The 72,089-nt window shown below is 36.0% G+C and overlaps 1 protein-coding gene across 1 annotated transcript; it reads left to right on the top strand.

Moving 5' to 3' along the window:
• The first annotated feature begins 31,994 nt into the window (after positions 1 to 31,994).
• Positions 31,995 to 63,431, top strand: Arl6 (ADP ribosylation factor-like 6). Its single transcript, XM_081761765.1, has 3 exons — positions 31,995 to 32,130; positions 43,460 to 43,671; positions 61,721 to 63,431. Exons 1-3 carry the CDS (start codon positions 32,054 to 32,056, stop codon positions 62,110 to 62,112), a joined length of 681 nt encoding a protein of 226 aa, XP_081617891.1. The 5' UTR covers positions 31,995 to 32,053; the 3' UTR covers positions 62,113 to 63,431.
• The last annotated feature ends 8,658 nt before the right edge of the window (positions 63,432 to 72,089 follow it).

Below are 72,089 nucleotides of genomic sequence, written 5' to 3'. Positions count from 1 at the left end.
GCGCGCTTCTTCTGGTGGACCAATTAAGTTTGAGGTGGATGAGATTGTACCTGTGGGTTTTGTCAGGGTACTTCCGCTTCCTCCCACAGTTCACTCTACCAATTCTTCTATTATCATGGACTTGCTTCAATTATTGGGCGCAGTGGTTCAGTGGTAGAGCGCTTCCTCTGGTGGACCAATTAAGTTTGAGGTGGATGAGATCGTATCTGTGGGTTTTCTCAAAGTACTCCCGCTTCTTCCCACTTTTCACTCCACCAATTACTCTTTTATCATTGACTTCGTTCAATCATTGGGCACGGTGGCTCAGTGGTACAACGCTTCCTCTGGTGCGTGGGATCCTTACTGTTTCGATCCCCTGCGTGATAAATTTGTGGTGGACAAGATTGTATCCATGGGTTTTTCAGGGTACTCCCGCTTCCTCCCAAATTTTATTCCAACAATTCTTCTATTATCGTTCACTCACTTCAATCATTGGGCGCAGTGGCTCAGTGGTAGAGCGCTTCCTCTGGTGGGCCAAGTACGTTTGTGGTAGACAAGATCGTATCCCTGGGTTTTCTCAGGGTACTCCCGTTTCCTCCCAAATTTTATTCCAACAATTCTTCTATTATCGTTCACTCTCTTCAATCATTGGGCGCAGTGGCTCAGTGGTAGAGCGCTTCCTCTGGTGGGCCAAGTAAGTTTGTGGTGGACAAGATCGTATCCGTGGGTTTTCTCAGGGTACTCGCGCTTCTTCCCACTTTTCATTCCACCAATTCCTCTATTACCATTGACTTACTTTAATCATTGGGCGCAATGGTTCAGTGTTAGAGCGCTTTCTCTAGTGGGCAAATAAAGTTTGTGGTGGAGAAGATCGTATCCTTGGGTTTTTCAGGGTACTCCCGCTTCTCCCCACGTTTCATTCAATCAATTCTTCTATTATCATTCACTTGCTGGAATCACTGGGATCTGTGGCTCAGTGGTAGAGGGCTTCATCTCATGCGTGGGGTCCTTATTGTTTCGATCCACAGCCAAGTAAGTTGTGTGGTGGACAGGATCGTATCCGTGGGTTTTCTCAGGGTACTCACGCTTCCTCTCACATTTCATTCCACCAATCGCTCTATTATCACTGACTTACTCCAATCACTGGGCATGGTGGCTCAGTGGTAGAGCGCTTCCTCTGGTGGGTCAAGTAAGTTTGTGATGGACAAGATCGTATCCGTGGGTTTTCTCAGGGTTCTCCTGCTTTTTCAGACTTTTCTTTCCACCAATTTCTCTATTATAATTTACTTGTTTTAATCATTGGGAGCGGTGGCTCAGTAGTAGAGCGCTTCCTCTGTTGCATGGGGTCCTTATTGTTTCAATTCCCGGCCTAGAAAATTTGTGGTCGACAAGGTCGTATCCTTGGGTTTTCCCAGGTTACTCCCGCTTCCTCCCACATTTCATTCAACCAATTCTTCTATCATCATTGACTTACTTTAATCATTGGAGAGGTCTTGGTCCCTTGAGCAATGCGGCGATGTCAGAAATCAGATTCTGTCCCAAGCATTTGGGTTGTGATGTAAATCTTTGCTGTGGTTTAATCTCAGTATTTTATAACGCGAGATAAAACCATCCATACAGCTATAAATGTTGTTCTATCTTGTGCTACCATGTATTGATATTGAGCCAATTCGGAACCTCGTGTCTGGCGCTTTGAGGCCAGGAACCGATTACGCTGTCCTCAAAAAACTACGATCTTTCCAATGTTACCATCCGCGTCCAACAACCCCATGTTTAAAAGGGGTATACAAAGGACTCGTGTCTAAAAGTTCCGGATTCAGTTTCATGAGGTTCACGGCTAGGGATCGATTTCTGATATCACAATTGTGCTCAACGGATCCAAACGTTTCAAATGTCGCCAACGCCGTCCAACAACTTCATGTTTAATAGGTGAATAGAGGGGACCCGAGCCCATAACGTCAGGACCCCATTCCTTGAGGTTCGTGGCCTGGGCCTGATTTCTGACATTACTACTGCACTCAGGGGCAGTGGTCAGGGATGGGCAGGAGCGAGTTCGAGCTAGTTCCTTTTTGAAACTCGATTCGAGACGAAACAGATATCTTTTAGGTGGACTCGAGAACTCGACTCGAGAAATTTCTTCCAACTCGACTTGAAACTCGACTCGAATTTGCATCGAGTTTCGAGTCGAGTCGAGCCAAAACGAGCCAAATCGAGCGAAATCTTGTGTGTAGTTTCAAGTTCTCTTTTCACTTATTCTACATAAACAATATAATTATTATCAATCTTGCTACTTCCACTACAACTTATTATTATTATTATTATTATTATTATTATTATTATTATTATTATTATTATTATTATTATTATTATTATTATTATTATTATTAAATTCTGTAATTAAACTTGAAAGATAGGCGGTGTGCGTCTGAATACTAAAAACTAATTGACTGCCGATCTTGGTAGTCGTGAAATCTAGGAAACAAGGACATCGTTCACGAGGTTGTGGGTTTGAGTTCCGGAGGAACAAGTATTCGTGCTTAGGCCAAAATTTGTTGAAAGTTATAGCGTGCCAGGCAAACATGTTTAAAAGTGTTCTGCCTGGGTCTACGGTTGTCAACGACTTGTGCGGCTTGGCTCACAGCTTATTCAATATCAAATCTAACCGAGAAGTAGGGATGCGCACGAGTCGAGACAAAATTTGTAAAATTCGAGTCGAATCGAGACTGCTCGTAAAAATCTTGATTCGACTCGAATGTCTCAAAACTCTTCACATATTTTTAAATATAATTTTGAAGAAACTAATCACTCAGAAACAGTTATGTGTATATATATTATACAGATGCGGATCCAAGGGGTGCTACAGCCCTCTTGACACTCAGGCATACACTGGATAAAATAGGCTTCAATCCTGCTTTACACTGGATAAAGCGGCAAACTGTGATTTAGTCGCTCCCTTGATCATATCCTGGATCCACGGCTTTAAGGGTCCATAGCTGTAAAACTATGAGACCTATCGTTAGGGATGCGCACGAGACGAGTCGAGACAATTATCCTGACAAATTTCGAGTTGAGACTCATCTCTTCCAATAGAGAAGAATACATTTTCGAGTCGAGACCAGAGATCGATTGGGTCAGTGGGTCAAGTTTTCTATGTGGGTCAGTGGGTCGTGGGTCAACAGCATGTGACCCACTGCGACCCTCCACCCACCGTGACCCACTGTGACCCACCACCCACCATGAACCACTGCGACCCACCGACTCAGTATGATCTACCGACCCTCTCTGCTCACTGCATGGTAGACAGTATCTTCTGAAGACTGGTAAATTTGTCTTCATTTTACTTTCAAGACCTTCATTTCCCTTCCTTTTCCACTTGTTTTTGTCTATTTACCTGAGGTAAGTATATGTAACCAAGTGAAAAAAGAACTTCAGGCACTTTTGGATATTGATATTTTTAATTGTTATAATAGCAATAGGACTTCTACTACTACTTGGCTTTCGAGATCTGTGAGTTTTTAGAGGAGCTAACTACTGAAAAAAATACATTTTTGAATCACGGTAATATATAAATTATTATATAAAAAAATAGTTGTAGTTTGCTTGTCAAAAGTCTGTATTGTACAGTGTAATTACATATATATGTGTACAGTGTATGTTTATGATATATATATATATATATATATATATATATATATATATATATATATATATATAGATATAGATATAGATATAGATATAGATATAGATATAGATATATAGATAGATATAGATATAGATATTATTTAAAAATAGAATGTAACTATATGTGCCTGATCATCATGGTCAAATTGCAAAGTTAAATAAAATTACTTTTGGTATATAGTTAGGCCTTAGTCCAAACTGGGATGTTATATTGCTTTTATTATAATACATAATATCCTAAGGAGGTAGTGAGGATCCGAATTCGTGCGACAAAAATGAGTATCTCGCAAGCAGTTAAACTTACGGAACTGAAATTCAGTATATTAACTCTTTATTGAAAATAAACAGAATGTGTCCTAGCATTTTTTAAAGTTCTCCTTTATGTGGGGGGTGAGGACTTTCTATATATGGAAAATTGGTAGTGAGTTGGTTTGTAAAAAAAATCGAAAACGATCGATGTTATTTAAGAAAAACATCAGAAACAAAAAATACAGTGCTTGGCATCATATATTATTGCTTTCTACTATAATAATTGCTGAAGCTTATGTTTATTATATGAAGCTCTTACAGCACAGGACAATCAACCCAAAAACTTATGACTAAAATAGGCATAAAATTTGTACTGTAAGCTTAATTACACGGAAATTAGAAGTTTGTATTGTACGCATAATTATATGAAAAATTTTACACTTTTTTCCCTTTACGTTGGTCTACTTACCTTGAATTGGAACTTCCAAATTTCATCCCTTTTTCCACTGAAAAGTGTTGATAATTCAACAAGGAAATAATTATACTATGATAATTTACATTCATCGTAAATTGGCACATGGCAAACAGCAGTGTGGTAATTGAAGTTGAAGAAGGAGGAAAATTCCCATTCACCTCCTGAACACTTTCCAGGAACCTCGTTCCCTTTCGCCTTCTAGACGGGGAGGGAACTTGGTAATGACATCAAACCTTCATGTGTAATTACAAAAATTAAATTTATAAACAAATAAGAAATCATCAGTTTATCAGGCTTTAATTGATAATTTATTCACAAGATTCCCTATTGAAGGCGTGGTAGATGAAGTTTCTGTTCTCCATGAGTCGACATTGCCAACTGACGTGGTGATATGGAAAAGATGTTGTATGGTGATAGAGAGATGATACTTCTTGCTGAGTATTTCAAAACTGACCAAGAAAAATCGTTATCAGACTTAAGTCTAATAAGCAGATTGTCGATGAGGAGTTGCAGAAATCGGGTAGAAATATTATCAATTTCCATGACAGAGTGCGAACGGGGATTTTCCCTTATGAATTTACTGATATGACTGAGATGACTGATATTAGAAATAGACTAAGTGCTCAAACATTGTCTTACTTGTTGTTCATCAATGTTAATGGCCCACCGTTAGACAAGCTCAAAGTAGACGAGCTAGTTATTTCTTGGCTGAAGGATGGACGTCATTCCGCTGCGGATGGTTTACCACGTAAAAGTTACCAACAGGAAATAAACCCGATTTCAGGTTTGTTTTAAGGTGGAAAATTACGAGTTATAGAAAATGTATACTTGTATTACTAATGGCTTATTTGTGTTATTCAACTTGGTAGCTATTTTTTAGTAAGTCTCTTCTTTGCTTTAGATAAACTACTTTGAATAAATATTCATAATAATTCAATTATGCAGATTTGTAACTTAAATTTAACGTGGTGTTTTAGTGATTACACAAACTACAATTATGAGCATATTTTATGAAGATGCTCTCACATAGGGTATCCAAGCAGAAGTTTCTTTTGGAATGCGTTCAGAAAGTAACAATTGCAAGAATACTCTCTTAGTACAAGTATATTTTAGGCACACACTAATTTCCCCCCACCTCGAACTGTTTCAATTTCCTCACTGACAAACACTTTACCATTTTATATCAAAAAGGTCAGATCCACCGTTATTCTAACAGAGTGGTGCTTGAGCGATTGACTAGAAATTCAAACTCCGATTAGTGACAATTTTACAGTCTTGTTTTATTACAAGTGTAAACTCTTTAGTAAGTACAGAACAGGCCGTGAATCGTGTTCAGAGTTGATGATGATGGATTTTGGTGAGTCAGAATAGGTCACAGTGGATGAGAGTGGTTCATGGTGGGTGGTGGGTCACGGTGAATCAGAGTGGATCACCGTGGGTGGTGGGTCAGAGTGGGTCACCGTGGGTGGTGGGTCAGTGGGTCGTGGGTCACGGTGGGTGGTGCGTCAGTGGGTCGTGGGTCAAGTTTTCATTGACCCACGCCAACTCTGTCACTTTTACAGCACATTTTCGATACGAGACAGCCTCAAATCTTGTCCCGTGCGCATTCCTACCTTTCGTAGTCGGGTTAAGACTTCACTTAGAAACTAACATGTGCGCTATCCAAAAATACAATGTTTCAGAATCTAAAGTGCACACGCGACAATTTTTTAGAGACGAACTTTGGCTATGTACATATAATTTGAAGTATTCACCAAATACCTGTATAAATATTGTTGCAGAACTATGGCAGAATTCTGAAACATGAATATTTGGATGGCGCACGTACTAGTTCCTAAATAAAGTCTTGACCCTGCTACGGTAGGTCGCCTAGTTTTGGAGCTATGGACCTTTAAAGTTCATTTCTTCATGTTTTTGGCAGCCCATAACTCTGAAATTAAGCATTTGTGCACCCAGGTTGGTTATTACCTTTTGTCTCATCTTGGTGTCAGGAACAGTATTTCTTCCAGATATGTTTTTGGGGTCACTGCCCCCCCGGAGCTCTGAGAGTGCCCCCCGGAGGAGACCAAAATAATACGTCTATAATACAATAATAAATAGAATAGTACCAGCAGTGCCCCCCACCCACCCGGAACATTTTTTTTGAAAGAACAACTGGTCAGGAATCTCCTTGCATTTTTTAATGGAGTATCGCATCGCAGTTTGCAGTGCAAATGGGAATGCAATTCAGTATGCAATGTATTGCAAATTGCGATACATCTTTGTGTCTTAAATTACTACGTAAGCTAAAATAAGGAGCAAGTTAAAAATATATTACTATTATTTCAAGGAACTTCCCCCGACTTGAAGAGTCGGTTATTGCAAGAAAAAATGCATCGACTTTGGATTACAATAGTTTTCCACTTTTGTCTTTCCTTCCCTTTGTCAGCTTATTGTTACTGGATCATTCTCCAGATCTTCTCAGGTTTCGGGTCATTATCCTTGTTTTTGAGCGTGTAATAATAATAAAAAAAATTCCTTGAAGAAAAGGCACATTGGCAGCAGATTGGACCTAGCCGATATATGGTATATATAGCATAATTGGGGCTTGGTTAGTAAAACGCAGAAGTGCGTACAGTAGATCAGTAAAACAGTAACGGTATTCTTCAATGCCGAATATACAGTATAGGAAAATACACTCATCTTTGTCTCTCTTTTCTTTTTGCTTTTCATTTGAAGTACTGATATACCGGATGCCAATTTACGTTCCTTGTTAAAACCAACATATGTTTTAGCAAGATTTCTTCTTGAAAGACGCCTCGAACCTCAAAAAACATCCCGAACAAATGGACTCTCTCTTTCTGTGTGTGTTTGAACCAATGCGTTGTTTTTCCTAAACCTAATTGTTGCATTTGCCGCTGTGATAAAACTATTTCGCTCATTTTGTCAAATAATATAATAAAATATAATACTTATCCAACAATGAGCGTGGATTGCAAGGAAAAGCAGTGAACCCTAAAGTACCCCTGTAGCAGGGGCGGATCCAGAACGGACTTCTGTAGGGGGGCGTGGATTGTAATACTGCTACTTACAAGTAAGGGATCATATGGTTGTCGCGCAAATCAGATGCAGACATACGCCATCTGATTGAGCATGAAAAGATATGGAGAACACAGTAATTTAAGGTGCTAAGGGCCATAGGGAGCGGAGCGAGGAAGGAGGAAACATTGAATGTCGGCAAAATTGAAGAAAGTCAGGAATGACGGGAAAAGTTAATTTCTTGCAAACAGGGAAAGAAAGTCAAGCAAAAGAAAGAAACTAAACATAACAAGGGCATCAAGGACGAAGAAAGATCATAATCAGGGTTGCCATCCGGACCGCAGTGTTGCCAGCTCTGCATAACATTGATATGGAAGGTATAGTACAGTATAGCAATTCATGCACAAGGAAAATATTAGTAACAGAAAAGACAATTGAAAAGACTCTGTACACGTGCGTAAAAAGGTTTAACGATAGTCGTGAGTGAATAATGTACATGAGGGAGGACAAATATAGACATGAAAGTGAAGGAGGTACACATGATAACACAGAAACGAAAGTGTTTGGGAGCATCGTTCCATGATGATGATGATCGGTGTTCTGCCCGAAGGCAGGTTTTGACCTGAAGGTCCCTGGGCTGGATGAACCCATGTGGTTTGCTATTGCCTTCCATGGGATGATAATGACGTATAAAGGACGGGAGCTACAGTTTAACGAGGGATCCGAACCTTTTGTGTTCGATCCGGGATTTGCAAATCTTCCTGGATGAAGTTTTGTGGCCCCATCTTCAGGGTAAGGATCGTGTTTTGCTTTTGGTTGACTTCTGGACTCCAAACAAGGATGACAAACTTTACAACATGACAGTTCCTAACGGTGTTCAATTTTACAAAAAGCTTATTCCTCCGAAATGTACAGGCCTTACACAACCTGCTGATGTGTTCTTCTTTCGTCCATTCAAAAACATGGTGAAGTTCATCACAGATACGTTAGTGTTCTCCAATATTAATGTGTGGCAACGTGAGAACTTTCTCCGCCTTCAGTCATTTGTTCATTACCAGTTTTTCTCTAGGCGATTCCAAAAGATGATACGCTTTGCGTTTTTCAAATGTGGCTACTCCAATGAACATCCTGGACAGTTTGAAACACCTTCCGCATATTGCTTTGAAAAAGGACTCACAGAGGAATGCTGCAGAGACGCGTGTGACCAGCTTGCTTTCATCCGCTGTGCTCACTGCGAGAAATGTTTGTGCGTTGACCACGCATTCATTCGTGATCTTCACGTCAACTGCAATTAAACTACAAATGGTGCGTACTGTTCTCTATTTTCCTCCATTTGTATATTCACGCGGGTGTAATATTCACTCACAACTACGTTAAATCTTTTTACGCACGTGTACAGAGTCTTTTCAATTGTCTTTTCTGTTACTAATATTTTTCCTTGTGCATGAATTGCTATAGTGTGCTATATCTTCCATATCAACGTTATGCAGCGCTGGCAACACTGAGGTCCGGATGGCAACCCTGATTATGATCTTTCTTCGTCCTTGATGCCCTTGTTATGTTTAGTTTCTTTCTTTTGCTTGACTTTCTTTCCCTGTTTGCAAGAAATTAACTTTTCCCGTCATTCCTGACTTTCTTCAATTTTGCCGACATTCAATGTTTCCTCCTTCCTCGCTCCGCTCTCTATGGCCCTTAGCACCTTAAATTTCTGTGTTCTCCATATCTTTTCATGCTTAATCAGATAGCGTATGTCTGCATCTGATTTGCGCGACAACCATATGGTCCCTTACTTGTTAGCTAGTTTTAAGAGCTCCAAATTCTGGGATGGGTTTTATTTATATATAAAATAAGAAAGCTTCCACTTCCATGGGAGGGGGCGATTGCCCCGATCGCTCCCTGGATCCGTCCCTGCCCTATAGCCTCTCCCCGAAATTAAAAGCATTGATCTATTATTTCCAATTCGAAGTCATTTTCGCTTCCATGTTAATTCTGACGGAGTTGTTGTCTTTGTATCTCTGCACTCAAGAAAATAATAATAATAATAATAATAATAATAATAATAATAATAATAATAATAATAATAATAATAATAATAATAATAAAACATCTGAATAATAAAGATATTTTTCACTGTTCTTTAAAATTTATGTGGACTTCTCTGAATCTGGATATGTTGTTTTATAGTGTATAATGCAAAACGGCTTCAAACAGCAATCTGGCAAAAAGTATTTGTGCAAAAGACACAAACGCACAAATAACTACTAAACAATTGACGTTGTTTCTGTTTGACTTTAAACACAATGTTACGATTTACAAGACGCAGACAAAAGTAGAGAGCAACTTGAATTTCGCCTAAGGGCACCTTCGTTGCTAAACTGAAGACTAGCACTCTGTCAACAAATTGCATAGCTATGAATAAGTCACACTCACAGGTTCTTTCAAAACGTTTTGGTATAACAGGTTAATCAAACTACGTTGTTGTAGGTAAAGGATGAGACTCTGAAAGACCGATAAGTGTTGGAGCTTAGAGCCCTAGCTAGAAATTTCGTTGCCCGGGACGAAGTAGAATTCGGCGCCCCCGACACTCACCTTACCAAACTTTGACTTTTCCTTTTTGTGCTTTTATTTTTAACATATAAGAGAAACACCTTTTTGTTTTTATGCTCCGCTGTTTTTTTAACCAAGCCGCTTGGACAGACCATTGAAACAGCCAAAAGCGATCGTTATGTATTCTTTAAAAAATAAGAGCCGCTCTCAAGTGGCTTATTTTAGACCTGCTGCTAAACTTGCCAAACTACGTTGTATACAAATCCATTTGGAGAGTAATTATGAAAAGAGCATGCAGTCGATTTTCCTACGTCAGGACGACCATGTTAGACATGGAGTTGCTGGACGCGAGTGGTAGCGTTAAAAAGGACCGGGTCCCCTGAGTGCAGTAGTAATGTCACAAGTCTGGCCTAGCCACGAAGCTCAAGGAATGGGGTCCTGACATTATGGATTCGGGTCCCTTCTATTCACCTATTAAAGATGAAGTTGTTGGACTTAGCTATCAGTGGTTTTTGGCAAAACATGATAGAACTTGTTGGCAATCATGAAATATAATGGAATGATATATATATAATGCATATTTAACCGCTTTTGATATTATTTTATTTTACACTGTTGTACGTAAAACATTGAATAGAAATTTAGCCTGTTTTTGAACCCCTGCTTTCAAACAAATGTTTATAAAAATAAAAAAATATTGGTACATATTTTAAAGGAGGTAAGATATTTTTATTAAAAATCCATTATTATTATATTACTGTGTGTTAATCTTTGTGGGAGTTTTAATTTAAAAAAACCTGCAGTGACAGTAAAAAGAATCTCTCTTTTAAGGATGTCTTACTTTCCTTTGTTGGAAGACGTGGGCACGTCATTTTGTTGTTTTGTTGGAGATTAATTAGAGAGCAACTAGGGATTGAGAGGTGAGTATTTTATATTTTTTATATTTATTGAATATTTAAAAAAGGAATTCATACAATTTGCACATTTTCTTGGCTTGTTTTAACCAAAAATTATTGGTCAGTGAGAGAGAGACATTTTTGACTCTAGTTAATCTTCAGCAGACATAACGTTAGTTAACTCATGTCTTTTTGTTTTACTTATTTGATTATTATATAACTAATGCTTGAAAATAACTAATTGAGCAATTCTTAATATATATTTAACTACTTTTTGAAAATAACTTATTGTTTTTCTTGTTATATTCAATTTTATCCAGTATTGTTGGTCAGTAAGAAAGACTTTTTAAAACTCTAGTCAGTTTTCTACATTAACTATTGTGATTGCTGGATTATTTATACTATTGTTATATAACTAAAGCTTAAAGATAAGTAATTAATACATTGTTTATATATTATCTAACTGCTTTTTGAAAATTTTAGACTGGGTTTGTTCTTACGCTCATTTTTATCCAGTATTTGTTAGACAGTAAAAAAGACTCTTTTTTTAAAACTGTGCTCAATTTTCTGCATTAACTATTGTGATTCCTGGATTACTCATATGGCTAATATATAACTAGAGCTTAAAAATAGCTAATTGACCATTCCTTTATATATTATCTGTTTTTTAAATTTTTGTCTGGGTTTGTGGTTACACTCAATATTTAACAGGTGCTTATAAATAAGTGATTAGTTGTTAACATTATTACTAAAGCGTGCTTGATAACTCGAAAGTTTTGTTCTTTCTTCTTTATTTTAGATGGATTTCTTCTGGCCCACCGAAGAACTCAATATGGTTGATGAGTTCTACCTTCAAGAAGTGGTTCGCGGTGTCAACGAGTATCCGGGAGTTTTCAGCGCATGGAAAGCAATAATGAAACTTCATCGTTTGGGACATCGGGGCTTGGAGAGATGCGATGCACTACTACGCGCCCTTCGTGTCTTTGAAGGTAATGTTATTTTAGTTTTACAACACTGTGTAAGCAGTGCCGACGTATTGGGCTTGTTTGCTTACGGATTTTTCCGTACACATAATGGTTATGAACAGGCTCAGCATAAACTTATTAATTTATTATCTTGTGGGGAAGTTCAGGTAGATAGAATAAATGATATGGAGCTGTTACACTTTTCGATTTTGGGACACGGTTTGTTTCGAATCAATGGGTAATCCCATCTGAAAGAACCATAGCCGTGACCCCTCAAAGAAATTGTAAATTGAGTAGTAATATAAATCAAATAACTAATGATGATTTATCATTTCTAGATGGGATTGATTTAAATTCCGTTGAAGAAGCAGAAATGAGGAGATTGGTTGAAAATATGGACGATGCTGTGGTTACACCCATGCAACAGGTCCAGGGACAAAATCCTGTATACAATTCCCCGCCTAAATATCGTGTACAGGATAATCATGGTTATGGGAACCAATTTGATTCTCAGCCTGGCCCGTCATACGCCCCTGATCCAATACTGGTGGAATATGGGAGCAATAATAGTAATAGTACAAGTGGTTCTAGTTGTAGTACTAGTAGTAGTAAGGCAAGTGGTAGTAATAGTAATAATAATAATGACGGGAAGAATCAGAGCAGTAGTAACTTCGAAGTTGTTAGAGAAAGAAGAAAAAGGTATCATAAGTTTCATCTTACGGGCCATGAAATTGCAGTCAGACCTATGGATAATGACAGATGTATTAATAATTTGGAGGCCTATATTGAAAGTTTAATTGATTTTACGTTCGAACATGTAATTTCCAATGCTCGCCCCATGGATTATAAAGGACTATACATAGACAGTAGTAATATTAAAAATAGCAAGTGTGTGTATGTGTCATTTAAAGGAAGGGCGATTTCTTTGCTAGAACTGTCCTCACCTCAATTGAACGACTATTAAATTCAAATGAGGAGTTCCTTTTGGGGCACGAAGTACTCTTCCGGTTCCATTTGGTCGACAGTATGCATGGCCAAGGAAGAAATCCAGCAAGTATCGCTGAAAAATATTCAAAGCATCAGGATTATTTGAAAAAGCGTTTAATACGCATAGAAAATAAGAATATTTATTGCCTCCCTATGGCTATAGTTTATTGGATTACCAAGCATGCAGCAAGTAGGCAAAGATTGTGACAGTTAAAAGGAACAACAACGCATCATAGATTTTAGAGCAGAAGTTCTCTGCGAGAAAGCAGGAGTTAACGTTCGAATGAAGGGAGGTTGTGATTTTAAAGACTTTGAAACTTTCTAAACATATTTAAAAGGGGAGTATCAATCGGGATTTATGAGGAGTATGAAAAAAAAATCGAGAATATATAGTTCGTTACCCAGGAGTGCCTGCAGAAAATAAGATTTTTCTATTATTAGAGAGGTAACACTTTTGGTTATTTTGAACCCATTCCCAACATTAAAACTTTTCTTGGTAAACTGAAGTATTGCTATGATTGTTTGGAAGCATATAATGGGTCGGTATATAAACACAAGTGTGAAACTCAAAGTTCTCTGCGAACACAAATACAACCGAGATTATAACAATAAGAAAATTAAATTTGATGAGTGCAATAGGGAATTTGTTGAGGGTGTATGTTTTGAGAACCATGTAAAACGTAATAAAGCGGGTAAATCTGTTTGTGACAATGTTAAGGTCTGCATTGATTGTGGTGTCATGTTTGACAACAAATGTCGAAAGACCAGTCATGTGTCTGGTGAACATTTCTGTTCGACATGTCGAATGCATGTTGATATAACCCACACATGTTTTGTACAGAGAAAACAGCCTGTACATACTAGTAGGTTTATGTTCATTACTTATGACGTAGAAACGATGTTAAAGGCAGCAAATGCACGCGTTGAAAGGGAACACGAGGTTGTGCTCGTGAGTTGTAAGCATGTGTGTCACAGCTGTATAACTAAAGGCACTGATGAGCCCTGTAAAACATATGTTGATAATAATAGAAATCGGTCGCTTTCTTTTAAAATGATGACAGCTTTTATTAATCATGTATTAGAGCGTCCCGTCTTTAGTTGCATAATTTGTATCCCCCTTAATGGTAGTCGCCACGATGGTCTCTTATGCCTTAGAAATCTAATAGAAGAGCAGCATATTATTCCTAATATCCTTATTCAGGTTTAGAAAATTTTTAATATTAACATCGGAAATCGTATTTTTTGAAGATTCTTTTTGTTTATCGGTTGCAAATTATCCAAACTACCCAAAACTTTATCCGAAAATTTAAGGAAGGGAGATTTCCCATATTTGTCCAATACAGAAGAAAATCAAAATTATTTTGGTCCCTACCTTTACTTGAATTCTATGACCCTGAGGGGCAAAGCACAGAAAAAAACAATTAACAGCCTGGCAGCAAGAACGTACGTTAAGTGGCGAGGAATTTAACCTGCAAGAGGGAATGCTTATTGTGACAATGACGTTAGAATTCTAGCAGAAGCGATCATCAAATTTAGTGATATTATTGAGGAGGTTTCATCACGTCATCCACCATTGCAAGTCTTACGATGCGTGCTTATCGTAATTTGTAGTTACCTGGAAATACTATCAGCGTAATTCTCCTTTGGATTTCCATCATAAGACCAAGTATAATACTAAATCTATCCAATGGCTTATGTATATTAAAGAACAATTAGGGATATAAATCCAGCATCCTAAGACAGGTGGGGAAAGTGTATTGGTAGGTACCAAGTCGATGGATGGCACGCAGAACTCAACGCTGCTTTCGAACATTCATGTAGGCGCTGTTACCCTTTTAATCGCGACGCCATTGTGCATGACGCTCATAACTCTTACACTAAGATTGGAAAAAGATACGAACAAACAATGCTCCGCCGGAAGTACCTGAAAAGTTTAGGTATAAACCTATACGAAATCTGGGAATGTTCTTGGGATGAGAAGGTAAAGACGGATAAGGACGTACAAAGGTTTATTAAAGATCGTCCTAGTAACCTGATTGATTTCCTTATTCCCAAGAATTGTTACAACGGTGGTCGCACTGAAGAGTTTCGATCTTCGAGTGTGGGAGTGATGAGACGTTAAATTTCGACGATATCACATCACTATATCCATATATGATATCACGTAAACCTATGCCTGTTAAGTCACATAAGATATATACAGGGCCGGACTTCCCAAATGTGGAAAGTGTTCATGGCGTAGTAACTTGTATTTTCCGATCCTCCCGTACGTGGCGGGAGGCCGATTACCTTTCGGTCCTTGATGAACATATATGGAGGAGGAAAACACTAACGATTGTACTCATGGTGACGCTGAGTGTGCTCTTACAAGAACATTTTATACACTAGGGTTACACATGGCTCTTCAAAAATGGTACAAAATACTCGATATACACGAAATATGGGAATTCGAACTCATGGATCCTAAAGAGGGGAATTCATGTGGGTTGTTCGGATCTTATGTGAATTCCTTCCTTCAGATGAAGCAGGAAGCCTTTGGTTTTCCTTCTTATTGTTAAACAGTGGAAGACAAGCAAAAATATATCGAGGAATATTATGCCCATGAAGGCATACAGCTAAATTATGATAACATCAGGTCGAACCGGGATTGAGGGAATGTGCAAAACTTTACCGCAACTCATTATATGGGAAATGGGGAAGCGAACTGATATGTCTCATAGTGAAATCATTAGTTATGAAGTCACGTTACTTAGGTATTTAACATCGCCACGGTATAAAATTCAAACTGTGGTCCCAATTAATGATGATTATTTAATTATCACTTACAGAGACATTGAAACTGAGAATGATTCTCTCGAGTTTTCCAATGTAATTTTAGCTGCCTTTATTAGTTCGTGGGCTAGACTTGAACTGCACAAACTACTGACGACTCTAGGACCAGACAGAACAATTTACTGTGACACCGACAGTATTATGTATATACAGAAAAAAGATTAGGAGTCTTTTTACCCCTTGGTAACTATTTGGGTGATCTAACAGATGAAATTCTAGAAGGCTGGAAATTTACAACATTTTTAGGATTAGGTGCAACGAACTACTGTTATAGGCTAATTAATGCCAAAGGGGATGTTCGGGATATAGTCAAAATTAGGGGTAACACTAAACGATAGGACCTGTCAGAAAATTAACTTTGAGAGTGTCTATAAATTAGTGTCTTAACAATTAGAGTCCACAGAAATAGAAAGGCCAAACAGTATCGTGCGTAGACCAGGGTTCCGTATCTTCACCTGTACAGAGACAAAGACACACCGTGAGGTCAAGAAAAAACGTAAACGTATTGACGTACATGACGTGACTGACGACGAATCTATACGAAAACGTGGAAGTGTGCCTTACGGTTATAGACCCACGAACGAATAAATGCAAACTGTAATAATGTCTCCCTTTTTTGATGAATCGCTTCCCATGGAAGCTCTGAAATATCGTAGATTGTGGAAATATTAACATTTAATTTATTTTTCCTTTTGTTCGATCAGAAGCTCGGTGTTAATTATTTAGTGGATCGTATGCATGTCATACTCATTGTTTAAACTAGCTATTGTTAATTATTTTCGGATCGGTTTCTGCGAAACCTCGAAAGCTTTTATTTTTTAACTTGAAAGCTTTAATATTCCTAGTTTTCAATTTTTTCGTTTCTTATCTTTTATAATCTCCTTTGTTATAGAAAGCCGTTGTTAATTATTTATTTATTTATTTTGTGTGAATAAGTGTGTATATAAAGCAGATACTCTATTGCATGCATTCATCCGAGTACATGATGTTAAGGTTTCAATATCCCTCTACCATTTTAATCGCCGGTCCGTCAAGAGCGCGGAAGACATGTTTTGTAAATCGATTACTTAATGAACGTGATCAAATGTTTAGAATAAAATTTAATTATATAGTGTGGTGTTATGGTGCAGTAATACCAAAGTTAGATTCACATGCAAAAATATGTTTTGTAGAGGGGATACCCGACATGAATATTTTTGAAATTAAAGAAAATTCATTATTAATACTTGATAATTTAATGTCAGAAACCTATAGTGATATTGCTAATTTAGTTACAAAGTATGCACATCATAAAAATTGACTGGAATATTTATTATTCGAAAGTTATTTCCAAAAGGAAAATATGCGCGTGATATTAGTTTAAATGCTCATTATATTATAGTATTTAAAAATCCTCGTGATAAATTACAAATACAGTATTTAGCAAGGTAAATAATGCCTCGATATAGTAAGGAGATCGTGAATGTGTTCCAAGAAGTAACGCATGAGCCTGACACTTATGTATTATTTGACTTAACATAGAAAACAAACGATGCATTGCGAATACGTACAAAAATTTTTCCTAATGAAATTATGCATGTGTTCGCTAACGTAAAAGACATGCCTACAGCAATTTTTGTTTAGTCTGAATCAAGATGTTGAAGGTGAAACAAAACTACAACACGCTCCGTGCTCTGTGCAAATGTAAGAGTACAAAACGAATACACATTTTATAAAATGCTTAAGGGGATTTAATAAGAATGATTTCTCAGGTAGTTAAAAACACAATAAAAGGAAACATCTCTTTAAATTCTCCTCAGAAGTAACATTTACGTAGACATAAAAAGATCTTACGTGCTTTATCTCAACAACTTACAGCATTAAGGATGAAAAAGAAGTTGTTACTACAAAAAGGTGGTCACTTTTACCATTAATCTAGAGACCATTTCTTGCAGCAGTAGGAAGTCGTATTTTTAGTCGTTAAGTATGTCAGAATTACGTAAAATGATTTTAGTTCCTGGAAATGCTGTACATGAAATTCGATCCAATCTTTAACCCATAGATTCACACCAATCACGTTTAGATGAAGAAATGAATATTTTAAAACGTCATGATCTTATTGTACAACAAAAGTGAAATTATATCAACAAGCTTTGAATCGTTATTTACAGTATACTTCATATTCACATAAACCTATTACCTTGACTGTTATTTAGGAAGAAAAAGAAGAAGAAGAAAAATCATCATCAACATCATCAGCTTTCCAACATGATAACAATACTTCTATTTTACCATCTGTGTAAGATATTTTACAATCAGTACCGAAAACACTACGTAGGAAAACAGATCTATTATTAAAGCAGTTGACAAGTTCTGATAAAATTCACTGGGATAAATCTGGTATAGTACGTATGCAAGGAAAAACAATACCCGGTTCAAATATTATAGATTTAATAAATGATGTCGTCCGTACAAAGTATTCAAGAAACCCTATAGGTATTCATGAATTAAAAAAATTAATAAAAGATCTTAATGTTCCTAAAGAATTTATTGGCACACCAGCATCAAAACTGAATAGTAGTAGTAGTAAAAGACAACGTAGTCGTAAAACAAGAAAATCATCATCTAGTCCAACAACAGTATCTAATTTATTTAAAAATTGGAGAGAATATAGTATGTAAAAATGACAAAATTATCAAAACATATGATTATTCAAATCCTTATTATTTATCGAGTATACAAAGATTACAACGTAAAACAAACTTGTTTAAAAAGAAAATTAAAAATTGGTTAGCTCCTCAAGATGCTTATACATTACATGCACCAGCTTGTAAAGTGTTTAAACGTAAAAAGTATTTTGTTAGTGCACCAAATGAAACATTACAAATGGATTTAGCAGGTATACAAAATATTGCAAAGTATTAAAAAAATTATAAATATATATTATGTTGTATTGATATTTTTCACATTATGCATATTGTGTTCCGTTGAAAACAAAGAAAGGCCCTGAAATGGCAAAAGAAATTCAAAATTTGTTTAAAAAATTTCAAGTTACTCGTGTTTAATGTACAAACAGATTTAGGTACAGAATTTTATAATCGTCATGTGAATCAATTGTCTAAAGAATATGAAAGTAATCATTATAGTGTTCATTCCGAAATTAAGTGCGCTTTAGCAGAACGACTTATAAGAACATTAAAAGAAAAATTGTATCGTTACTTTTGTGCAAAGAATACTTATCGATATATTAACGTCTTGGATCAAATTGTAAATAATTATAATCATTCATATCATTCAAGTATTGAAATGGCACCCGCACAAGTAAATGATTCCAATGTGAATCAAGTGTGGGAAACATTGTACGGAAATACAGTAAATAAAAAGAATAAAATTGTAAATTTAGTCCTGGTGATTATGTTCGTGTTAGTAAGTATAAACATATGTTAGAAAAAGGATATTTGAATAAATGATCACAAGAAATATTTATTTTTGATAAATGTATTAAATCAAATCCTATCACTAATAATTTAAAAGATTGGAATAGCGAAGAAATTAAAGGGATATTTAATGCACAAATTACAAAAAGTAATTAGAAATTCAAAGAAAACTTCTCATTGAAAAAGTTTTAAAACGTAAAAATGGGTAGATGTATGTAAAATAGTTGGGATATCCATCAAGTATGAATTCATGGATTAAGTCAGATTCTATTCAGTCTGCAAGATGAATTCCGACTTTACACACGACTTACGTTATTCTTTTTTCAAATGCGAGTAGTAAACTTTTTGATAATAATATTACAGATTCATTTCGAGTTAAATGAGCACAACCTATTGATTTAAATGATGGGTAATGAGGCGTTGCATTAACACAAATTAATATTCAGTGGAGTTTTTATAATGTAGTAGTATACAAAAGTAAATTATAATTACTACCGTTATTGACAATAGAATTGAACGTCATCATGTTCATATCACACCAGGATATTATTCATCTATTGAATCTTTTCTTCTGTTGATTCCTGAAAAGGTTAGTATAATACAATATTTATGAAAGAACAATCAAATTGTAATTAAACATTGTTTAAAATTAGAAGATCAATGTATGATTGATGTTACACCAGGATTACAACATATTTTTGGATTTATTATTCAAAACACACTTGATATTAAAAATGTTGTATACACAAAATTTAGAAATGTAGATTTGATATTAACACGTGGAAAATTTCAATGTAATTTAGATTATAATATTCCCAATACAATTAATGTTTGCGTTGATATTGTAAAACAACAAGATTTTGGACCGATAGTTCGAAAATTTAGTGTGTATCATGTACAACACGGTCATATAAAATATTTTGTGTTTCACACACCGCATTATGTTAAAGTTGAAAAGAAATATTTTGATACCATAGAAGTAAACTTAAAGGATGAACACGGGTTGAAATTACCATTTCGTTTCGGGACTTCAAACTTGACACGTGACTTTAAACGAAAATGATTTCTGAAAGTATTGATGATAGTTTTTACATTACATTGGATTCAAACGCTAATACAAATGCAAATCCAACAAACAGTCCAACACATTTATTTAATCAATTAAAAATAATATACAATTATCAGAATCTGATTGGTACGTAGGGTTAATTGAAGTTCATATTCCATTAACATGTTATAATGTTACCGAAGGTGAAAATGTTATATGGTATAAATTTATATGGTATAAATTCAGAGCCTATGAAAAATAAAGTTATTGTTGAATTTTATGCAACTATTCATCATTTAATACATGAATTAAACACAGTATCAAGATTTATAAGATTTAGTTTTTCAAATATTGTACATGTTGAATGTGATGCGTGTAGAACCTGTCACATTGTCACCTATATTCGCATTACAATAGGTTTTTCTGAAAAATCGGATCTTGTGAAAGAACGTCGGGTATTCAAACAACCATACATTGATATTGGATATCTACATCAAATTTTTATTTATACAGATATTATACAATATCAATTTTTAGGTGATAGAAAAGGACCATTATTACGTATGGCAACAATCTCTGATATTAAATACGGAAAAGTTCGAACAATTACCTTTGAAGATGTTCATTATATGCCACTTGCAAAATTTTGTTTTAACACAATCGAAATACTATTAAAAGATCATGCAGGGCGAAATTTGCCATTTCGATCTGAGACGCTGACCGTAACACTACATTTTAAACGCTGTCCTGCATCTGCTAAATAATAATAATAATAAAGATTAGATCAAGACGTGTTTCTTATCACCATGGACGTGTTTTACCATATTTTACATGACCTTTATATCAGAGGGGACATGGTATGGGTAATTTCTTTAAAGGGTTATTTCGTTTTGCTGTACCATTTCTTAAAACAAGGTGCAAAAACTGTAGGGCGTGAGGCATTACAAACGGGTATGCAAGTTGCAGGTGATGAATTGGAAAGTCGTCCATTTAAAGAATCTCTTCGCGCACGAATAAAAGAAGTTGGTGATAGTTTAAAGACAAAAGCCATTAATAATGTCGGACAGTTGCTAACTGGTAGCGGTAAGAGACGGTCACGCAAAAGGAAGGCTCCTGCAATTGTAAAGTTTGGAACACCAACAAAACGTAAACATATAAACGATATCTGTTCATAATTTTGTTCTTAAATTCAGATAGTTCTGAATGTTGTACCAAAGAATTTGATTTCTTTTCAATACCTATGACACAAACAGCTATTGAGGCAACTACAAATGCTGAATATCGTCCTATTTCTACATTAACCTCAGAAGGACCTATTGAATTTGTTATTCCTGGAGAAACAGGGGGATTTATTCATCCTGCATACTTATATCTTTATGTACGTTTTAAAATTACAAAAGCTGATAGTACAAATTTAACTGAAGATGATACTGTTGCACCAGTAAATAATATCTTACATTCTTTATTTAGTGAAATTGATATTTCGTTAAATGATAAATTAATTAGTTCTTCATCAGGATCTTATCCTTAACGTGCATATATTGAAGAATTATTAAATTATTTTTATGATGCTTCTCAAACACACTTATCATGTGCCACGTGTCATAAAAATACTGCAAAACATTTAAATAGATTGGATAATACAAATGCTGGTTTTGTAAAACGTGCTAATAAGGTGCAAAATAGTAAATCTTTTGAAATGTACGGACGTCTTCATACTGATATTTTAAGTTTAGATCGTATGCTTCCCAATAAAGTAAGTTTACGTGTAAAATTACACCGCAGTAAAGACAACTTTTGCTTAATGTCTCCTGAAAATACAAATTATAAATTTGCGCTTGAGGAAGTTATTCTTCATAGACGACGCAGTGATGTAGCTCCAAATTTAGCTATGCAAACAAATACGCGAATGGTTTCGGAAACGGCCAAGTTACCTCTCACAAGAGTAGAAACAAGATCTTGTACTATTCCTTCACAAGTCAAGTCTTACAACCTTGATAATCTTTTCCGGGATAATGTTCTTAAAGGCCTGGTTATTGGTCTCATCTCCAACACGGCCTTCAATGGGAAATCACATCTTAATCCCTATGAATTTCGAAACTTTAACGTTAACAAACTGCAATTACACGTCGAGTCAAAATCATTTCCTCCCAATTTCCTCACCCCTGATTTTAATAATGATTTATAGCTTCTAAGTTACTATACTGTGATATCAGGTACTGGTATATATTATCAAAATTATTCACACTCTTACTCTTGATGAATATCCAAGTGGATATGCTCTGTATGCTTATATTCTGTCTCCAATAGGAACTTTAAATGACAATACTTGGGACGTAGTACGTGATTCCCCTGTAAATTTAAAATAACATTTTCAGAAACTTTAACTGAACCTGTCACATGTATTGTGTATGCACAATTTGATTCATTAGCACAAGTAGATGAAGATAGAAATGTTTAAACTGATAACACCTTTTAATTTATTCAGTTGAGTATAATGAGGGTTGTTGTCCATTTCTCTGCATTCCACGATAACGATGATGAATTTATAGTATAGGAGCTTGCAATTGCAAATCCTGACGTTTCCTTTTTTCAAAATTGGATATTTATACCACCATATCCAATAAATAAGTTATATGAGCCAATCATAAGTACAAACAAGTATCTAATTGAGAATGTATATGGCATTACCTGCCACGAAGGCGATGTAGAGTATTCACATCTTAAGGAGGTACTTCAATCATATTGTTGAAATACTACAAGTTTTTACACATATGGAATAACTAGAAAGTGTTTTCTTCAAGAAATTCTTCAAAGAGATGTTTCAAATTTGGAAGAAATAGACTGTCCAAAGTATACTGAATCAAGTTTTCACATTCGCAACTGTGCACATAATAAGCATTATTTCGGACAATATAGGTGCAGTGTTCATGAAGCATTACTGTATAGTGAATATGTAAAAATGTATGATTATGTTTTACATGTGAATAACAGTGATAATTACATACCTACTACAATTAAGAAAAATAATAATCTTCATCATATATAGTGATGAATTGTTAAAAGTGTTACTAAGTGATAAAGTGCTTGTGGAAGTTTTACTTGAGTTTACCCAAATGACAAACTTCCTATAATGGTGGAACCACCTGCTGCACTTGTGATTGATCTCGATACATCTGATTCAAATGGTACGCACTAGATTGCAGTGCACATTAATGACAAAAAACAAGGCTATTACTTTGATAGTCTTACTATGGACATTCCCAAGGAAATAAAAATCTTTTTATCAAAAAATACTAAAATATATTTTACGAATAGTCAAAAATATCAGGACGATGAATCTGTGTTTTATTGTTTTGGCATCATATTATTCGCACTCAATCATTTCAAAAGTATTTAAAAATGTTTAACAAGAATAATTTGAAAAAGAATGATATTATTTATACATGTAAACAAAATTTTAAAAAGAAAACACAAATATTTTTATTATATATATATATATACATTTTTAATTATATGCAATATTTTTACTTACATTTTTAAATAATTTTTACAATATTTTTTTCAAAAATTACATTCCTGCATTTTATTTACAATTCCTCATTGCAATCTTGATGATGCATTAGTTAATGCTGTTGATCTTTCATATTTTCACCAATAATTCAACTGCTATGCATTGCGGTATGCACATCCTGATTTCTTTACAACATTTGTGTGAAAAGAACAATATTCATTAAATGTGTTTCTACATATTTCATTTAATGAAGGACAATGTTTTGTTTCTAAATCAATAACATTATCTAATACAAATATTCTCTTAATCCATAGAGATTTCTCTAAACCTTTGCAATAAAAGGTTGAATTCTTTGCACATTATTGATATACAAGGTTGCGTATAAATGATACAGTATATCCAGTTTTGCTATCCCACTTCAAACCGTGTAAATTTGATGTTAACCAATCAATTTTTTGGGAACGTAATGACAATAAATTATAATCCAATGGATATTTTACCAAGCAATGAAAATTTACTGTATCATCACATGCGCTTAGACAAAACTCGCGAATAATAAATTCGTTATCAGACAATTTAAAACCTTGCATATCAATAATATATTGATTTACGCGTGGTGCAATTTAATTTGTGCGCTGAATAAAAAATGGTATAATTAGACCAACAAACTCTGTATTTCTTAAAATATGACAAGTTTTATGCATAAAGCATAGAAATGATATTTCACTGTTCTTGTTCAAACACTTCAAAAAGTTAAGTAAGTGTTTTATCAAGAGATAAGTACTTCGCTGGAAATGTTCCAACATCATGAAGATGCATACAATCATGAAGAATATTCAATTTGCATTCCACACATTCAGTTGGATTATTATTACGTAAGTATATTTTGATGTTTTTAATACACAATTAACATAAATATATTTAGCAGTACATAAAACACATGAAACAATACCACGATTTGAATACATTTCTCACTCTGGAATGTCCGATTTCCTTCTGTCTTTTCTTAATAAAACGTCCAGTAACTCCAGATTATAGTCTGTATACTTTAATAATTCCAAATGTGATTCTTGTTTCTTGTTAATATTCCAATTATGTTTGTATTTGCATACAGGTAGTACACATCTTCTTCAACACTAGGACTTGCTATAATTCTCTATGCACGAGTTTCCAATGACTTTGGGGGTACATTCATACAATCACGAGCATAGGCATGATAGTACCTTCTCTACATTCGTCGCATATTAATGTATCGTTGAAATACCATTTTTCAATAGCATTCTTTATACATTCTCGGTCCACTTTTTGACTATTACAACAACAGTCTAAACTCCAAAATCTTGATGTTCTTAATAATACAGGTGATGATAATGGTGAGGTTTCTGAAACTGTTAGCGCTGCTGATTCTATTGCATCAATATCAAATTCATCTGACGATGATTCGTATATTTCTGTTTCAGCATCAGATGATAATGATGCTTCAATATTACTTTTGCAATAATCCTTTTCCTCATACGACTGCATGATGTGTCTTTATATATATTCTGTCTCTTATAGCTTATATTTAAAGTATTTTCTTACCCAAAAGGTAATCACGTGTTCACCTCACACGACGTCAAAGTTCTTTTCTATTAGTCCGCGCATTTCTCTGATAATACGTAGCAATAAGGTCAATCACTTATCCATCCGGCTTTTCACTTCCGCCTATCAATCTAAAGTTCCAAAGTTCTTTTCTATTATTCGGCGGTTTTCTTAAATCTCTACTCGCCGTGGCGCCAAAGTTCTTTTCTATTAGTCGATGCTTTTCTTTAATGTATACTCACTGCGGCGCCAGTTATTTTTTAATATGTCAGCAACTTTCTCTAATGTCACGAGGTCAACACCATGCCCCGCAAGCTTTCCATCCGGGTTCAGAAACGCGAGAACCTCATTTAATATCCAGACCTCCACCAGGAAGGACATAGAAAAACCATACTCTTTATATGCACCAGTATATGTACACGACGTCTTTTCAATTTTATTACATGACAATTGAAGATTGATCATCGGATGTTCTGAATTTGCTAAGCAAATGATAGAATTAAAAAATGTCCCGCACGAATAAAGTTTATTCCCTCCCATCTTTAATATGATCTTAATCAAATTCAACAACGAGTATACTATGCATACGATCCATCAAAATACAAGTTGCTATGCAAATGATCCAGTAAAATAAAATAATACGAAAGAATAAATAAGTACTATCCTCATACACAGTGTTCAAGGAAACCATTGAACCTTAACAATGAGCTTTTAACATAATCACAATCAAAGATTGTTCAACGAGTACATTACGAGAGAATAAAAGATACGATCCAATTAAAAAAAATTACGAGAGATTAAAAAATGAGTTTCCAGGGGAAACGATCCATTTAAAAATGATTACAAGAAAATAAAAGGTACGCACCAATACATGTACCGAGTAAATTATTACGAGTGAGTTAAAAGATATGATTTAGGAAAAATAGTATGCTCACACATAGTGTTCGAGGAACCCTTTTAATTTTATTACATCAGAATCAAAGATTCTTCATCGAACGTTTTTAGTACGCTCACACGCAGTGTTCGAGTTTCCAGGGGAAACGGTCTAATTAAAAAGATGGGTTCGAGATTAATTTTATTTTAATAAGATTATTCTAATGAGCTTCATATCAAATTTTAAATATGTTCACATCATCGTTCTAATGAACTTCATATCGAAGCAAAAGAATAAAAAATTAATAGGTAAGCAAAGTTTCCTACCAAATCAAACAAATAAAAAATATGACATAAGTTGAGCTTCGTACAACTAAAAATTATTACAAGGACATTAAAAATACAATATAAACAAATATGACACCTAAAACAGGAAATACTCTCGCCTATTTTCACCATGTGCCAATTAACGTCACACACTTTATCTAACCTCTTAACTAATTAGGAAAACCGTTAGTTGACATTGTCAGCATCCCTTTACTTACAAATCTAAATGATTCTACTACGGTAATACCCAAGATGGCGTCAGCTTTTCAAAATGGCGACTTTTCCCCAAAATAGATACTTTGGAATTATTAGTATGTTAATTAGAACACTTCCGAAATATTCCCACCTATTTTCAGCATATTTTACGAAATGTCAAGATCAAAGCCTAATTTATAAACCCTTAGATGCGGGAGCCCTATTGAAAATGTCCGCCATATTGGATGAAGATATTGGAGCGGCGAGGACTTTTGGGGTATGTTTGTCAGGATCTTGCCCACCAAGTTACGAAATTAACTAATTTTGTGTAGGTTTCACTACACTTCTACCCTACAGACTGGTCTTTAACCCCTACAGCGTCAAAATAAATTTAATGAGAGATCCCAGCTTGGTGTACACTAGTGATGAGCGCAAGAGTCTTGGTCTTGCAGTTTCTGCAAGAGTCTTGCATGCAAGACCAAGACCAAGGGGTGCAAGACTAAGACAAAGACTAAGACCATACCTGCAAGACCAAGGCCAAGACCAAGACCAAGACTCTTGCGCAAGAGTCTTGCACAAGTACCGGCACTACTTGAATTTTTTATAAAATGTAAAAAAGAAGGAGATGAATTTCTTGGCTTCAGTAAAAATGCTGCTGGAGTAGATGTATACCCAGTAGTTTATGCAATCAGTGTGAGTCGATCTGCCCCTGTAGCATATAGCTACACTATGTCGTTTTCTGAATTGGCTGTTCGCGTGTTCTGTAGATATTGGTTTTGTCTTGAAGCCACACAGGTGTCATCTTGCGCCATGTGAGCTTTTTTGGTGGACAAACACTGTGTACGTGGATTTTCTCGGCGTTTTTCCGTTTCCTCCTACTTTCTTCATTCCACCATTTCAGTCATTTCTCATCATTACCGTCTCCGTTAGCTTTGATGCATAAATGTGGGACGTTAAACTAGAAACATTTCATTTCCAAGCATATGAGTGGTGTTCTTCTTCCAAAATTAAAGAGAAATGTAGTATTGAACATCGGTAATTCCATACACCATAGGTGCTGACTACATGGGTATGGCCTTGGCTCCGAAACTCAAGCATCAGTTGGAAATTTTTAATGTGTGCTCATAAAATTAATATCAAAATAACATTTTCATGACATTGACAAGAACTTAGTGCATGTGACCGCAAGTTTGATTTCATGGACGGATGCTTGTACGTTGAATAATTGTTTATTAATATAACTTTTAGCCTCCTTAGGTATACGGCACATCGAGGATTGAATGATATATAATAGGCCCGCAAGCAGAGGGAGGCTAGGGGGCCTGGCCCCCTAAATATTTCGTGCCCCCTCCGGACATAAGTACAAAAATCTCAATTAAGATATTTTAAGGAAATTTTTAATGACTTTTTCCTCTAACATATTCGCCCCCCCCCCCCCTCAAATCTCTGTGGCTGGTTTCGGGCCTAGATATAACATTATACTATCTATATTATAAAATTGAAAATGACTATTTTTGTGACTCCTAATCTCTTGAACCACCCGACCGATCTCGATCAAATTTTCAACATAGATGAGGTTTAGGCCTGGAAGTATTTTCACCATTTCACTTTGACGGTAAAACTTAGGCCAGGGAATAAGGGGAAGTTATAAAATAATAAATAAAACTTAATAACTCTTGAACCAAACGACCAATCTCGATCAAATTTTTAAAATAGATAAGGTTCAAGCCTGGCATGTTATTTGTCAGTTCACTTTGATGGAGGAACGTAGGGGGAAGGAGGAAGGGTAGATGTACAAAAATCAATATATAAATGAAAATAAAAGTGACTAAGTTTGTAACTTAATAACTCTTGAACCGATCTCAAATTTTTAACATGTATGATGTTCGGTCCTGGAAAGCTTTTTAGAGTTTGTTTCAGTTTGATGGTAGAGCCTAGGGATGGAGAAGGGGAGGTATATATAAAATAAATAAAATATAATAACTTTTGAAACACCCGACCAATCTTGATCAAATTTTCAACATAGATGAACTTCAGGCCTCGAGAAATTTTTATCATTTTACTTTAACGGTGCAACGTAGGGGAGGGGGAGGAGGGAGATATATGTAAAAAATAAAAAATATAAGTGACTGTCTTTGTGACTTCATCACTCTTGAACCAGCTGATCGATCTCAATCAACATAGATGAGATTCGGACTTGGGGTGGTTTTTATCAAATCATTTTGATGGTAAACTTAGGATGGGGAGGGGATAGAAAATGTACAAAAATAAATAAAATTTAATAACTCTTGAACCACTCGACCGAACTCGATTTCGTTTTCAACATAGATGAGGAACGGGTCTAAGATGGTTTCCGTCATATCACTTTGACGGTGCAGTTTAGAGGAAGAGGAGGAGAAATATATTTAAAAATGATCTAAAATGACCGATATAAAAATGGAATCTATAGTTTTGGGGGTCGCTGAGATAAACAGTGACACTTCTGATGCTGTTTAAATCCAAATTCAGCCCTGCAACTTGGGGAGGAGGAGGGGAGAGAAATATAAAAATAATCGAAAATAACCGATATCAGAGAGCGCTTTACTAATAGTAAATGTGACTGACTAACGAAATGTATTATTATTATTATTATTATTATTATCATTATCATTATTATTATTATTATTATTATTATTATTATTATTATTATTATTATTATTATTATTATTATTATTATTATTATTATTATTATTACTTTAACCCAACAAAGTGGGTAATTGATGCTAGTAATCCATATTCACAAGTAAAACTTCAAATAACTTGGAGTTTGATGCCGTTATTTTGTGTTTCTAATACAGGTCAAAAGTATTTATATAAATTGAGTTTACACAAAAGACATAGACAGTTGAGTCGTTTTCATTTTTCACTCAAATTATTCTAAAATATCAAGAAGTTTGATAATAATAATTATTATTGTATTTCTCTCTCTTTCTCTCTCTCTCTCTTATTTTTGGGTCAATATTGCTAAACATATGATCACCATCATAATAGCCACTCTGCCATTATTGACAGGTTACTTGCTGCAACTAAGAAGGTTCAATGGTGCTCAGCTAGTCTCTTCGTCTTGACGTAGCACTTTTCTGTTTTAATACCTTCCTTCAACTAGTCGCCTTTGCTCCCACCCCCACTTTCCTTCCACAATATCCTCTAGCACGTCCCTCATAATACAGTTCCTCCTCAGCCAATATCCTAATAAGTTCCTCTTCCTCCTCAGAAAATATTCTAACTAGTTTCTCTTCCTTCTCTTAACAATATCTAAAATTATTCTTCTTTTCCCCTACTGCTAATATTTCTAACACCTTCTCATTCGTTTTCCGTTCAACACAGCTAATTCTCTCCTTTTTTCTCCACGTAAATGTTTCAAAAGCCTGCAATTTTTTCATCGCTTTTGCGTAATGTCAATGTTTCTCTTCCATAGAGTACATATTGGAATAAGTAAATCGAAATTTCAACATTTAATTGGAAGTTTGTTTAATACAAGGATTAGCTAATCGTGGTCCAAAAGAAAAATCTGATGCCTTTAGAGTGTAAAAATAATTTTGCAATTCATGGTATTTCAATAATCTGTGCCGTCTTGATTTTCTTTCATGCGTCTCAGAGGTAGCCTTCCCAGTTTGGGAACCAGTGGAGTATTGGATCTGTTAAAAAAATAGAAACATTAAGAAACGTTGTGATTTAGGCATATCTTATAAATAGTGAAGCGTGGGCGACCATTAAAAAAAATAAAGATCATCACCTATGTTGTACACAATCATCATTTACACGAAGTTAAAGTAAATTACATTTAGAAACATATATCATATTTCCATTACTATTGGCGCATTGTAGAGTATATTATACCTTATATCCATAGTAAAATTTACATATGAAAAGCTTGAGATTTCTTAAATGCAAGACTTGCAAGACTCTTGCATGCAAGACCAAGACCAAGACAAACACTGGGTGTGCAAGACCAAGACCAAGGATCCCAGTGCAAGACCAAGACCACCCCGGTCTTGGTATTGGTCTTGCATCTGCTCATCACTACTGTACACAAAATTGAATATCTCCGTTCGTTTTAGAGATACAACAACGTAACTCTTAAAATGGCTCGTTGGAAAGCTCTTAAAAAGGCAAAAAACGATTACTTCAAGATATATTATCGTATATGTACTCCTTTCCCAGTTATTTACAGTTAAATCTCAAAAAACTGATCAAGAATACACATTACTTTCACTTTGAGGTCCTCTATCTGAAAGCAGCGCCAATGTGAGAGAAGTATCCGTTATAAATAACAATTTTCAATGTGTTTTCTGTGAAATGAAAATGAAACGAAGTTTTTATCTTGAAATACGGAGTAAATATAACGTTTTAAAATTTAAGATACAACCAGTTACAAAGCCAGAATGTATTAGGAGGGATGAAACAAGTATTTTTCTTTTTAAAATAATCATACGATTTCATGAACTGCTTTTCTTTAGTGTTGCTGAAGTAGTATTTATTGGATTTTAGGAATGATTCCTAGTTACTCTTCATTATGCCACTATGATAATTAAAACTCCAATCAACTGAAATATTATCGATTGTTGAATGACATTAAAATTACCAATATATGACTTATTATCTTAAATATAACACTAATAGATCAATGTTAGTATCAGGGTAGGAGGAATTTCCTCCAGTAATAACTTACTATGGTGGATAAGGTGATACTACAGTGACATTTTTACAGATTAATTACAGTATTTCATATGCAATTAGTGTGTGAACTAATGGTTAGTGGTACCCACAAACTTACATAACTTAATAATTATGAATGGTTATTCAAATGTGTGAACTCTCTGGGCTTTATGCAGAGTCATTTTGAAGAATGATTAAAGTCATACTAAAGGCCTGACTACTGCAGAAAACATATGTTAGTCGAACTCTTCAGTATGGCTCTGATCATGCGTCATAAAGCTTCTGCACAAGGCAAGGATGTTATAAAATAGCTAGTTTATGACATCCTTGTCATAAGGCCCACTATGTTTAAACATTCCAGTGCGAATTTTCTTTATACTTTTATACCCCTCTCCTTCATCTCTCTCTCTCTCTCTCTCTTTTCACACACACACACACACACACACACACACACACACTTCAACTGTAAAAATTTTGCAGCCAGGGGCCTCATTCCATACCAGTTAGCAAATCGCTTCTGGTTAGTATAACCATAAATTAAGAGGTAATTCCGTACAAGTCTTCGCAAAATTCTGCGTACATCAACGCAAAAGTTTCAAGAAGTTATTATAACTGCTGTGCCGATTATCGGAAACGAAATTGCAACTATTGCGTCGCGCTTGACGGAAATTGCTACGGAAAGTGTCCGTAAGTCACTCTCTAGAGGCTTGGGCGCAAGAATTGATTTGACAACTCTGCAGTCAGCAGAAACTAATTTGTTTTGTTTGGTGTTATGCCGTACCTCTTCTCGCCGAATGTATTGACTATATGTATTCTTGTCTATGCCCACAAGCTTCTCGAAAAATTCGGGTAAGACTTCGTTTTCTGTTTACAATTTTGTAGTTAAATTTTATTTGGTCATAAGATAATAGCTGATAGTATTAAAATCAATATATACCTTGACAGTTTTACAATTCAAACGCATGTTTACCGGCTCTGTTAAATGTCAAAATGCTCATGAACGAAGGAATTCAATTAATAGTGAATGTTTTATTAAATTTTAGATTTACCAGATTCATATAATTTAAGGGTAAACTTTACAAGACACGCTGCAGCTGCGCATCGATAAGTAGGGTCCTTTTAAAAAGAAAAGTAGATTAGGGTAGGGTAGAGTAGAGCAAGATATAAATAAGTAGGGTAGGGGTTAGGAACGGGTTAGCTTAAGGTTAAGTAAGTTTTGATCCATTTTCATAAAATTATTGGTGTGTAATTTCTCTTTTCTGAGTGAGTATACCTGCTGGAGCGGGCGTTGTAAAGTTAAACGTAACTTAATTTTCTAAGGATAATAAAACCATCGAGAACATTTGGCTAATTTTCCGCAGACGGCATTCCCGGTTTAGACCCTCATGGATCTGTTTTCAACGTTGTATTGCTATTTATTTGTTGTTATTTTAGGATAATTTTAATATTACTCCTCGTTCATATTCGTCATTCACTCTTAACTTAATCAAAAATATTTGCTTTCTTTGGTCTTCACTCGATACACATTCATCTGTATTATCACAGAGAGAGAGGGAAAGAAAAAAAAACAGGGTTTCTCTGTTTGATCCCTACTACAGGATAGGTAAATAAACTTCTAGAGAGTGGCTTGGGGTCAGAGTCCTATCAAGAGAGTCTTACCTAAAGATTTCGGAGCCTCTAACAATCATCTCACAATCTTTTTCTATATATATAGGAGAGGGGGAACAGTACGATTTTTACTTACCTGAGATTTTAGAACATATCGTCAGCTTGAGAAACATGATTTTTTTCCCCACTTAAACCGTGATTCTTTAGCTACATTTACAATGTACAATATTGTTTCTAGTAATGTCCTACCTGGAGTAAATTACATTTTAGGAAAGGTCTGCCATTTGTACCAATCTTCCCCATGTGGGGGGCAGATTGGTACGAGCAAAGTGAAATATCACGCAGACTTTCTGATAATAGGGATAACGTAATATTTTTGGGCAAATTTTTACTTTGACTCAAACAGTGACTTCAACCGATTCATCTGATCCGGTTCCCGGAGCAGTATAGGAATCATTCCTGCACTGCTCCCGGAACCGGATCAGATGAATCGCTTACAGTTACTAACAGAGTGAAAGTAATGTACGATGTTAAGAATTATACTATAAGTACAAGGGCCAAAATGTTACTAAACATCAATTTAGGTGAAGCGGTGACTATCAATTTTGAGACCTAATGGGGGCTACCGCCCCTTAAACCCTCCGCTCAAGTACCATAAAAACAACAATAAATAATCAAACCACTACTATAAACCTAATTTAGAAGCGGAAAACAAATCAAGAATAAAAATAATATGAATTTTAAAAAATGAAAACACTCACCGCTAATGATAGACATATCCAGCATGCCGTAAAAATTGAAAATATCGCTCTCCAAGTGACAATGAAAAATGTTCCTTTCCGCACAGACGTCGATTTATTAAACCGAGCACATTTGCTATTATTACAAACAAGGAAAACCAATAAACGCCCACTTCTCCCATACTTCGGAAGTAACTTCAGCCTTCGACCACAACCATCACATGTTTTCTTTAACTCAATTAAACCACATAGTGCCGCAAAGCGATATGAGTTAATATCCGAATCTAATACAAACTTATTTAAAAAAGACAAGTTCAAATTCTTTGTATTAAATTCATAAAGCGGTTTCTCAATTGCATTTGCTAACTCGATCGTCGCAATGAAGCGAAAATTCAATTACGCGCTTCCCGCATGCCACCAGCAATAGCACACACATACAAGCAGACAGAACATGTGACATCACACTTACAAACTACCATATGACTGTACAGAGAAACCTAGTGGGAAAAATATGAACTAAGACGTCACACGAAAGGCACGAACAGTTCCAACAAGTGACTCACGCAGAAACAGTTCTAGGAAGTGACTGAACCTATAAGAAGCGATTAAAGTCACAGTTTGAGTCAAAGTAAAGACTTGCCTATTTGGGTTTCATTTTTCCATGAAATATTTTGAAATATAATATTCTATTAAACTTCCACAAACTCAAGTATTTTAACAATAGGTTTAAGGACCTACAACAGCAAAAATGCAAAATAAAAACGTTTCATAAAAAGAATGTGAAGGTTTGTCAGAATCTTTAGTAATTAAATAAATCTAGTTCAGCCTGTTATATAAAAATAAAAAATAAAATCAAAGTCCAATGCTTGCTTGTGTTCTCATCAAAATTTAAAATTTCCGCAAGGTATTTACAAAGATAAAAACATAGTAAGACTATTCATGGCTTTGGATTTATTGTTTTAACAGAAGAGACACTGATAATTTAAAATAAAGTGGGTTTTAAGCTTTGGTCAGTGTCTCTTTTGTTAAAATAAAAACACTATAAATAAGGTTCTGTCTCTATAAGGAAAAATATAAGTAAATAATCCAAGGGCTACGTACAGTTTACAAAATTTTGAAATCTTTCATACCTCAACTACTAACTGGAAAAGATGTTATAATTATGGTTCGAGCGTCCTCAAGGGAGGCAGAGCTTTGTTATTATAAAGGTAACCAAGAAAGTTCTGTCGCTTTTTCACCCACAACCTTCGAACATCGATATGTCAACTAAAACGTACCTGCAAGATCAAAAGTAGTCCCATCAGCATCGACGACCTTCTGCCAACGCTGCGGTAGAACAGGTGGTAATCGGATGGTGCAATGTCCGGGGAGTATGGCGGATGCAGTAGTGTTTCCCATAAAAGGCATAGAATGGTGTCCCGGGTTATCCTAGCTACGTGGGGCTTAGCGTTATCCTGTAACAGGAGGACCCATTTGCTATTCAGATGTGCTGGCTCTAGAGTTTTGAGTTGTTCTTGAATACAAACCAACTGCTCACAGTACACAGTTGCATTGATGCTCTGACAAACTAGTATCAGTTCCCGATGCATGATGCCACGAGCATTCCACCAAACACACAGGAGGACCTTTTGGTGCAGTGCTGGTTTTGGCAGTTTTTGAACCGGTTCATGGGATGCTAACCAATGATCCCATGAACCCACTTCTCATTATATGTCAACACCCTTCCAGAAATTTCTCCTTCCTCAGACAAGACAGCAAAGAAACACAGGTATCTACTCGCAATGCATTCTGGCTCGGATTCAATTATGTGGAAGCCATCGACCCAACTTGTAGTGCTTCCCAAGTTGATGGAGGTGCTGCCGAATGGTTTCTCCACTCACACTGAATTGTAGTCCCAGTTCCTCACATGTCTGGCCACTGTTCGCCTTAATTGCTGCTTGAAGATCTTCATTTCTACATGTGTTAGTCTTCCAGCACGTGGTGCGTCTTCGAGTATTCGTCACCGTCCTTAAACTTGTTAAACCGCCGTTGCACTGTCCGCATCGTCACGACACTCTCGCCAAAGGCCTGGCATATCTTCTCCCTTGCTACAGCGGCGTTTGACCTCAGTTTGAACTCGTACACCATGCTCGCCCTTAGGGCTCTCTGTGGAGGTCTCATGTTTACGCTGTCCTTACGCAAGTTCACTGTGTAGCTGAACTGCCACAATCAGGTAGTATGTTGGGTATATCCACACCAACAACTGACCTTCGCTTTATCTCCATAGTATACCCGGGTTCTATTCCCGGTGGGAGCTCATTTGGTTCGGATTCCACGTTAATCAGTAGGTCCACGTCTCATATAGCCTCGCTGCTGAACGGGACGTTAAACTCAAAATCAACTCAACTCGCTTTATCTCCATTCCCATTCAACTCACGGTGTGAGGTCCAATTGAACACAGACCTCCACAAAAAGCGACAGACTTTCTTGGTTACCTTTATAATATTAAAGTTTCAAGAACCTCGCCGAATAACTTTCAAATAGGTTGCTGAAAGTCGAATAAATATGACGCTTACTATACGCTGGCTTTTAGCGTCCATGTACAGCGGGGTACACTTCTAAATGGTACACCTTAGCCGTAAATCTCCATATGGCTGTACCATTTAGAAGTGTCCCCCGCTGTACAAATATATACAGTATTTGAGGTCGATTTTGTTAGACATGTGCGTATTAAAATCACTCGCATGTTATGACCTGGGGGAAAGAATCGTCACATTTTTGCTATCAAAGCTCCTAAATCAATAAACAATTTTCCGTTCGAAAGTTTGTGTACCTATCGGCTATACCTATAGTTCCAGAATATCGGAAATATAATAATAGGAAAGTTTTCCGTATTATTTTGGTTAATTTATTTTTATGCTTTCATTACGGAAATCAAGCAATCACACATGAGATAGCCTATATTATTAGTAACTTTTTCTACTTGATGTTAATCACAACGAAAGCTGTGGTACATGGGAAATGCACAAGGAGTAGTCTACCCTTATAATACAAATGGAAAGGGTAGATTGGGATAAAGCAGTGGGGGCACATTGGTCCGTACTAATCCACCCCACATGCACGTGTACTAATGTGCCCCAACCGAACTTCAGGATCATTAATTCCTATAACTGAAAAATTACTCCACGCAGGGCAATTGAACATAAATGAAATTATTTGTAAAGAATTACATTTCCATGCAACATACATAAGTTTTCAAAAATCCAGTGCTTATTACAAATACAAGCTTACAAAGAGATAATTGAAAACTTACTTTTGCTCTAAATCAAGTTTTTTTTTTTTTTTTTTTTCTGTACAGAGAAAAGAACGCTGTGTCCATCCATCAACTGTGCCTCATGATGTTCGTTTGTAACGAATGTTGCCACCACCAAACTGTTGTCCATTTACCTCTTCACAGTGGAAAAATATCTACCTCATACCTATTTGCCCCGTGTACCAATGTCCCCCTCTCCCCTATACAGGGTGCCTAAAAAGTCCCTTGACATAGGGTAACTGTTATTATCAGAGTTAGAACAAAATGTAAGAGGGAAAACAGTCTCCAATTATGATGTTTTCAATCTGAAGTAAAGGATTTTCTTTTTTTAATCGGACGAGCCGTTTGGGCTGTACACTCTTTATGCGCCCAATGTTAAATGAAAATGCAACGTTGCAATTTACCTGGATTCACAACATAAAGTAAATGGTGACTGGCCATCGAGATGTTAGTGTAGAAGACAGTCACTTTATTCACTTACGTTGTGGGTCCAGTTAAATAGCAACATTGCATTTTCATTTAACATTGGGCACATAAAGAGTGTACAGCCCAAACGGCTCGTCCGTTTAAAAAAAAAGATGCCTTCACTGTAGATTGAAAACATCATATTTGGAGACTGTTTTCCCTCGTACATTTTGTTCTAACTCTGATAATAACAGTTACCCTATGTCAATGGAATTTTGAGACACCCTGTATATATAAACAGTTTATATTATGTTACGCTGAAATAGTGTTTCATTTAATGTGGCATTTTTTTAATTATTATTTAAACACTAATGCACATATTAAAATTGCAACACTTCCGTGTCACTTTCAGTACTATTAATAGTAGAAGATAATAAAAATCTGCAAATAATTTGAAAGCATTGAAGATTTTTTTATTTTTTCTTAATCGGGAATATTTTACTTTTGCCAAGAAACATGACTACAGTTTATGCGCAAATAGAAAAATCATTATTCTAAAGAATTCTTAAAAATAAAACAAATCCATAAAATACTTTACCGGGGGCCACGGTGGCTGAGTGGTAGATCGCTTACCTCTGGTGCTTGGGGTCCCTGTTTCGATCCCTGCCAAAGTAAGTTTCTGGTGGACAACATGGTGCTCGCGGGTTTTCTCTTTTTAGGGTAGAGGAGGATTTCTCTGCCTAAGACGAAGTTATTGGAATAGTGAGCAAAACCTTCAGAAGTAGGGGTATTTTAGAAAAACTTTTATCATTAATATTTTGCTGAAAAAGTCCAATAAACTAACTTTTTCAGACGTTGATGAAAATTCAATAGTGTGGAATGTTAAAAATATATAGAAATCGCTAACGTTTTATGGAATTCCTTCTGGGAATTGTTTCCTGTATTCTGCGAACTGTTCATTACAAAATAGGGTGAAAGATGTCGCCACAACTTAGCCAGTAAAATCTTTGATTACTATTAATGGCATCACGCACTTCATTTGTTTCCATTTGTGGTTAAGTGTTGTCAGGTTTATTTATTTATTTTTCGTCTCTGATGGAACTGCATGCTCCATATCAATTTGATCCCAGACATTATGGACGCGCTATTGTAGGCTGCGCAGTTAATTTCTGTGGGTTTTTTTCTAATGTATGTTGTGCAAGTTATTTTAATAAATATTATGCCAAAATTCTTGCATCGTGTTTAGGGGTTCGAGGAAAACCCAAGATCTTCCAACAGATTTTCCATTTACTATGTGCTGATAAATGAAAATATCCGAAAAGTGTTAGCCATATCACTGGTTTCGTCTGCAATCGCAGCAGAATATTCTGATTCTTTTATTTCTTGGGAGATTTTATAGTAATAAACAACTGGGATGATACTTAAACGTTCATTTTATATTGTTTAGGGTGTTCCCTTAGATAGTAGCATTTTTCAAATGAGTTCTCATGACCGTGAAATTATGCACTGAAATTAATGAGGCTACGAAAAACACGTAGGTTGGGAAATGCTTCTGTCCCGTCATGACCCCGCAACGCGAATCCAAATGCACCACAAGTATTTGCACAATTAATTATAAACAATTATGTTTCACTCCTTCGTTATACAAAGCTAATTGTAATACATTTTTTATATGAACGTTTTTTGTTGCCTGGAGTCTTTTAATACGTTCACTCGAATGATTTGTATCCTTTGCCTATTTCGGGAGCGCGGTGGCTCAGTGCTAGAGCGTTCACCTCCGGTGCTTGGAGTCCCTCGTTCGATCCCAGCTCGCGCCGTGTAGACTTTGTGGTGGAAAGACACCGTGCTCGTGAGTTTTCTCTGGGTTCTCCCACTTTCTTCATCCCACCATTTCATTCATTTCTCATCATCACCGTCTCCTTTAGCCTAACCGGCATAACCATGGTACGTAAAACTCAAACATTTTATTTCCCTTGTCTGTTTCAATCCAAGCACATTCCCTCCGAAACAGTAAACAGGGAAAGGAAATGAAGGGATGTCTGTCCTCAGAACCACAAAGTTAACGTATAACCGCTACCAGGTTATAGAAGGATTTTTTTGTGGACGCCCTGTATATTTCGTAAGACTGTGATTATTATTTTCGATTTATACTTTATTCTGCAACGCACATAAGTTCTTTCTTTGGTGGGAATTGCTTCTTTCCCACACAATTGGACAAAGAAGTCTTTCATCGTTTTTTTCATATATATATTTAAAACGTTGCTTTTAGTGAGAACATTTCAGTTAGTGACCAACCATTTCAGTGTTTCTCCCTGACTCATTATATGCACAGTATATATTCTGCAGTTATTTGGAACTGAACTAAGTGCTTTCTTTAATCGCTTATGGAAACATTACAATAGATTAGAGAAATACGGGCTGACCAGATGTCCCAGTAGCCAAAGTGGCACCAACTGTGTTGTTTCGTAACCCGTTATCTGTACTTTCTCACGCCAGTGTTATCGCCGTGTCTAGTGCATTATAGGCAGTTGACTAAAATTAACAGAAATTGTTTTCTATATTCTGTTTGTATGTGCATACAGGTGAGTAACTGAGTGATTTTTGAAATGAACTGCCAACACTTTTCTGTTGACCATTGCAACCCTTAGCTTGAGCTTGGATGCTCAGGGAGTTCGACTCCGGTGTTGTACGCAACCACCACGCCCGTTGCGTTGGTTAAGTTTTGTGAAGGGGCACAAGCTATTTAGCCGGTGAAGGACGATTTATTACGGCTAGCCCCAACTAGTGAAATCCCAGGTCCGCTGACCTTGTGCGTTTAAAAAGTTATATACGCGCCCTCCAATATCAGTATTCCACTGTGGAGATCTTTTCGTTACTTTACTGAAGATTCACCTTTACGCTGCAGGACTGTTCAGCGTAACAACTGGATTCATCGTGGGACGATCCAGACAACTTTTCCCCAGTGCTACCCCCCAAGTGTGTCAAGGGTGTGAGAGAAGAATTTGTAGTGATATCTCAATCGTAATCATATATATATATAAAGGGCTATATTACCCGAAAAGGGCAAAGCGTGATTTCAGCGACTAAAATTGATATATATCCTCAGTGTTCAGTGTTGTATCCATTCCTCTTCGCTATTTCTTTTTCAAAATAGTGTTCTAATAAATAAGTATAGTGTCATTTAATTCAGTGTGTTTTCGTTGTTTGTATGAGCGATGTTTGTGTGCGTTATGGTCTGGATGACCGTCTGATCGTCCGTGAGGTTTTCGAGACGAGACACCCGAACCTCTCGGCGCCTAATGCTCATCTCATTATTGAGACCGACGAGCTTTTTTGGGAAACAGTTTGTAACCTTTCTTGGAGAGGTCTTCGTCGTCCTGTCCAGGTAAGTTAAAGTATCAGGAGTATACTTATTGGTAATACCACGAGCCAAGGACAGCGACCAGATTATCCAGGCGGTTACAAATAAATGCCGCCCGAACATGGACCACGAACTGAGGACGGTTACAAATAAATGGACGCCCGAACAGCGACTCGAATCCTGTCGATTACAAACGTGTGTTTGTATAATATTCATTTTAAAAGAACGCTGAAACTGTCTCTTACTTATTTCATTGATTGCTAAAACTGGCTTTGAACACCCTAATCTTCCTAATTTAACCTTCTTCTCTATTCTGTTCTAAAGAACAGGATATCGAAGTCCGCAAACTGAATTAGTTTTTTCCTGTTTTCTGCTACTGGACCATATTTTGTTACTTGGATATGTTTCATTTTATTCGCAGGCTAAAGACAAAAACACCACCACAATCTTTATACACATTCGCAATAAAATAGCGCAATAAATTCTTCCATAGCAAACGGATTATAAGCAAAACTTTGGTCACACTCCTTCTATCTTCATAAAAGTAATTAATTCAATTTTATGCACTACCACAAGGCACACATTTGCTATTTTACCGAATTCACGTGTTCAAGTTTCTGTACTTGAGAGGTCGCGCACCAATGCAAATATTTGATGAAATGTAAGATTTATGGAGAGAAAGCTTCGTCATATGACGTCGTGAAGCAGCTCAAGTGTGGTCAGACTTCCTTAGAAACAGTCCCCATTCCACGGCGACCTCAGTCCTCCATTAATGGAAACACCATTCGAAAAGTAAAAGCCGCCATCTTGGGAGATTGCCGCATTAACCTTCGCCAACTAGCTGAAGAGGAGTTTGGAGTGTGTGGGGAAAATTAATTCATAAGCATTTACACATACACAAGGTGTCTGCCGATGGTTTCCTCGGCTACTGACATCTTCCTGAAAGCAGGAACAAGTCACTGGCTCCCAGGTACTTTTGACCCTGTACCACGTAAACTAGGGGAGATTTTTTGACAGAACTCAGGATGAAATATGGGTCCATCATTATCACCTAAAAACTAAGGCCCAGACAAAGCAATGAACCATTCTTACTTACCGACTCGGAAGAAGACCTGTGTTCAACACTTAGCGGGCAAGGTAGTGCCGACAATTTTTGAGACCAGCATGGAATAGTGGTGATGGATTTCTTGGCAAAGATTACTACAATTACAAGAACATACTATGCTTTACTGCCCCGAAAATTACTGGATCTCATCAAAACGAAGAGCCGTGGAAGGTTAACCAAAAGTGTCCGTATCCTTTGAGACAAGACTCCAGGTCAAAACTCGCATAATTGCCCAGAGAGAAACACGATCCTGCGAGTACGAAGTCCTCTCCTGTCCTTGCATTATCTAATTTCTCTTCTTCCCAACCATGAAGTCATTTTTGAAAGAAAAGCATTTCCAAGATGATGAAACACTGGTTTGTGGGGTTAAGTTATGCCTTGTGTGACATTCTGCGGACTTCTACGAACAAGGTATCCACAAGTGCATAAAGCGATGGAAAAAGTGTGTGGTCATTAGAGGTTCTTATGTAGTGAAGGACTGAGCTGTATCAAATTTCGTTAATCTCAGTCAATGGTAAGGGGTTAGGAGAAATCTTGAATGAACACCCTAAGTAAATATATTTAAACATGGGAAATAAAAAAAAAAAAAAAAAAAAAAAAAAAAAAAAAAAAAAAAGTGAAATCTATTCGTAGACAAAACCAAATATTAAAGTATAATGTTCGAAAATTAAGTTAAATCTATATTAACGGGCCGAAATTTGTATCTATATCTTTCAGGTTTCTGTGAAAAGTATATTCTTGAGAATTGAACCTGGCTCAAGCACACTTTTTGTTTTGTTTAATTGGATAATTTTATCACTTCCCTTTTATACATACAAATAAGCGAATTTTTTCGTCAAATTCCGACTTATATCAATACACTAGGAGAATTACTAATCATTTTTATTGGTTAGCGTAAGCACCTGTGGCGTGGGAGATGCGGGATCGATTCCCGGTGGGAACTCATGTGGTTCGGATCCCCACGTTTGTAGTTTGACGTCACATATACCCTCGCTGCTAAAAGAGACGTTGAGTTGAAATCCAACCAATCATTCATACGTAACATTAGTTAGTAAGAACATTAAAACTTGATACATCATATACAAATAAAATTACGTAACAAACTTCCAACTTCTGTTAAACAAATGCCAAATTGACATTTAACAGGTAAAATTGTTGTTAATAAGCTGAAATCTTTCGGTATAAGACCAACATTGAAAATTTGTATCGAGCAAGAGGGTTATAACCTAACAATAATGTTTCAAAATTATCCAAGCTGTTATTTTAGTATTATTATGTTAGTATTCTCTTGAATATATAGTGTCTGTATTGTTGTTGTTAAACATTTTAAATTTTCTGATGGAATTGAACTCATGGCGTAAAAATAAATAAAATTAGGTTTAACTCCTTTTTCTTTAAGCAGCAAGGCTATATGAAACATGGATCTACAACTTAAGATGATAGTACACGTGCAGATTTTTGCAGATAGTACACACGCTAAGCAGCAACTATTCGGCAACGCCAGTGAAATATTACGGTGAAGCCTTAACTATTGTAATCATAGTTAGAACTCTTTTTTCTTTCTTTCTTTTCCTTTCTTTTTTTTTAATTGCCTGCATTTCTTCCTTTGTTAGAAATCTTGTTGACTCGTAACATGTTATAAATGTTTATTTTTTTTTCTATTTTAGGCGTATACCAGAAGTAGCGTTACTACTAGTACTGATGGGCTTGTTAGATAAACTAGCAAGTATCCTGGGATTCCGGAAAAGGGAGGTGAACGTATTGGTAGTTGGTTTAAACAACAGTGGAAAGTCGACAGTTCTCAATCACTTTAAACCAGAAGAACAAAAGTCAGCGGAAATAGTGCCGACAGTTGGATTTAATGTCGAAAAGTTTAGAAGTAAGTTAAAAGTAGAAATAGAAGGATGGCAAAATATAATATGTACAGTTAGCGACAAAACTAGTTGAATCCCTGACTGCTAGTAAAGGTTTGAGTACATAAGTTCCGAAGCCAGGAATAGTTATGTCCGTCTGATGGATGTATGACGCAGCAGCGGGCTTCTTGTAACCACGATAGAGCGAATAAGTTGCACAAAGAAACGGAGGGAACGAGATGGGTGGAATTGAATAAAACGGGTGTTGTCCGAGTTCGGTTACTCATGAATATTTGATAATCAAATACAAAATACTTTGGCGTTCATTTATTCCCCACCCAAAGAAATCTTGGGCAAGGAATTCATCACTGCATGAAGTTGAAAACTAAAATTAAGGACTTACTAAACGTTTTGGAAAGTTTTTCGGATTCATCCATTGCTCGTTTCAACTTTAAGTCCTCTTTTTTTTTGAATCTTCAGCTAAAGCTTTGTTGCTATCCTCATAATGATTTGCTTTGGATTTTGGTATGACGGCAGGTCCGAACTTTTTAATATGCTTCAATTTCAACTTCAATCCATACTCAGTATGATAGGTAAGATCATCATCTGCGGAGAATGGAATGGGAAGAATGACGGGGAATTAGAAGAGAACCATAAATCAAAACAAAGAATACAAACTGATTCCCTTCAGTGGTTCCAGGTTTGAGATTTTCAGTTTATATCAACCATTCTCTAACTCATGTATAATCGGTATTTTTCCTTTCTTCTCAGATGCAGTATGTAGAGATCAATCCTAAAGTGAAGAATTGTTTCATGGATCAATTGCACAGCAAGAGCCTGTGTCAGTGTTACACAGACTTACGAACTGTGTAAAAAGATACGTGTATGTTGCGTTACTTCTGTCTAGGCTTTTGTCAAAGCAGCAAAACTACTGGACCCGACCTAATAGAGTTAAAGCAGTCAGGAGTTCAACTACTTTCGTCGCTGACTGTACGTTGGTACAGGCAGACAAATTACAATCTTTTGAATTAAATTTTAAATACCTTCAGTTCACTGGTAAAAACGAAATACATATATATAGTCGAACCTCGATAAGGCTAATTTCAAGGAGTAGGGAAAAAATTCGTCTTATCGAGGTATTCTTAATAAAGAGGTTCGTTTTATCGAGGTTTGATACTGCCGTTATTCTCTTATAAAGATTTCTTCCACATGCTTCAAAACTTTATGCTTAAATTCCACTGTTAGCACCGTTTTTGTCTTTTTCCCACCATCGCCGTACTAACACACGCACAACTATAAAACAAGCAAAAAACTCAACCGGAACGGAACCGGACACTGCACAGGCACGTGCCAAACAATGACTGAGGAAGGAAGAGGGTTGGGTAAGGTGCATTCCGCTGCGATTTCATGTCCAGACACGAGTCTGAGTCACTGTTTTCAGAACTACGTACTATCGAGGTCGGGAGCGTGAGAAATTCGTCCTATAGAGATCGCGTTCGTCTTGTAGAGGTTCTATGCTAAGAATATTCGTTGTATAGAGGTTAATCATTCCTAGCCCAAATCACGCACACACACACACACACACACAAAAAAAAAATCGTCTTATAGATTTCTTTGTCCTAATTACTACGTTGTATAGAGGTGTTTTTAGCATTGAGTGTTACAAAAGTTTCAAGGGGATTTGAAAAAATTCGTCTTATCGAGGTTCGTACTAACAAGGTTCGACTGTACTGCTAAATAGGGAAATTTTAATTGAACCATTATCAACTTTTTCGAGCGTATAGATCGCAGTGAGACCAACGAAAGATGAAAAATCACACAATGGCAAGAAAGTGACATATCATGATCTAATTCATAAGGTTGTTGGTTGCTTTATTTAGACCATACCGTTCAGCACCGAGGCTATATGAAATGTTGGCCTCCAGCTTACCTGGAATCAACCACATAAGCTCCCATTGGGAATCGAATCCAGACGTCCTACGCTGAGGACTTATACGCTAACCATATAGCCAGCGCGAGCTCATAATATTGTACTTTGCTTGCTTGTATATTATGCTTATCGTTCTCGTATAGATACACAATCATTAAGAAAAGAGTCTATTCATAGTTTAATTCATTGTAGTTACAATGTCAATACAGGGCTTTCCAAATAGCTATTATATCTCTCTGTATATAAAAGTTCATAGTGGCTTAGAGGAGAACCAAGTAAGTAGAGAATGAAATATTATAAATCTTTCGTTACATTGAATTTTGTTCGATTTTATGAGTTTTACATCTTATTGGCGAGACACATTTAAAATGCATTTGTGGAGCATATTGAACATAACATTTATTATCAGCTATGTGGGACACATTGTCAAAGGACGGGAGTTTTGCACTGTGTTCAGTGTTTGAAGATGGGCATCACCTTGACGAGAACTTCTTTGTTCATAACAATCATGTTTAGCATAGTTTGGCATAGGGTTTCTTCAGGGATGGCTGCTATCTCACTTCGGATGCTGTGTTTTCGTTTATTGATAGTAGTGAGCTTTGTGGTGTTCACCTTTTCCTTCAAATAACCCCTCAGGGAATAGTCTGGTGAAGTTAAATCGGGGTATTTGGGTGGCGAATTGATATCACCAAATCTGGAGATGAGGCGTCCCAAAAGAGTCGTCGAAGGATTGTCATTGACACTACTGCAGTATGACCGGTAGAACCATCCTTTTTTCTTCACGTTTGCGGTCTCACAAAAGTTGTGAACAGCACGCAGTATGACCTATCTGGAGAGTGCTACCCGTTTCTCAAAATGTTGTTTGATACACCGTTGTGCTGTGATGATGGTGCTTCCACTACTGAAGAGCACCTGCACGGCGTACGAAATTTCAACGGCGTTTCACATCACGATAGTTCCCAGTAACAATAAAAGAAAAAAAATATCCGTAACTCCCACCCTTACAGTTTCTGTTAAGCTGTATGAAAGCCATTTATTATTGTTATTGCTCTCGCAGTATTCAAATTATAAATATGTTCCATCAATATGGCCCATCTTTTATATACACAAAGTCTTGGGAGACTCGTGTAATGAAAACTATTGTAAGTAATTTAAAACTTATTACGTTTTATTTGAATTTCAATTTCAAAGAGCATTTTTAAAGATCTTCGTCTAGAGTGCCAGAAATAACTGTGATCATAAGCGGTATGGAGACTACAATCTAAAATTGCCTGTCCGGTCGCGTCCCATTGCATATTGTAATGTTAGTGAGTTTATATGAATGTATAAACATATTGTAATTTCTTGTTTATACTGAGTACACAGAAAAAAGATACTTTCATTATGTAGGGTGGCGCAGTCTATATAAAGAACCATATTTGTTCACTGCATTGCAGAAGGTGTTCAAAATTGCACTTCAGTGGATTCTCCATATGCTCTTGCCAATCACTAAAAACACTACTGAGGATCATGGGGCTTTCAGTGCTTGCATCCGGCATGCATGCTTTTAAATAGCCTGAATCTTAATTTGGTAATCTGAATCTTAATTACAATTTCTAAGTATTTCTATAAAATTAAGTATAGTGGTGTCTGGTGCAAGAAAGTAATCATCCTCATTCAGCACCATGGGCAAGATAATCTTCCTAAGCAGGTGTGCTTCTCTGTTCAAGTTACCATTAATTGAATATTCAATAGGTCGGAGGTTGGTACTATATACTACACCATTACCGTATCACTATGGTCCAGTACTGCATATGTTGTCTGTTAACATCGCCACTGACCGAAAATACAGATTCGTAGAACAAAGTCTTGTTTCTAAAGGCAGCATGAGTGGTAACCTTTATCTGTAGCCAATTAATACAATTAATTTCTTTTATTGTAATCATCCTCGGGGTTTTGCAACAATTGCAGCTTGAAGTACTATTACTACCACTTAATTCTGTTAGATGCTTGGGATTAAATCACATTCCAAGCATAGTCGTCTGGTATTCTTGTCAAGCTCCTCGCTAATCCCACTTGTGTTAATATTGAGGTCCCTTTTGTTTGGAGCGGATCTCGGAATTTTTTATCTCAACTTCTCAGTTCGTCACCAACACTTCCCCTTTTTACTTGCTTATCAATCAGCTTTGCCAATGGGTATTGGTGGTTCTGGAATTGTGGTTGCCGGTAAATATCTTGGCAACGTAACAACAACTATTCGAAGTGCCAATAGAGGTACATCAATCGATGTACTTTCCGTAAAGGCACCTTTATAAGGAGAAAATTACTCATTGAATTTCAATATATGGAGACTTATCTGCATTCTTTTTTTCTTTTTACACACACTCACGAAAGAAAAAAAGAAAAAAAACTCACATGCCACCCCGTTTTATGCAAACTAAAATATGGTATCATCATCTTATACTCAATATCACACATGTACACCTTGTCTCAAAAAGGTTGAGCGCATTCTTTACTGGTGTTTTGAGGCAATAATTTTCTAAGTCCAGCTTCGGGTATCTTCGGGAAAAAGTAAGCCAGGTTCGAACCTCCAAGCCAGCCTTTGCAATCGGGAAAAAGTTTGCAGATGTGTTTTTCTTCTTTTAAATATAATAAGACTTGTTACCAAGTGTTTAAAAAAGCAACATTGATTGAAATACTTAATGATACAATATTTCGAAACTTTTTTTTTTTTTTTTTTTTTTAATGTTAGCACATGCTTGTTTGTCATTTAGCTCTCCATACGTAATGGAACATTTAAATACGTTAAGGAATCTTTCCATATGTAAAAGAATGCTCAAAGTTAAGAAATAGAACATAATTATCGCCTGAGTACTAAAATAAAAGTCAAAGTAGAACAGAAACGGCGTTTGTAATGGATATGAATGTCATAATTATCTTGAGATCCGTTATACATCGCTAGAAGGTTGTGTTAGCTCATTGGTAAGCTGTCGGATTTCAAATCATAAGGTTCAGGGTTCGAATCCCATCTAGGCTAATCCTTTTTTTTAAATTATATTTTCCGCAATGCATGAAAAATTATATAAAATAATTACATTAGAATACATAAGTTGTGTATATATAACATAATCATTGCAGAACATAGTAATTATTATGTTTAAAATATAACATCTGAGATGATTTTCACAGTAGGTCGGTATTATATATGAGGATGTAAATACAAGTTAAGAAACTCGTTCAATAGCAATAAATAAATCATGTAGTGTATTTATTTGCAGCTATTTGTCATATAGAGGGTAATTCTCAACATTCATAATACAGAATGTCATTTATGTTCTTGAAAAGTTATTCGATGCATAAACGAAGGTATAAACAGAGAATCCAAAGTCGGAACGCTCGCAAAAAAAATTCATGAACCCCAAAGGTCACGTGAGCAGACTGGAATTGTCCTTATGAAGCATGCCACAGCAGAAAGTCTTTACATAGATTTTCAATTCAATTCCTGATATATGCTTTTGCAATGTGGAGGTGGTGATGCCTTGAGTCGCCCTCTCTCGCTCGCTCGCTCGCTCGCTTACTCTCTATTTATACAGAATATAAAAGTGGATTTATGTGTGTATTTCAACATAATTCTGATATATCTAGAGCAATTTTAACTATATTTCTTATAGTCTGGAAAAAGAGTACTGTCGGGATACATATCAAAAATGCTAGAAACGGGTCGATATTAGTATCGAATCTATAGTTTCGTGGTCGCTTAGGTGAATAGTTCTACTTTCAATTCAAGTCCAATTAAGCTTCCATTAGCACCCAGGGTGGTTACGTAGCGACATAAAGATATCGAAATCATTCGATATTAGAATCGAATCGTAAGTTTTCAGCGCCGCTAACAGTGCAGCATTTCCCATTAGTCCACATTAGTCCACATTTCACATTAGTCCCATTGCCTAGAGGGCAACATATTTGCAGAGTGCAAAGTTTAAAACTTGAATAATATTTTAATTTTTTCCGTATGAAAAAGTTATAAATCAAGAGCAAATATACTATTTCACGAACAATCCTCTTTTACTATTCTAATATGTTTAATAATAGCGTAAGAAATCTAATAGTAATTCAGAACATGTTTCACAGTTGTTATTTTTTGTTACATAGTTGTAGCTGTAGCATGTAGTGAGTGGAATTTAACTGTAATAAATTCACTAATTAACCATATTCGAATTAAGTTTTATTTTTAAGTTCGGGATGAAGGGGTGGAGAAATATGTAGTTATTGGGGGCACCGAGCTTTTCTACATTTTACTTTCAAGATCTCCACTTTTCTTTTGTCATTTGTTCCTAATAAAAAAAGTTCAGTCACTTTCGGATTGTCATAGGATAGTAGGAGTTGGATTTTGGGATGCAGCCTGTGAGATTCTAGAGGAGCTAACTGCTTGAAAAAATATTTTTGAATCATCTGTAACATATGAAATAAGGATATGTATCATAAAAAATTGAAAGTAACTATGTCTGCGTAATCATCACGGTCAAATTGCAAAGTCAAATGAATTGACGTTTGGTATATAATCAGGCTCCATTCCCAACTGGGAAGTTACCATACGCGTGTCACTTTCATTATAATACATATCCTTAGGGGGAGTAGAAGTCCGAATTTTTGCGAAAAATTTAGTATCTTACAAGCCGTTCAACTGAGAGCTGAAATTCAACATATAACTCTTTATTAAAAATAAAGAAAATATGTCCTGGCATTTTTTAAAATTATCTTTTATGAGCGGGGGGACGGGGGTGCATTTTCTATATATTGGAAATTGGTAGTGGGTTGATTTGTAAAAATAATCGAAAACGATTGATATTAGTTGAGAAAAAAATTGAGTAATGCAAACTAAAGTTCTTTTTTAATTTTATACCCACTGCTTTCTATTTATAATTGCTGAAGCTGGTGTTTAATGTATGGAGCGTTCCGAGCATAAGGCAATCAAGCCATAAAGTTAGAGAAAAATGGCCATAAAATTTGTATTCTAAACTTAATTACATGGGCATTTTCAATTAGTACGGCATGCTTAATTATATAGAAAATTAGTTTCTCTCTCTCTCTCTCTCTCTCTTTTTTTTTTTTTTTTTTTTACGTTGGTCTACTTTTCCTTGATTTGAAACTTTCAAATTTCACCCTATTTTCTACTGAAATGTGTCTGTAAGGCAACAAAGAAATAATTATATATGATAAATTTAAATTCATTTTAATTTGGAAGATGAGAAACACTTTGCCATTATATATCGTAAAGGTCAGACCCACCAGTATTGTAACAGAGAGGTGCTTGAGCCATTGACGGTAGAAATTCAAACTCCGATAAGTGATAATTTCACAGTCTTGTTTTATTACAAGTGTAACCTCTTTAGTCAATGGAGAGGAGAACGTGGGCCATCGGTCAGAGTTGATGTCGATGGGTTTTGGTGGGTCGGAGTTGGTCGCAATGGTTCAGAGTGGTTCATAGTTGGTGGTGGGTCAGAGTGGATCACGATGGTTGATGGGTCAGAGTGGGCCAATGGGGCATTTGGGTGGTGGGTGATAGTGGGTCATGGTGGGTCGTGGATCAAATTTTCATTGACCCACACCATCTCTGGTTAAAATTGTACTAAAGATAAGAGGCACCGAAGATGCATGTCGGCTATTATGCTCAAATTTTGCTCATGGATAGTACTCCACCAGGAAGCAATAAATCTGAAACGGTTCACGGTATCACCTTCTAGAACTCGAGATGTAGGGGTTTGTCTGATTGGCTAAATTAAGACGTCAATGATTTATCCTTCAACAACCAAGCTTTTTATGATCGTTTCCGTGGGGAAGTCAGGAGAACACGTGCCTAGTAATCGTAATATTGATAGTTTGCGTCCACCCCGGGTATTTGTTTTGTGTTTTTTTGATTCACCTAAATATAAACAAATCACACATATAGGCATTTTGACATATTTTGGGAGAGTAATTTTGTGGTTCGTTGGCGTTTCATCGCGTCTCTGCTGCTGGTGGTAAAGTTTTCAAAATGGAACTTGGGCCACCACGGATCGTCGCTGCGGGGCCACCAATTTCTGGCGAGAGGTCAATAGTTGACCATCTGTAGTCCACCGACGCTTACAGCTTAGAGTAATGAACGATGTCTTTGCCTTGTAGAGTTCATGACTACCGACGTCGGCAGTCAACTAGCTTTTAGTATTCCTTTACTAACCATCTATTGTTCATGTTTGTACACGGTGTTGTCATAATAATAATAATAATAATAATAATAATAATAATAATAATAATAATAATAATAATAATAATAATAATAATAATTATTATTATTATTATTATTATTATTATTATTATTATTATTATTATTATTATTATTATTATTATTATTATTATTATTATTATTATTATTATTATTTGTAGTAATAGTAGTATAATTGATGATAGAATAGTTATTGTCTATGTATTGTCTAGGTAGGACTACACACAGGATTTGGCTCGTTTTGGTTCGACTTGACTCTAATCCGAGTCGAGTTGAAAGATATTTTTCGCGCCGAGTCCAAGAGTAGACCTCAAAGATGTCTGTTTCGAGTCGAGTCGAGTTTCAAAGAAAAGTCGTTCGTGCCCATCCCTACTAATGAGAGCTTAATCGGAGTTAAGCGAAATAGAAAGTCTCACTATTTATCTAAGCGACCCCGAAAACTATGAATCTAATATCGATCATTTTCTAGCAATCTTTTATATGTATCCCCCTCCCATTCACCATAGGTAACCGGACAGCAATCTTTTTGAAACTATAAGAAATGTGGTTAAAATTACTCTAGACCAGTGGTTCTCAATCTAATTCTGTCACGATCCCCTTTTATCACACGCTCTTGCCAGCGACCGTTTTATAATTTGTTTTATAATAAGCTTGTGTGGGATTTTTAACATACCTATTTCTATAATAGTAGAATCCATTTTTTTGTTTATAGTGAACAGTGCCATGGAAAATCAGTGCCCGGGGCGAGAGTATAGTACGATGTCACCGTATATATGAGTGACGTCGACAGACTAGCTACGAAGCGCCACCATGGTTGGCACGAAGCTCAATAACATTTTCAAAATAAACCCTACCTTTCCTTAATTTTGAGCACATTTTATTACGTTTTTCCTTCTATTTTACACATGTGTACATGTACTTTCCTAACATGAGTAACACACTTCCTCCGAAATGTGTGGCCCCTTTTTTCGGCGCCCGGCACTGACAGTGGATACAGTAACTGTAATATCTATATTCCCAATGACGAAGGCGCTGGTTCAAGATGGATGTTAAACTCCTTCATTGAAGAGGCCATTAACGTATTCGATCTAAGCCCACAACTTCTTGACCAAATAATAGAATGATCATGCGACAAGTCTTTGCAACTGTTTTTTTTTTTTTTTTTTTTTTTTTTTTTGTAACGAAGACTTGGACAAGTTCTGCCTGATGAGGAGAGAAGAATATCCTGGTGTGGGGATTGCTGCTTTAAAAGTAATAATTCCATATGCTATATCGTACTTGTGCGAAAGTGTGTTTTTTTTATGGTAAACATTAAAACAAAGATAAGAAATCGCTTATCAGTTGAAAATGGTTTGATAATGTTCGTCATGAAGATTGAACCGGACATTGCTGCACTAGTGAAATTACACCATGCTTAGGTATCTCATTAGGTTTTAATTTTAATTGTATTTCAATGTGCAGGTTTTGTTGCATGTGTATTTTTCTAGTATTTCTATATACAGTTCTCATTAGTTTTATATCATACCTCTTTGATTTAAATTCATTTTTAAACAACTCTACTAACTAACTAACTCTATGGCCTATGGAACCCGGAGGTTCAATGCCGCGTTCACAAAAGCTCTACACTGACTTCTATCCTTAGCCAATTGGATCCAGTTTTTACTTTGTATCCTTATCTCAGCGAGATCCATCTTAATATTGTCCTCCCATCTGCACCTAGGTCTTCCTAATGGTCGTTTTCCGATTGGTCTTCCAGTCAAGATTTTGAAAGCGTTTCTACTTTCTTCCATTCTAGCTACATGACCTGCCCACCTAAGCCTTCTAGACTTGACGACCCTAACAATGTTGGGTAAACCGTATAAATTATGTAGTTCCTCGTTATGAAGTTTCCGCCATTCCCCATTCCCGTTCCTCTTGGGTCCGAATATTCGTCTAAGTATCTTGTTCTCAAATACTTTCAGTCTATGTTCTTCCCTCAGAGTAAGCGACCATGTTTCGCAACCATACAGAACAACAGGCATGATTATCGTTTTGTATATTTTAAGCTTTAAATTTCTCGACAGAATTCGCGACGACAAGAGACTTTGAACCGAATAGTAACACGAATTCTACACCCTTTGAAAATGTTCAGTAGACTTATTTTTTATTGTTCTTTACAGTGTGTATAAAAAATAAAAGTATGCTTATCAGAACAAAATTAAAAATAATATTTAAAAATAATTTCTGGTATTAGATTCTAACTATATTTATCTCTTCCGCCTATCTTCGCGATCCCCTAGGGGCCTCGACTCCCAGGTTGAGAAACCCTGCTCTAGGCATACATGAGTTATGTTGGAACATACATACATACACTTTTATGTGTATAAATGCAGATAAGAGAGAGTTGAGAGAGAGCGATTAAGGAATTGCCGCTCTCAATCTCTTCACTTTACTTTTGCGATTCGCGAATTTCTTGCGTGACAGTTTGGAGCTAGCTAGTTTTTTGTCTTGGACCACGATCCGATTTTCGATATGCTCTACCTAAATGCTGTAATGCGAATATTGAGAAGTTATCTGCGATGAAAGTAGCTGCAAATAAATACATTACATAACTTATTTATTGCTATTACACGATTTTTTAAATTTGTATTCAATATTCACACATAACACACCGACGTTCTGTCAATACCTCAGATGTTATATTTTAAAGATAAGAATTACTTATGTCGTGAAATGATATGAATATATATATTCAACTGATATATACAACTGATGATATGAATATATATATTCAACTGATATATACAACTGATGAATTGTAATGTAACTATTTTACATAATTTTCATGCATTGAGGAAAGTAGAATATCATAAAAGAATTTCACCTGAACGGGTATCGAACTCACGATTTAAGCGCTCGGTGGTGTACCACTGAGCTAATATGACCGCTTTTCGGAAGCTGCTTCTGAAATATAACTGAGCTCATACGTAAATGCTCTTTTCCGTATGGAAATCACAATGACGAAACGAGAGTGTGAATACATAGTCTCGAAATATTGTATCATTAAGTATTTCAATGTTACTTTTTTCTACACTTAATACCATTTCAACATGTCTTATTATATTTAACAGAAGGAAAAACATATCTGTACATCGTTTCCCGATTACTAAGGTTGGCTTTGGAGGTTCGAACCAGTAGCTTTAGTTTACTGTTTTCCGAAGATACCCAAAGTTGGACTTCGAAAGAGTTTGTCTCAAAACAGCTATCATCATATCGCTCAATCTGTTTGGTATATGGTATATGTTTTTATACGTGTAAAGTCAGTATAACAATTCATTCTTTAAACAGCTTTTCGTATGTATTAATATTCCTTTATAAAAACTGTTTTTAATATTATTATTGCGGCGCACCATTTTCAGATTTCTTTCGCGAGTCGTTGACCAAGTCGTTCCCCACCAGCGTTGCCAGACTCACAGCTCGGAATTATTCCAAAACCTGATCGAACTTATGCTAGATTCGGTCAAATTATGCTAGATCCTCATAATTACTAATTCAGGAGTTTAAAAAAACGAAGTTGAGATACGATAACGTAACTTAAAATACACAGAGAGCAAGAATGCATGGATAGAACTCAATACTTCACGCACCAAAATTTTAACTCAACTAAATTAATGCAGTCGTTGCCAGATTCAATGGCGTATATGTCGTATAAATGAATGCAAAGTTTTTGTTTACATATTTTGAAAGAAAATTACTTCGCAGCATAAGCAGAGTTGGGAATCGTCTGCTGGGGGGGGGGGCAGATTTTTGGTCGGTCTCGGAGCTGTCATTTCAGGAATAAATATGATCATGAAGTCAGAAATAAAGATGGTGAAGTTGTCAAAAAGTTGGGGGAGAATGGCCCCCATAGCTCCGCCCATGCGTTGGAGTTAAAGGATTAGAAAACCCTGGGTGGAGCCACAAAAAAGCCCAAAGACGTTTCGAACTTACTTCGAAAAATAAGACTGCCTGTTTGGTTTACCGACTGTATGAATCAATGGAAGAGGATACATTTCTGCCGTTCTTTTTCTTCCCACGACCAACTTCTTTCTCATCTCCAGGTTTTACGGCTTTTTGATAAACTTGCTGAAATTGTGCTAGATTTGGGCAGGATGCTAAAAGCAAGATGCTAGATGCTAGAGACATGCAAATTATGCTAGATCTAGCATCATTATGCTAGATCTGGCAACGCTGTTCCCCACAATAGGCGTGTCGTGCAAGTAACCAATCACACGTCAGGTACTAGCTTTTACCTATTGCTTCCTTCTCACAGCTCAGAACATTGGTAACTATGGATAGACGTACAGCAGTAATTACTTTATGGGAGTTGGAAGGTTATTCTGCAACTGCAGCTAGCACGCGAGTAGCTGTCCCGGCCTCTACAGGAAGGCGATGGATTCGGAAATATGGTGCTACAGGTCAGACTGATAATTTACGATCTCCTGGTCGTCCGCATGTGTCAACCAAAGCCCAAGATGCGAGATTAGTAAACGAAGCCCGGTTAGACCCACTAAGGACGTCTAGACAGCTAAGGGAAGTTTCTCTCTTTCCTGGTAGTAAGCATACAGCTCTGCGAAGGCTTCGTCATGCTGGGTTACGTGGCCGTGTTGCTGCTGTGAAGGAAAAACTCTCAGGCGACCACAAAATTTACCGTCTCGCGTTTGCACAGGCGAATGTGGGTCTCAATTGGGAAAACGTAGTTTTCTCAGATGAATCCATATTCACAACATCAAAGGAGGGACGCCGTTTTGTGTATCGTCCGAGAGGCACCCGATATGACCATGGATATGTGGCTGCTTGCAATCGCAGTGGCCATGTATCTATTTTATGTTGGGGTTGGATTTCCAGTCGCGGAGCAGGACAGCTTCATAGAATTGAAGGACATCTGGACAATGCTCAGTACTTAGACATTATCAGTAATATCATGGTGCTATCTGTACGAGTATTTCAGCCTGATGGTGTAATTCAGTTCCAGCAATACCAGTCGCCAATACATACTTCCCGTGTGATTCAGGAATGGTTCGCAGGGCACCCTGAGATTGATTTAATCGACTGGCCGCTCGTGGAGCAGACCTCAATCTCATGGAAAATATGTGGGCAGAAGTGAAGCGTACTCTAAGGGAAAGTTGGCCTGAGGCAGATCCACCAAGAACTCAGGATGACCTGTGGCATCTTGTTTCCGAAGCATGGCTGGAGGTAGGGGAAGGAGATAGATTTGTCACCCATGTAATAGATTCCATGCCCAGAAGAATGGAGCGTGTTATAAATTCAGAAGGGTCTTGGACACAATATTAATGTCCCCGCCTTAACTCCCGAAAACAGCCCTTTTCAGGGCTACCTAAACGCTTCTGAAAATATTTCTAGAAGTAAACCACTCCTTGTATCCGATTTCTGTGCAATCCTACCAACAAAAGAATGATAATTAGCTGTAGGCTTTGAACTCAAGACCTCTTTATTGGCAAGTCCGTACTCTACCAGTGAGCTAACAGGAACACACAAACCCAATCTGAAGAAACACGATTTTCAATTTCTGGTATTCGATGACGATGATGCTCATATACTTGGCAAATGTTGTATTCAACTTGGGATATTCCGCAACACACACACACACACACACACACACACACACACACACACACACACACACACACACACACACACACACACACACACACACACACACACACACACACACACACACACACACACACACACACACACACACACACACACACACACACACACACACACACACACACACACACACACACACACACACACACACACACACACACACACACACACACACACACACACACACACACACACACACACACACACACACACACACACACACACACACACACAAAGCGAAAGAGAGAGAGAGATGAATATACAAAAGCATATTCAACGTATTCGAATGAGACTCTAAGTAACGACATTCCGTTCTAAAGAGAATTTGTGTTTCTTCCCGTGACGTTAAGGGGATCGGGAAAAGTTATGTGTCTTGAAGCAGGATACGACTTTGGATACTCTGTTTATACACTTTCTATATCCGTAGGAATATATTGTATTTCACGAATGTAAATGACATGCTGTAATGAGAATATTGAGAAGTTACATCTGTATGACAAATAGATGCAAATAAATACACTACATAACTTATTTATTGCTATTAAATGATTTTCCTAACTTGTATTTACATCCTCATATATAATACCGACCTACTGTGAAAATTATCCCAGATGTTATATTTTAAACATAATAATTACTATGTTCTGCAATGATTATGTTATATATACACAACTTATGTATTCTAATGTAATTATTTTATATAATTTTTCATGCATTGCGGAAAATATAATTTAAAAAAAAGGATTAGCCTAGACGGGATTCGAACCCTGAACCTTATGATTCGAAATCCGACAGCTTACCAATGAGCTAACACAACCTTCTAGCGATGTATAACGGATCTCAAGATAATTATGACATTCATATCCATTACAAACGCTGTTTCTGTTCTACTTTGACTTTTATTTTAGTACTCAGGCGATAATTATGTTCTATTTCTTAACTTTGAGCATTCTTTTACATATGGAAAGATTCCTTAACGTATTTAAATATTCCATTACGTATGGAGAGCTAAATGACAAACAAGCATGTGCTAACATTAAAAAAAAAAGGTTTCGAAATATTGTATCATTAAGTATTTCAATCAATGTTGCTTTTTTAAACACTTGGTAACAAGTCTTATTATATTTAAAAGAAGAAAAACACATCTGCAAACTTTTTCCCGATTGCAAAGGCTGGCTTGGAGGTTCGAACCTGGCTTACTTTTTCCCGAAGATACCCGAAGCTGGACTTAGAAAATTTTTGCCTCAAAACACCAATAAAGAATGCGCTCAACCTTTTTGAGACAAGGTGTACATGGTTTAGTAAGGAATATCGTAGTTTGTATCAAAAGTTAAAGATGTTTAGTGTTCTGTTTTCAACAGATATGAATGCATTTGTTGAATTCGTTGCACACTCGTCCGACTCGCCCCCCTCGCTGATCCAGTTGCTAGCGCATGTGCTTTTGCTGCAGATGGTCCCTAGTTTGATTCCCGGTGGGGGGAACAAAAATAATTTCACAATCATTCACTTTCATTAATCATCCATCTCCTTTACCCTAAAGGTCATAGTCATGACACGTTAAATTTTAATTTCCATTTTTTCATCAGAACTTGTCACTGTTAACACTATGAACGGCAGTTGGGATGCATTGTTTTTATCTAGTGCAATAAATTTCGTTACTCCAATCCTATTTAGAGTACCTTGTTTGTGATGCTTTACCATAGTTTCCTCTAAAATATTGCTTAAGAACAGTAGAAAGGTTGTTTTCTTTAATTTAATCACACAAGAAATGGATTTTCAGCAGTGCGACCACCTTGTTTAACAGGTCTCGTGACAATAAGAAATTACCATCCTTCAGTTTTCTTTCCTATATTTCAATACTATACAAAGGTGAATGTATGAATTTCTTTTTGTAAAAGACACCACCCCACGGGCTACGTGATAGCAAGGCTTATTTTCTTGACTTACGCATGTGCTGGAAGTAATTTAGGTCAGGACCGCTCTTCGTTCCTTGTAACCGCCAGGTATTCAGGTATTCACTTTACAGAGGGTGGGTGAACCGCTGAGCCACTTGGGAATGAGGGTAGAGAGGGAAATAAATCCCGCTTCCACCGGGAATTGAACCCGGTGTTTACAGTTGGTAGGCCTTTACAGACTACGTGGCTCTAAATTATTTTGTAGTAGTTCTATATTTGAAAACAGCCTAGTACAAATAACTACATGATGATCATAAATTGTGGAACTAATAAAAAAAAAATAAATAAATAAATAAACAATGTATTTGGATAATGAAACACGTGCTTCATTTATTCTCCCAGTATTCTCAAGAGATTTTCTTAACATGTATGAGTCTGGAGCAGCTGTTCCATGGTTATCCTTTCCCGGAATGTTCATGTCCTGAATCTTCGCAGCATAGGCCTAAAATTTATGATATACCATAATAAAAGTCTATGGATTAGATGACCATGGAGCCCTTTTCACAAGACTGTCTTATCGAACCAGTGGCGTAGAATATCTACATAATAAAATGAAGCTCTATTCTGCACAAAGTACTGAATTGTCAGGACGGCTACCTATCGCATAACATACTGGCGTAATTTCATCACACATCATTCGAAGATTTTTTTCTGTAAAGGCTGTAGTTTCGAAGAAGGATAGACTAATTATATGTATTCCATAAATCCCACCACGTACTGTCAGTTTTGGTGAGCTTTGGAGTTTTGTGTAGAGATATTCTTTTTGACCAGAGTGTAAAATCTGTAACATATAATTAATCTCTTCGAAGAGCATCACCCACCTCAGAAAAGTTGATTTTTTTATTTGTGTGTGTGTGCGTGGGTGGGTGGATGGGGAGAGCAAGAACCGTTTTCATATTTGACCCTGCGGTGAAGACGCGTGCTCCGGGAAAGGTTGATTTCGGTATTTGTATACCTTCAGATTTCATACGACAGGCATGAGAGTGAGTAATACTGCGGTTCATGCCTCCGTTTATGAACTCTATGCTACCGCTTATCGTAAACTTATCAGCTTCGCTATTGTTTTAAAAAGAAATTCACCAACTACACTGTGGATTGGTGACTTTGCTTATTGAAATGGACTATCACTTTTGTTTGAGTCCATCCTCCTTATCTACAAAGGAGCAAAACTCTGTCGTCTTTTGACAGTCATTTGTATATTGCAATTCAAATTTAACTTATTTACTCACAATAATGAGTGATATCACCGATCAAGTAGTTCATTATTTCTCATGCAATATCTTATGCAATCAGTTGAGGTCTATTATCTGACGAATAGTCTCTCAAGATATACAATAATTTAAACTTGTACTTTAAGTTTGACGTTTCTTGGAAAAATTGAAATAGTATTTATACTATGAGTAGGGTACATCTGAAATGTAATGCAGACAATGTCTGACGTGTTTGTTAAAAGGAAAATTCACTAACCTGACTCATGCATCTGTAATGCTTCTGAGAAGTTATACTCAGAAGTGGATATCCTACATGCTTTTTTTAAAGAGAACTTTTGCAATATCAATGAAAGCTGCAGGCAGGCTACTGAAATTATTTCAACATTGAACTTCATGGAAGTATTATAACTGCATGAATCAGGTTAGCAAGTTGTTGTATTTGAGATGTTTAACTAGATCTGCCGCAAGGAAACCTTGTGCCAAACCTAATCCTGAATGTCATTCTGGTCTTGACAATAGTTATTAAGGGATTATGTGATTTACAATCAGATGCAGATGTTTGTATATGACGTCTGTTCTCAATAATTTGTGAATGAACTGATTAAAAAAAAAATGTCAATCACGAATTCGGAAAACTGAAGCCTACTGAATTCGGAATATGTTTGGGTTTTGGAAAGTGATGGTAATAAGAATCCACTTCCAGACGTGACTGTAAATAATGATATATGCTTGATTTTATTATCTTCTTTCTTGGGTTTATTTGTGCTATTATATATTTTTTTCTTATTTTATATAGTTCCTGTTAACTTGTAATCAGTTTAATTTTGTTAGAAGCAAAATCTGTTTGGTACATTATCTTTTGTAAATTTTGCCTTGCTAGGCGCAAAAGAAGTTAGTTACTAATAAATTTCTGTCAGTTAGGAACTCTGATTACTTCTATTCAACATTATTTCTTGAACACAATTAAAGAAATATATATGCAATTAGTCTACGTATTACCAATATCAATATCATAACTTTCGATGGGTAAAATATAAGAGGTAATATAAAACGATATACACATTAATATTCCATTTTCTTTTGTAGACAAAAATGTTGGTTTCACAGCATTCGATATGTCAGGCCAAGGCCGTTATCGCGATTTGTGGGAGCATCATTATAAGGACTGTCAAGGTATAATATTCGTTATTGATAGCAGTGACAGGTTACGCTTAGTGGTCGTGCGTGAGGAACTGGACTTACTCTTGCAACATCCAGATATTAGAAGTCGTCGGATCCCTATTCTGTTCTTCGCAAATAAAATGGACCTGAGAGAAGCATTGTCGAGTGTTAAGATTTCTGCTGCTTTAGGCTTAGAGAGAATTATGGACAAACCATGGCATATTTGTGCAAGTAACGCCTTAACTGGAGAAGGCCTGCAAGAGGGAGTCGAGTGGCTGACTAATCAGATACGTGATTTGGTTGATCATCGCCGGTAATCTTAAGATAAATAATATTCCCCATTGCAGGTGTCAATATCAAGTGCGTTCAGTTTTCTTTTATTTACCATTGTTCTTTGTCTTTACAGTATGTGATATCCATTAATTGTTTTTGGCTTCCCAAACCAATGAAGGATGCTTTTATTAATATTACCGCTCTCTGATGTATCATAGTATCATAGTGGAGCCTTACCATTGAGTAATTTTAAGTTGTGTAGTGCAGCGTGTGTAGTTTGCAATTGTTTTTAAGTGTAACGTGAAAAAGTTTGTATCATTTTGACAGTTTCTTTAAGTTCATGCAGTTCTTTTACTGTACTTTTTTAATATATATGTATATTTATATTGTCTCTGTGAGTTAAGTACTATTTTTGAGTCAACAGTGTTGATAAGATTTATCTCCGTCCGTTGTTCAATTGTGTTGTGCAAGGCATAATAATGATATTTCATAAAATTTTGAGTCAACGCTGATGACTTGCTAGGACATCAGTGCTAACAGACGTGGATGTCAAGTCTCGCATTATCGAATGAAGGTTTTCACTTCGTCAAAAATTCATGGCTTTTAAAGGCAAGTTATTACAATAGAAAAAGTTTGGAGTGTTACAGTGAATTTTGTTATTTGAAATGCAGGAGTTGATAGAATGTAATGCTTTCGAAAACTTCTTCACAGTATCTTTCTCATAAAGTGTACAGATTTTTATTAGAACATGCACTTACGTTCAAAGAAAGCAATACTAGTATCTACTTTTAGGAGCTACAGGACACACATTCATAAGAAAAGTGACTTACCTTGTATCTTTATGTTGGTTACTTTAACTGATTATTTCTTTCCTCTCTGGTAACGCCGTCAGAACTATTTTTATTACTACGTCATTGGATCCTTACCTTTACATCTATTATAGTTTTTGTTTTCTTTTTTAAAAAAAACAATTTGTACAGAGTATTTCGTGGACTTAATTTCGGCTTTTGATTACCATTAATAATTGTTCCTGTATTTACAATCAATTTGCTACTTTTATGAAGAAAGCGTTGTTCAGATTAATAATTTATTGCAACATCTTATCGCCTTAACCCTGAGTCTTCTCTCTATCCAACAGACATTGATCAGGCTTCACTTTATCCTCAAGGGCTGCAGTCTCCTTTTTGGTCCACTCTTTGTTACTATCTGTTCTCCTCTTCGACCATCTGCTAACACTTCAAGCTACAATCTTCCTCATGTAAAGCGCTGCTTATATTGAGACCGGGACGATAGAAATCATCAAATGCTTCTATAGGAGACATAATCTTAAATATTTAAATTAAAAAAAAAAAAAAAAAAAAAACTTCGTTGTATATTCAAATCATTATTATAAACTAAGTATTTTAAGATATTATGCAAAAGTTACACTAAACTCTTACAGCTACTTTACATTATTATGCTCTTAAAGCTTTGCGCTGTATTGTTGTACTTTCCCTTCTGCGCTGAAATCATTTGTACATAACGAAACCCTTGCTTGTTCCAATCGCCACTTTTTACCTCTTCTAGGCATGGGCGCCGAAGGGAAGGGCAGGGTGGGGCCCGGGCCCCGCCTTGGCTCACGAAAATATATACGTAATGAAGCAAACCATGTATATTAAACACTAGAAGTACCAGACGTAATATAGCGACTATGGAGATGGGCTCCTCCCTAGAATATTTTCTTTGGACGCCCTTGCTCCTAGGCGCTAGACCCGTGATGAAACGCACGCTCAATGCTTGTTATATGGAAATGAAATTTTTAAGTTTAAAGTCCAACGGTTATTCTCGTTAGGCTAAGGGAGACTGTGATTAAAGCGAGTGAATGGTTATGGAATAATTGGTGGAAAGAGAATATTGGAGGAAACGAGAGTACCCCGAGAAAACCCACGGACACAATGTTGTCCACCACAAACTTACTTGGCCGGGAGTCGAACCAGGGACCCTACGCGCCAGAGGCAAGCGCTCTCCCACTGAGCCACCGTGTCCCCCTGTCGGATAAAGAGAAGACCCTCAGAATTAAGGCTAAACGCAGTAAGGTATTGTTGGAATAAATTGTTAACTTGAACATTTTTTTTCTTCGTTTTTCATAAAATTAGCGAATTGATTGTAAATACAGAGATAAATATTAAGGGTAATTAACTAAAATTAAGTCCACGGAGTACTCTATACAAATTATTCTTTAAAAGAAAACAAAAACATAGGAGATGTAAAGGTAAAGGATCTAGCGGGACGCAGTAAAAAAATGTTCTGACGACGCTCCTAAAGAGGAAAGAAATACTCAATTAAAATATTAGCACGAAGGCATAAGGTAAGTTACTTTTCTAATCAAGCAGTAACTTTGAACTCGTTAATTTCTCATAATATGTTATTTTGGTAATTTGAGCCCAGTGATTCTTTATCTATGAATTATTGTACCAGACCTTAACAGGAGGCCACACATTGTGCAACGTTGAAGTTCATCAATCCTTCAAGTGGTTTATTGGAGTAATAATTCACAGTTGTGTTTTCCGCTGTTAAAGAAGTATAATAGTGGCTTTTCGTAAGGACTGATAATTTACTATTTATGTAAGTTTAGTGAGAGCAGTCCTGAACATGGCAGTATTTGATCTCTTCATTCTATATACGGAAAGAAAATGTTTATAAAATTAACGTATGCCATTGTAAGTAGTCATGATGAAAGTATTACGTCGATTGCAATGAAATGCAGTGTAGTAACTCTTGAACACATATTAGAATATATTATTTTAGTAATATTGGTCCTGGTATGCCTATTCCTTGCTGCGAGTTTTAACCTCTGCAAGTGGTCTGAGTACTATCCATGGCATCGCTCTCGCCCTTGGTGCGGAAGACCCAGATTTTATTCACTATGGCTCATATTTCATTAGCGTTAGGTTTGTCTTATAGTCTTGATGCTGAAGAGAGACGTGTACATTAAAAAGTAAACAAATTTTATCTGCTTCTCTTACTATCCATACCATTTTTTAGTATTTAAAGAACATTAGAATTTTTACTATTACTTATATATATATATATATATATATATATATATATATATATATATATATATATATATATAAATACTAACCGAAGCACTATGCTGCATGTGGCCTGCAACTGTTTATGGGTGAGGGGTCAGAATTTCCTGTATTTTCTCAGCGTGTGAAACAGTTGGATGGGCCAAGTATATTTCGTCACATACGGTAACAACGAAAGTGTAAGGTCCCAAAAGTTGCATTTTGGTTCCAAACAGTATATCTGCTAGGTAAAGAAAGGATATACCACTGTATTTTTCATATTTATTTTCATGCATTCAAGTTTCCTTATCTTCTTGATTTTCGATTAATTTATTCTTTAAAATTTCTTCTTTTGGGAAACGTAAACAAAAGCTTAAAATTCTCTTTTTCACTGTAATGTTTTACGACAGCGCAAAACATTACTATTGTAAGTGTCATATGTTACACATTTCATTTGAACCCACCAGAGACAAACGATGCCGGAAATCTATAGTTCTTGACCCACCCATTACAGAATTCTATTCATTTAAAATTTAAAAAGTCAGAAAAAGTGAGAATTCGAACCTCTGCCATCGGTGGTGTTATTATCCCTTCGATGGCTGTAACGCCAGGCAGTTTGGTTTTAAATGTACTTATCTATGTCTTAGAGACTCTTCCCTCAATACTACATGATCTTTAGGAGGTTGCTAGAAGAGATGCCAGTAATTCCCTGATACTTGTGGAATGATTTTATTTCTTTTGATCTATTTTACTTACGTATTAATCAACTACGGTCCTTTCGGTCTAGAAAATGGCAACAATGGGAGCAAATATGTTGACTACATCATTAGATAATTGACTACCTTGCTGCTCAGACCATCTTCTAAGATTAAATGGCTTCGATTATTAAGTATTATACTAAAAACTTCTAATAAAATACTGAGTCATTATTAAAAGAGAATTTATAACCGAAAGATGGTAACAATTTTACTTCATTCAGAAAGAGATATACTACATTGTTGTTAGTTAAGTGCGCACTCTTACTGTTTCTGTTTAGAGTATGAGTTGGCAGCTGTATCTGTAAAATGGGGTAACATAATTTATTATTACATTCAAATTCGCCTTCATTTAATCCATTATTACAACTTAAAATACACAATGATCACTTTACTATAACCTACCCTTATTTTGGACTATTCATAGGAACCTGGTCCGTAATCAATAATCGAAAATATATTTTACTTATTGTTGGATGCAGTTTGTATATCGCTGGAGAACCTGCTCTTGCTGGAAAGTAAACAAGATTGTGGGCGTGAATTGTCTACCAGAGTGAGGTTACTGTTGCGAGCCAACCGAATGCAAAGTGTGCTAATAGCCACCCAGGGTTTCATTGGTGGGTGAGTGGAGATTTATGCTAGACTGAAAATAGGGTTCAACATGTAGGGTGTGTTGCCTAATCTTTGCATAAACAAGATGAAGGAAATAGTCTTCAGGTAAAATATTAAGACGTGTGTACAGTATCTGACGAAGGTAAATACAGGAGAAAAATAAATATGGAAATTCTACTTGCACACCATATGCACGTTCCCTAGCTACTCGTTAAAATGACAATGAAGTCATACAGTTGGCAAATTTTGATATTTTATTGAAAAATCTCGAGAACTACTGAAATAAAATCAAGATGATGATTTTATGCAAGTTTTTACTCTGTTATAGTGTTTTTAAGTATTAAAATCTAATGCGAAATAATCTACATATCGTAATTATTTATTTTAAAGCACAATTCTATTTTCTTGCTTTAATCGTTAGGCAATCTTATAATATGGTTACATTGTCTACAATCAACAAGTAAAATTCTTTCGGTCATCAAGAGGGACAGTTCTAAAATTTTAACAGCTAGGACACTCCAGACAATGGTAGAATTAGCACTATTATACTAAGATTGGCAATGCTGAGTGGAAAAGAAGAGGGCAAACTGTGCTGTTCCAGTGCCCGGACATCCGAACCTAAAATACATTTGTCGATCTTAAAAAAAAAAAAAAAAAAAAAAAAAAAAAAAAAAAAAAAAAGCTTGACTTGACCTTTATTGCCATTAGCACTAGCTGAAGATCACGTATGAAGGTGAAACCATAGGGAGGGGGGGGGGGGAGACTTGTATTATCGACTTTAACAAAAAAAAATCCTATTTTCTAGTCATTTTCAGGTAATTGTAAAAGCCTATTCATAGTTGGTATGGTACTGAAACAAAAAAGAAATTAATAGATGATGTACCTGGATGTGTGATAATTATTTTGCGGAACAATTTTTTTTACTTAACTTTTATTGTGCACTATAGTCATAAGCTTGTGTAGTCTTAAATAATACAAAAGTATATCTATGTACTAATTAGTAGAGTTTTTTGAAATTTTTCCTGTTAATGGTAGCTCAAGATTGTGCCGTCCTTTCTCTGCATACATAGTCCGTCCATGAAAGTGTCCTTAAAATATGTAAACAATTTTCTTCTTATGTATATGTATAGTCAGATGAAAAAGTGACTGAAAGTCAAGATCTTGAAGTTTGGTATGTAATTGTTCGATTTACTGAGAAGTTATTGTAATAAAGAAAGAGCTTACTGAAATTGATTGTAACTGTAAGTGTTTAATCACTACGACTGTATTGCCTGTGAATAAAAAAAATAATAATAATAAAAGAAAACTTGTGAACAAATTCGAAGAACGAAAATTGCTGTTTTATTTTCGATCTGCCGTGGATTTGTACATGTCGGGAGTTATTTTTTCAGAAAAGACAATATTTTCTGTTTGCAGATTATATATATAAAATAGTGTTCGAAGTGGAAAAAAAGCAGAGGCGGTATGCTTTATTACGATTTTGACTCAACATACCGGCTATCTAAATGTTGAAATATAATGAGGGTATGTTGGCTAAAAGATTGAATTTCTATTTACATAATGACTAAAATCTTCTCTGTACTTACGAAGGGAAGGGGGGGGGGGGCGTGAAGAGACCTTGATCCCTCGCCAACAACTTCCTGGAAATTTTTTAAAAATATATCCACTTATCTTGTATTACAGGGCATTATAAACATAAATGCTCAAAAACCGAGTTTTTATATTAACAATTTCCTGCAGGAAAAGCCCCGGACCCCCTACTCGACTGACGGGTATTCCTATCCCCTAAAGATCCACCTCCACAGTAAACAACACCTAAATCCATCCATGCTCTAAACACGATATTTACATGTATAAAGGCAAGAAGACACACACAGGAAAAGAAAGAATTCAATATGGCACATCAAAATATAAACTACTCGTAGATGAACGTCTTTGATGAAGCCTTATTTTAAAAACAAAAGATAGGAAAGATAGCAAAAATGTCGTGTTGTCAACTTAGAAATTATTTCTATATAAGAAATAAAATCTTTTTAAGTGCAGAGCTATTCATCAATTACTGTGCATAAAAAATGGATTTATTAAAGATATTTAGTATCTACTCTCCAGTGACGGTATGTCTTGATCACTGAAAAACCAGAGGTGGTATGCCTTCATCACAGTAAAACCAGAGGCAGTATGGCATACCACCGCGTAACGTCTCACTTCGACCACTATATATATATATATATATATATATATATATATAACACTTAAATATCACATGAAATGCCTTTACATACCTTAAACGTTGACATCCAAGTTTCTATTTACTTTTACTTATTTTTGTTTCCTTTTTATTTCTGTCGTAGTTCCTGATTTTTCTTTATATCGGAGTGCGTCAAAAAATACATACACACGTTGAATGTCATAGAAGATATATATTTTCTAACTCACAAGGTTAAACTTCTGGGGAAAAAATACTGTTATGTTTTCTCAACAGATGGCAGCAGAATCGTCAATCTAGCTGTGCAACCCGTTAGGTTCAAGAGAATAGGGATCAATAAGTAGAAGGGTGGATTGATTTAAATCAGTCTGATTTAAATCACTTGATTTTTAAAATAAAAATCGTTGATTTAAATCAAATTCCGAAATAAAATAATTTAAAGTGAAAATAAGTAAAATCCCGTTTCTGTTCTGTGATTTCGGTTACCGAAGTTAATCATAATACAATGAGACTCAAATGTACAGAATGTACAGCATAGTATGAAAACAAGTGTCATGCACAGGATGATTAGGGAAAATCCCGTTCTGAACGGGTAACGGAGCAATACTGCTTTCTTCTCTTCGTAACAATGGGTTTGGGTTTTTAAATCGTTAACTATTCCAACAGGGAAATCACCATCGACTTTTAAGACGGAAATTCTTTCGCGTGCGCTTGTTTGTTCCCAGATAATAGGGCGTATTTAGAGGAGTCCTATCCCTTCTCCGATTTTTTTTTTTTTTTTTTTAAGATTTATAATTTTAGGTGAAATTTATGTATTTCGTACCTCAAGTTAGTTTCAATTTTTTAAAAATATGCCCCTACCAAATATCAGTAACTTTTCTGAAAAAGTGTCATTTTCATAAACGTTGCTATACTTTTTCTTTAATGCTTAACCTGTTAAATTATATTACCTATTTTTATTCTATTAAAAATCGAATCTTCATTATTCGATTAAAAAAGTACCAATAAACCTTTTTACTTCGGTTTTTTTTTTTTTTTTTCAAGACTGAAGGCATTGTAGAGCATGTTACATATGTTTTCACGCCTTTCTGCGTCGAGACATAGTGTGTGATGACATCACAAATTTAAAAAGATATTTTTTATTATGCCTATTATTCTTTTTTTCTTTGGCAGGCTTACATTTTGCATTCAAAAGACTGAAATTTTGCACACTCGTTCAGTGCACCCCTTAGTATTTTTCAGATCTCTGCGTAAAAACAAGGAGGTCCAGAGGGAAAAATGTAAAAAAAGGATATTTTTAACAGAAAATCCCTTTTTTCGTGATTTTTCCACCCCAAATACACGATGGAGACATTTGAATGGTATGATTGCAAATCTTTCATTCTGAAGAGAATAATGTACAAATCACGACCCTAGGATAAATAGAGATGTCTGAGGATTTTTTTTTATTGCATGCGAATTATCTGGGGCATTGTGGGGATGTTCTTAGCTCATTGTTAAATATTTTCCCCGCCCTTACTATTCAAGATAGCTTGAAATTTTATACACACATTTAGTACACCCCTTATTATTTCGCAGTTGATTTTGAGATATGTGCGTTAGCACAAGGGAGTGCAGAGGGGATCAAAATGTAAAAAAAAAAAATCAAAAATCCCATTTTCTCTCAAAATTTCCCGCTTCAGGGACACGACAGGGAAATGTGAATTTTACCTTTTCAAAGGCTGTTCTATTCTGAAGAGAATGAGGTAGGAACCATGATCCTATGATAAATAGGGATGATGATGTAGTTACTTGACTGAAAGTCCATAATTTTCCTTTTTAAAAAAGCCAAAATTTACAAGGGTTAAGAAACATTGTTTGAAATTAACAATTGGGGATTAATTCAAAATTCAACCCTAATACTTAAATGGCATAATTAGCATTTAATACTAATTCCTTATGCTTTTTCTTCAGTTCGCGACTTGTAATTTACGAGGAGAAAGATTTGATTTAAATAAAAAAAATCATGATTTTTTTCCACCCTGATAAGTAGAACTGGAAGTTTGATAATGTTGCTGTGGTTCAGAGATAGTGGAGACGAGAGTATTAGACTGATCACTTTCAATGGTAACAATTACACGAGTATGAGACAAATTCTGAGGCTCACGGAACTGTGTGGTGCGCAGAAAGGTCGATCAGAGATATCTTGCACGGCTACAAGTGCTGAATCTTCAGTTGCGGTGCTGGAACTGCTTCAACATTCACCACAAAAATCTTCAAGGAAAGAGTCACGTAACAGGGATTTAAGTACTACTAGTGTGTTGCGTGCACACATTCCAAGGCTGGTGCAACAGCTAAGCGACGACGACCCAGATCGCAAGATACTGGGTTCAGGAGATGGTTATACGTGAACTGGGATTTATGGGTATCATTGTTTGGTCGGATGAAATAAAATCCAAACTTAATAGAACTGTCAATACCTCGATCGTGTGTACTGAACTGAAGATAATCCTGACATTACTGTTGAAAAAGCTGCGAATTTGGTATGGTTTGTCTCCCAGAGGACTCATTGGACCTTTCCGTTTTGATGATAGTGTAATTGGAGAAAAGCACCTAACAACACTTGCAGATTCCATTTACCCTACCATTGGTGCAATGCACGGCAATGACAAGATTTTATTACCAACAAGATGATGCCCTGCTGCACTATCATAGGGATGTGTGATAATACCTAAGATCAAGACGTACTGGGCCAGGGGACAAATGAAGGTTCCTGCATTCGCTACGTCGGTCGACTTTTTCTTATAGGACACAATAAAAGATGAGAAGTACCGTAACCTGGACACACTTTAGGATGAAATTCAAACGTTCTGCGCAGAAATGACATTGATCATTTCGGTGCGCAGTATGAAAGCTGTCATGACTCGTACTCAAGATATGTATCGATGCTGAAAATTACCATTCTGAACATTTACTTAATCATCATTTGGAACATTCAGTTTGATCAAAAAGTACATTTATTTTTCGAATTCGACTGTAGCCTTACTTTTCCCAGAAATTTAACTTTGGATATTGAAAAATAAATTTTCTATGACTGTTCAAAGTATGTATCCTTTTTTGGACGCACTCGGTATATTTGAGAACTTTCCTCCCACCAAATTTAACAATACTAGTATTAATACAGAATTAAACCACAAATTTTGTAGTTTGCATTACGACAATTTAGATTTTCTTTGAAAGCCGTGTCAAGTAGCTGATAATGCTCAAATAACTTTATACTTCATAATTTGCATGTGCTTCTGGAATCATCATCGGTAGTCCAAAAGTTAGTGTCGGTATTAATCTATTTGAGAAAACCTTTTAAACAGTGATGATTTTAGGAGGTGGCCTGAGGGGAAATTTGAGATCGCCTCGAG

The sequence above is a fragment of the Thermobia domestica genome, chromosome 6 (genome assembly GCF_964235325.1).
Source record: "Thermobia domestica chromosome 6, izTheDome1.hap1.1, whole genome shotgun sequence".
In the NCBI taxonomy this organism is placed as follows: Eukaryota; Metazoa; Arthropoda; class Insecta; order Zygentoma; family Lepismatidae; genus Thermobia; species Thermobia domestica.
This window is presented reverse-complemented; position numbering and strand designations above follow the sequence as displayed.

What these genes read in the sequence shown, in the direction of transcription:
- Arl6 (XM_081761765.1), top strand. Translation starts at nt 32,054, where the DNA reads ATGCCGTACCTCTTCTCGCCGAATGTATTGACTATATGTATTCTTGTC. An exon ending in AAGCTTCTCGAAAAATTCGG is followed by an intron (nt 32,131 to 43,459) that starts GTAAGACTTCGT and finishes TTTCTATTTTAG; the next exon opens with GCGTATACCAGAAGTAGCGT. An exon ending in TAATGTCGAAAAGTTTAGAA is followed by an intron (nt 43,672 to 61,720) that starts GTAAGTTAAAAG and finishes TTTCTTTTGTAG; the next exon opens with ACAAAAATGTTGGTTTCACA.